This window comes from Vicia villosa, linkage group LG2, assembly GCF_029867415.1.
Source record: "Vicia villosa cultivar HV-30 ecotype Madison, WI linkage group LG2, Vvil1.0, whole genome shotgun sequence".
In the NCBI taxonomy this organism is placed as follows: Eukaryota; Viridiplantae; Streptophyta; class Magnoliopsida; order Fabales; family Fabaceae; genus Vicia; species Vicia villosa.
This window is the reverse complement of record NC_081181.1, coordinates 98,258,591-98,330,679: the sequence shown is the minus strand read 5'-3', so window position 1 is coordinate 98,330,679 and position 72,089 is coordinate 98,258,591. Positions and strand designations below refer to the sequence as shown.

The window sequence follows — 72,089 nt, the reverse complement described above, 5'->3', positions numbered from 1 at the left end:
TTAGTATTCATAATATTGACGTTTGAGGAGGATTGACCAAGATTTGTCATGGTGAGTCAATAAGATCAAGAAAAGGGTGAAAATTGAAATGTTGACTAAATGTTGACTTCCCAAAAGTCATATGCATGTGCCTATTCTTCAAGAACCATGTTCACTCAATGAAGTCAAGTTAAACAAATGAGGTGCAATTGGAAAGTTCGTTTTTGTACTACAATTTTGTTGTAGTGGGAGAGTCACATGATACATTTCGTTATCCCTCATGATTTAATACAAAATTGCAGCAAGGGTTAACTATTACCTCATGCACTACACACGTATAGGCTGCCCCACGTGACCATGCAAAAAACCCATTACCATGCATGAATTCAAAAGGTCTCCTTGTTTGAGAAGCTCGGCGTGATACAACAATACACGTTGCAAGAGTTAATTGGAGTGTTATGTTTTCTCCTTCCATGCATATGCAGTACCACACTCATCTTTCAAAGAAAAATGGAATATCATACTTTCTACTTTAAATAAAGAAAACAACAAAAAACTTGAGACTTTTCCTTCTCTCCTCTGCATAACATCATAACACAGCAATAGCATCGCCACACACAACATAACACTTGCTCTCCATCATAAAGAGCCCCACGATAGAAAGGAAGAAGAAAGATTCTGCACACGTGAAAAGCATTACAAGAGCTTACCATATTTTACAACACTTGTTCCTTAAGATAGAAAAGGAAATGATACACTACTTTGCATCATACCATAACACCATGCACTCCAATATATATTCACTATATAAGCAATGAGCTCTCCTCATTTTTCAACACACGGTCATTTTCATTTTCAGTTTTTCCTAAACTTCATCACTCCTCATTCCCTCTTCTCTCATCATTCTTCTCACTCTTCTACTTTCAACAACCCCAACCTCCACTAACAAACCATAACCTCCATAACAAACTCCAATAACAGTAACAACCACCACCACCACAATCTTCATTTTCTACACGATTCACCTTTCTTTTCAGTTTTATTTTTCATCTTCCTCCTCTTTAAACCCTCTCTTCTCTCTCTCTCTTCTTCATAAAACAACCACAACCATAATTGACTTCGTAACAAACCGTAACTACCGCCATCAACCACCATCAACCGCCAACTACCTTCATCTCCACCATAGCACCACCACATCAACCTTCATCTCAACTTCTCAACCTTCTCCGATCCATCATCATCAAGCTCACGTGTCCAACGTTGTTCTGCATCCAAAACCTTCAATCATCTCTATCATCAATCATCATCATCATAGTGTTCACGCTATTGCCATCATCACCATGTGTTCTTGAAGCAAGTACGTCCATATTCAAATCTCAGAGCTTCGCATTCATTTCGAGGCGTCTCATCGCCATCTTCAAACTCAAAGAAGCTGCTCGGAGTTCTCCTTCTTTTGATCCAAGAATTTTGTCAAGTAAGTAATTGAATCTGTCTCAGCATGTTAGATACTATGATTAGGGCAGTGATTAACACCAAATGTTTGTATGCCGCAGTCTTGATTTGCTATATTCAGTTTCGAATTTTTGTTGCCATGGTTCTTGATGGAAGAGTATTGGTATGTTAAAAGTATCCATGTATTCGAACTCCTCATGAATTTTCGAGTGAGAGAGGTGGTTCGTTTAGATTTCCTGGATTGTGCACGCGGCTTTCCGGCCAGTGACCATCGAAAGAGATGACCGGAGCTAGGACTCCGGCGTCTGAATCTTTCATTGAAATGTTGGCTGCGTGCGTGGCTGAAGATTACTGGACCAGTAGTTATTGTTTTTGTATTTCCATTTGGTGTTGATTCAATTGCCTTGGTTAAATTTACGATAGGTGGTGAATGCTGATTGGCTCATTTTTTTTGTCTTCTTATGACTTAAGTCAGGGTGAACCAATTGATACTATGTCTCTATTTTCTCAGGTCATATTTTATATATTGAAACCATATAATAAAAAACTGTGATGTAATAACACTGCATGCTGAGTGTTTTAAAATGAATAAAAAATGAAGAAAAAAAAATGGTATTGTGAGAGGCGTAGTTGGGCCCGGTTCTGATTCCGTTTGGGCCTAGTATTCCTTTTTCATTCTTCACCCCTCTTCTGCTGATGCTACGCATGGTGCATGACTATGGGCCTTAGCGCCGTTGTTATTTCCGCACCCCTGAAATTAGGCCCATGCGCCATTGTAACTAGTTTTAGTTCATGTTAAAAATGCTTTTGCACCCCCACCTGTGTAGATTTCAATTTTACTTTAATTTTAGTTTTCTATTAACTTTTGTTTCATAAAATCTTTTTAACTCAAGTAAAAAATACATAAAAAATGGTTTTTAGATACTTTTAGTTTGATTAAATAATGTTCATAATTTTTGTTGATTTTTGTTAATTGTTTTGACGCTTTTAATAAACTTTTTCTTCACAATATCTTGAATTTTCTTTTGTTTTAAAACTTCTTTGTAAATAGCTCTTCAATAGACTTAGGGATTGATTTTTAGTCTCGATTTTTTTGTATAGAATTAATGAATGCATGTGTGCTTGTGAATATCGTTTGCTTGTTGTAGTTCTCAATTTTATTTGTTGCATATTGTTTCCCTTTACCTATTCCATGTGTAAGTTTTGTTGATAAATTGTATAGTTTTATTTTTAATTCCCTTGTATAGACAACTTATATTAGAAAGTTAGGATTAGTTCCCTATTGCATTCTTTTTCTTTTCAACTTTTAAAATACTTAATAAATATCGATGAAGATCATACCGTTGCTATATTTCATGGTAGGAAAGAAATGATTGAGGCGTAGGCCTCGATGTATGTTCTTTCCTACTTAGCGGAGAAGAAATGATCGAGGTGTGAAGCCTCGATGTATTTCTTAATCGTTATTTAGAGAAACGATTGTGGCGTAGGCCTCGATGTGCATTCTCTAAATATTCACAAAAGAACTTCTTTTTGTATTTCCTTTACTTAGCGGAGAAGAAATGATTGAGGTGTGAGGCCTCGGTGTATTTCTTAACCGCTGTTTAGAGAAACGATTGTGGCGTAGGCCTCGATGTGCTTTCTCTAAATATGCAAAACAAAACACTTTTTGGTATGATCTAAGTCACAAAGTAAATCCCCTTAAAAAACACCAACCAAAAACACATAAATCACTAATAAATGGTCAGATTTAACACAAAGTAAGGAAGTGATGCGAGACCTTGTAGTGGGTTCTCGTCATCATGGAATTACCCTAAAAGACACAAACCAATCATTTCTTTTTCTTTTGCCTTGTTGGCACCTAAGGGCAATGTCATTTCCGCTCGTACGCATCGTAGGCGATCCCTTATGCAAGAGCGCGAACGTTAACGCCGCCCACCTAAAAAACACAAAAACAAACAGAAAATCGTGAGCCGAGCTACGGTAACTCTGATTCCTGAAAAGGATACGTAGGCAGCGGGGTAGGGCCCGTGCGAGTACAATTCTTTATTTTCCCTACATTTTGCATTCATTTCGCATTTAGACATAGACATAGTTACACACCCTTTAGATAGAAACAAACATAGGTGGATACCATCGAGTACGATGGGCGCGAGGGGTGCTAATACCTTCCCCTCGCGTAACCGACTCCCGTACCTTGATTCTCTGGTCGTAAGACCCTGTTCCTTCCTTTGTTAGGTTTTCTGATATTCCTTTCCCTTATGGGATAAATATATTGGTGGCGACTCTGTTCATTTTTCGCGAGCGTGCGACAATACATACCATAAAAACAACCTAACATCAAACTTTTCATGGTTGATTCATCAATCTTTCTCAAAACCTAACATTTTCTTCAAACTCAATCAAGCCATGGAAATGGAAAAGAAAGCATGATCAATCATCATAACACAACAAGGATATCATTTAATCATCATACAATCATACTCAAACAAACATAGATCAAACAAAGACCACACAAGAAAGTTATGGAAATTGAACAAGAAGAAGAAGAACAAGAACAAGAACAAGACTATAAGAATCATACATCCAAGATAAATTAGATTCACCCCCTTACCCGACTATAGCGACGATCGGAACTCGATTCGGATGAAAAACCACCAATCTCCACTTTTTCTTCTGTTCCTCTTCTTCTTTCTCCCTTCCCTTTCTTTCTCTCTTCTTTCCTTTTCTGTTTTTCTTTCTTTTCTTTCTTTCTATCTCTCTTATCTCTTTTCTTATAAAGAAAATATCTACTTTACGGTCTAAACTCAATTGCTCAGAAAAACCCCAAAACGCCGAATATTACCTTAATAATATTTCTAGTACCAAAAATATAAAAACCTTCAATTAAATATTAGTCCGCCATCCCGAACTAATACCGACTGAAACGACTCCAAAAACGGTAAAATTCCAATAAACGTCACAAACGTCCAAATTAAGCATATACTTATTTTTCCGGGCGTTACAACTCTCCCCCACTTGGAACATTTCCGTCCTCGGAAATATCCCAAACGCAAACAAACCTGGATACGCTCCCGCCTCCGACTAACCAACTATCAAGCCACGAAAGCAACGACACAATCAGTACCAACAACGAATCACTCTAGCTAAAAGCAAAACAACCAAAACACAACAACGACAACGAGATGCAATGCCCATACAATGCACTCATCGACTAACACCAAAACACAAGAAATAACCAAGACACAGACAACAAGAAAAAGATGCAATGCCCACACAATGCACTTGTCAACCAAACCGCAACCAGATTGTTACCATCATCAAAGGCAACACACCCCTAATCCCCCATCCAAGGAATTAGCTACATGTAATCGAACCATCACCATGGAAACGAGACATCATCTTAGATAAGGACATAAAGTTCCATGACATATACAGTTTCTAAACAGCCTCAACAAAATTGGAATACCAACATCCCGGTCGCACAACATCCAAACAACCATGCCAAGACATAGCAGTCAAACTTGTAACCAAAACATCTGGTGGTCTTATCATTCCTACCACGTCCACTGTCCAAAATTTGAACTCTAACAATTCATACACACACATACGAACCGCGTCATTTCACGCTTCCGATGTGCACTCTGATTTCCCATAACAAACAGATTTACCAATTTCATATCCAACTTCCAGCTCTTTCTAGTATTCACCAGAAACTCATTGTTCTCTCTTAGCATACTCAACATCTTAATCTGCTGTGTCAGCTTGCACACCAGACAAAAGTCTTTGTATTATCCAATCAAAGGCAAAAAGCTAATCCAAACACATCCTTGTTTCACAACACAAGCCCTCATAGATCCTTAAGTGACCAAATCGTCCTCTCAGTCTGACCATCCGTTTGAGGATGATACGCCAAACTCAAATGCAACTTCGTACCCAAAGTACTTTGTGAACTTTCTCAAAATTTCAGAAATAAACCTCGGATCTCAATCTGAACATTACCTTACAAAACACCATGCGAACAAACAAACTAACAAACAATTTTATCAACATACCACTTGCCAGTACTTCCATCGGTTAATCCATTCTTATCGAAATAACGTGAGCAGATTTCGTCAATATATCCACAATGACCCAAATCGCCTCACAATTACACGACGTCCTTGGCAAACCAGAAACAAAATCCATAGAAATGCTATTCCACTTCTACTCAGGAATGGATAACATTTACATGAAACCAGACGACTCCTGACAAGTCAAACACAAATAAACAAATCCCTTCATATCCTTCTTCATTACCTTGCCACTAAAAATGACCTTCTCAAATATTGATACATCTTAGTAGCATCAGGATGAATACTCAAATCACTACGACACACCTCATCCAAAGTCCTCTTTACAAATCCGAACATTAGAAATACAAACTTGATCATGACATCCCATGACATTGTTCTTATCAATCCGAAGATCACTATCTTTATCTTTGACTAATCAATGTCATCTTATTAACCCATTCAAATCCGATTTCTGACCTTTTCTAATCTCATCAAGAATACCATAAGTAAGCTTTCACATAAAAAGCTCAACACCTGAAGAAGTCGCTTTACAAACCAAACTCAAATATCACAACGGTTTCAACAATCACGATAGTCGAATCATCGACATAGACGTATGCAATGGTTTCTCATATTCAACTTGTTCTGATCAAACGAATACTTCAACTCTTGTAGTCACTTACACACACAAATCTTGATCTGAATAATTAGTGCCTTCAAATTTCCCAAACACAAATAACAACTGCCAACTCTAAATCTTGTGACAGATAAATCCTTTCAAAAATATTAACTTGCATAAAAGCATAAACCACCACTTACCTCTTTCTGCATTAGAACTTCTTGCAAACCCAACAAAGAAACATCCCAAAACACCACAAACAGTTCTAACAGATCCGGCAAAATCAAAATAGGAGTGATAGTCAACCTCCTCTTAAACCCTTGAACATTCACTCCACTCAACCAAAAACTCACATAAGGAAACTTAGCAAACAACCTCTTCTTCCCAACACGGACAAAACAATTCTCAAATACTTAGCATGATCATCTTCACACTGATGATACCCATACCTCAAATCAAACTTGCAAAACAAACAAGCTCAAACCAACTTGATCCATCAAAATATCAATCCTCGAAAGTGGATACTTTTCCTTAATTGTCACTTTTCTCAATTGTCTAAAATCGACACAAAGCCTAATAGAACCTTCCTTCTTAACCAACAAAACACGTGCACTCTACGGCGACACACTCGAACGAACAAACCTCTTTTCGACGATGAATCACTTAAACCTTCAAGAAACACTTATACAAATGCGCAACTATCCGCAATTCCCACAATTGCTCTTTCTTAAGAACATCCAAAGTCGTCGAAATCATAAACAACATCGTACCACCTTGCACCGACTCATTCACTTCCAATATTATTAAACTAGCCAGATAAGCCTATCACGTCTAATACGATCCCGTCCACTATCAACAAGAGATTAAGGGTGATCAAGTCCTCAATTTGTCAATAGGTAGCCGACAATCATAATAGAGTATAAACTATCAGTACCAACATTAATAATATTCTTTTCCAACTTTTGCTCATAGCACAGAAGCACTATGATTCCATAATTCACAAATCTCTCAATATCATCTGAACCAGCTAACACTGACGTCTTGTAGCTACGTACCAAAACACTTCTAACAATATCTCAAAACAAAATTCCTGAGATCCTACTCAACTCTTCATACTCCTAATTCTTACTCGAGTTCCAAAACGTTTCCAACAACTTCAATAACTCCTACAACAAAGTCTACCACAACACTTTCCTTAATCACTGATCCAACAACGACACCTCACACAAGGCTACTCAAACAACAACTTCACAGTCCATCAGTAGCGTTTAGAGCATCACAACTCTCTAAATTCCATTCTTTAGAAATAACCAAAATCTACTCCGAGACACTCCAACTTGTTTATCAACCAAAGTCTTAAGTCCAAGTCACCTTCACTTCAGAAAACAACAAATTCCAACAACACTAGTACTGCTGCCCTCAGTGGCATACTAACATCTTGCAACTGAAACATATCCGAGAAGCATATCTTCTCCTCCACTAAGCTTTAAACCACCCCTGCATACAACCGACTAGAGGCACAACAAGTACTGACAGTGCTCCACACACTTATCACGTACTGAGGAATTAAACAACATTACACAACACTGGCCGGACAGACCGACCTGCTTTGATACCACTAATGTAACACCCCAATTCTACCCAAAGCATTTAGGCAAGAAAATATCAGAGTGTTAAAATTTCATACAACACAATTAGGATGTTACACTAAGTAACCAAACAAACACCTAGAAAACAAACGGACATCAGCGATGCCAAAAGCATACAACACCTGCCAATAAAACGATACATAACACACGGAAGATATGAACATATATATATACATATAGCTCTCACTCTCAAAGAGGAGTTTTCCAAAATAAAGTGTTTACAATGCACATCAGCACATTATCACATATACATGTTCAAAGAGCCGTATACAAATAAATAACAACAGACTCCCGACTCCCCGGTGTTACGTATCAGAGCAACCGACAAGACCAACTGGAGAACTACCTCTTCCAAAAGACTCCCAAAGTGACTAATCTGCAAGATGCCACTCAAGCATCAAATCAGCAGAAGGGTGAGCATATAATTCATAATGAAAAGCATGACAAATATAGTAATGCCAACAAGTATCATCAAGAATCATACAACAAGGTAATACACTCATTTAACCACAATTGATATATAAGTAATGTGACACATGAATGATAACATAATTATAAAGACAGACAATGATGAATGAGACTCGACTATGCATATGCATGTGGTACCAAATCCGGAGTAAACTCCTCCTTGTCATTATGACAAATACACCTGGCCGAGCATTATGCTGGGACTTTATTCCACTCAGGAAGCCCGCAGGTTGTCGTCATCGAGTATGTAGCTCCCACTGATGACCTCTTGCCACTCAGGCTAATATACCGTTACCGAGCATTAAGCTCCTACTGGTAACTAATGCCCGCAGGCCATCTGTTAACAGCATTCCGCCATTAACGTATTGAAATGTTATGATGCGCAAATATATGACTCTATTACATGACAACAACACCATCAACAATATAACACGATCATACACTCACGTTACATCGTTTATATTCTATCCAAAAGGATACATCACCAATTAATAACATCGTTATCAATTACATCACACCATATTTACCATACAGGCATTAATAAGCATACAGCACACATTCACCGTCAAAACATACTGGCCACATCGGCATAAATGATCACATAATTGCATCACATCAAATTAATATTGGCCATTGGCCCACAACTTCATCAATACATCATCAACAAGTTGTAATAACAACAATTCAACAATGATAATACATCATTCTCATAACAACAATTACTTGCCATAAGGCCACACATCATGTTAACAACAAACAACCAAACATCATCACATATCAAGAATGAACATTCATTAATACATAACACATATGAACATGATCTCATGTTAACGACAACTAATCACATACCTCGTACCAATACGATAACATTCACACAACACATCATCATGATTTATCATGCACTAGTTCACAAAACCATTTATGAAAATCAACCAACAACTAATACATCCTACATCATCATATAGAGCATGGAAATAGCTTCCAAACGTTTCAAACGATACATAAAACGAACACCCGAGTCAAAAGATACGACTTTTCAAAGTTTGGAAAACATAAACATACTTCATATGTTAACCCTACTTAGTTCTACCACTAAATCCTAATAAAAATAATAGGAGACTACATCCTATGAATAATTTCATTAAATCTTAGTGTAGATTATTGCCTTAGCTTTCCAACGCTTCGAACGGCGACAAAATCGGAGCTACGGATCAAAAGTTATGATCGTTACAAAATCTTCCAAAAATTGGAAAAGTTGTAGGTCGACGCATGGAAAACATAGGTCGACGCATTGAACTCCTGTCACCCTCGGGTATGCGCACGCCGACCCAATAGGTCGACGCATTCATCAGAAAACCCAGATTTTTTCCTTTTAGGCTGCACAGGTCGACGCAAACCTCTGTGTAGGTCGACCTAAGCTTCGTAGAAACCCTAAAATCACCATTTCCACCAACTAAACTCTTATAAACATTTCTCTAACACCTATACATCATTATAACATCAATACAACACATACATACCATAAAAACAACCTAACATCAAACTTTTCATGGTTGATTCATCAATCTTTCTCAAAACCTAACATTTTCTTCAAACTCAATCAAGCCATGGAAATGGAAAAGAAAGCATGATCAATCATCATAACACAACAAGGATATCATTTAATCATCATACAATCATACTCAAACAAACATAGATCAAACAAAGACCACACAAGAAAGTTATGGAAATTGAACAAGAAGAAGAAGAACAAGAACAAGAACAAGACTATAAGAATCATACATCCAAGATAAATTAGATTCACCCCCTTACCCGACTATAGCGACGATCGGAACTCGATTCGGATGAAAAACCACCAATCTCCACTTTTTCTTCTTTTCCTCTTCTTCTTTCTCCCTTCCCTTTCTTTCTCTCTTCTTTCCTTTTCTGTTTTTCTTTCTTTTCTTTCTTTCTATCTCTCTTATCTCTTTTCTTATAAAGAAAATATCTACTTTACGGTCTAAACTCAATTGCTCAGAAAAACCCCAAAACGCCGAATATTACCTTAATAATATTTCTAGTACCAAAAATATAAAAACCTTCAATTAAATATTAGTCCGCCATCCCGAACTAATACCGACTGAAACGACTCCAAAAACGATAAAATTCCAATAAACGTCACAAACGTCCAAATTAAGCATATACTTATTTTTCCGGTCGTTACACTATTGGTCAACCAACACCACCTATGGTACTCGTAGTTTCACTTTTTCACCTCCGATTGATTGCTTCATCTTCTTCCCGCCACTTCCATAGTAATCCATTGAGCCTTCCATGATAACAACATCCACCGGCTATTGCTTTCCTCTTTTAGTAGCCATAATCTTCTTTGGGATTTCTTACTTTTCCTCTTTGTAATTTTCCTACTCCACTTATTTTTCTTCATTATGCCTTACGAGGATGCTTCAACCATCGCTTCAAATCTCAGCATTTTGCTGAAGCGGTAGAGTGACAAGCAAAAGTTTTGGAAATATTATTCCAGGAATTTGTCGTGTTCACAAAGAATGGCTGTTAAAATGTCATTCAATGATTTCTATGTTTTCGAGCTTGGGTTAAAATGGATTAAAAGCAAAAAGATATGAACAAAAGGAAAAATAAATTCTTTCTTTAGAAAGAAATAACTCATCAGGCAAACGAATATACTCACTCCTCACAAACTTAAACCTATCGACCAGTTATACTCAACCTACAATATTCGTCAATGTCATAATGTATCTCTCACAACACTCACTATATCATCTCGGAGGCGATCTCTCAACCAACCTTAACAACACAGAAGACAACCGTCTTACTCGTGCCGACGATCTCTCAGCACAACACAACTAACACAAAGACATTAAGCACAGATACTCAAGTGAATGTCAGCTCCAAATCTATCTCTAGAATCTAGAAACTAGCAGATAATCATCTTAGATAAGGATTCGAGCAGTATATGTCTATAGCAACCCAAACCCCAAGCACAGAGAAAAAATCTACGATAACAATCGACAGAGATTCGTAAAGCAGATTAAATATAATGCCATGGGTGACAATATACACGAGTTCAAAGTAAATACATATACAAAACCCAACAAATAGAGAACACACAAAGAGAAATAGAAATGAACCGAAAATCTCACGGGTTGTCAGCTACGATTAATGATCAATCTACCTCGGATCGTCCGTATGCAAGCTCCATAGTTATTTTCAAGCTCTCTCTATCAAAAAATGGTTGGTGATGGATTGAGAACAAGAAAACCCCAAAAAATACCCTAAAAATCTGTCTTTTTTTCCTATTTATTCATTTTCCGAACTGCCTAGATCGCGCTTAGCACACTAAGCCCGCTCAACAGAAAAATAAAATCTTATTTTGGCCATATCTTGAGAACCGTAACTCTGATTTGCGTCTGGTTCGAAGCGTTGGAAAGCTTATTCAATGCTCTATCTAAAAATGAATAAATATCAATGAAATTTATGATTTTCTCTTCTTTGATTTGAGCCTTATTCGCCGATGAATTGCTCAAAATCGCGCGTTTGAAGCGGTGTCTTCGACACTTTATTGCTCATGCTCCAAATACGCATCAATACTTACAAAATAAATAGAAAACTATCAAATGGTACATAAATGAATCGAAAACACAAAGAATACGTAATATGTATAAATATAACAAAACTCTACGCATTCACGCACAAGTTGAGGAAAAAGAGACGATAAGTGTCGCAAAACTATATACAAAAATAACTACACTTTGGCACATATCACATTAAAGGAAACTCGGAGATCCTAACCTAAAAAGCCCCTTAATGCATGTTTAACCATGATCGTTGTTCCTCTGGAGTCACGCGCTCCAGCACCAGTAAATTCTTGTCGAAACTCCATGGCATATTTCGAAGTACTGTTTCTAAACCGCGTTTAGAAGAGAAGCTTAAACGAAATAGAAACACATTTTTGTTTATCTCTTGCGTCCCCACCATTCTCTAACCATATCTTCCCAGTCAAAATAATGAAAGTGTGAGTAATTTGAAAGTGGAATGTTTTTCATCACAAAATAATGAAGAACAAACATTCTTAAAGATATTAAAAAAAGGAAATGAAATATTAAATAAATTATTGAAATTCTTTATGCTTATTTCACGTTTTAAAATTAAATTGCAATGACTTATTTGTATATCTATGATTCAAACATATTTCACATTATACAATTAGAATTGAATCTACAATCTTGCAGGATAATAGTTTTAGATTGTAAGCTGAGTCGAAATCTCCCATTTAGTTCGATATTTTTTTAAATGATACAAACATGATTTTTTTTTCACTGTTTTCAAACTTTAAGGGCGATTTCTAGCGGATCAACCGCTCCTCCAATTTATTCTCCACTTTAAAACTTTACTGCATAGTTAATGTTTGATGAAATGCACAAATGAACCACGAGTTATACTAATATAAAAATGATTCCTTTTTGTGCATGCTTTTACAATTTAGGCCATTAGAAAATTCTAAAGTATGAAGAACTTGCTGATAAACGTTTGGAATCTAATTCTCTTCATGCTATTTCTCTAGTTCTATTCAAGATAATTCAATGTCAAAATTTTCATTTTCATTGATAGCTTGATAAATTTATAAAGAAAAGAAAATCGTATTCAATCACTAGATGAATAATCGTGGTTTTATCCAAATCATAAAAAATATATGCTATGTCTATTGATTATTTTGATGAAATGAATCTATGCTATTGGACTGCTTTTCGGAGGTTCAGAAGTGCGGTTGTGACAAGTTGGATTGCAAGGGTACGGACAATCTATTTGATGGAAAGGATTTTTGTCATGAAACCAGTCTGCCACGGCCTTTGCAATGGTCTGCAAAATGTTCCGCGATTCAAATAAGTCAGTTATTTAGCTACACTAGATATGAACAAAACTAAAAGCTGCATAAAATAATTATAAGTTTGGATTCTTTGTTGCACATGCAGAGGTGTTGGATTCGGACACATTTGAATTTGGATCTGAATCCAACGACTCTAAAGCAGCAACAAAGAATTTTAATTGAAAACTTGGTGAAATGTTATATTTTGCATAGGAAAGCGAAAGGAAGTTAAAAGAGTGCATGCTCTTACTGTATTGGCCAACAATGGAGAATCACTCCACTGCCATAATTGCGGCAGTTCAGTTTGGCAGTGGAGATAGCAAGAGTCTATAAATTCTCCATTGGATGGAGATTTTCTTACAACTGAAAGTGCTTTTAGGAATTCGGCCCTATAGTCTGAAAATCAAGTGATATTAAAACTAAAGTTAGATAAATGTTGCATCGTGCTGAAATTCATGTTAACAAACTTAGGAAAATGATCATTATTTTCATGCGATAAAAATAATTAAAAACAACTCTAGTCAAAATGAAAAAATAAGAACATGCTACTCACCTTGCACTCGATTTAGTTGATCAGGATTGCATTGGTTTAAATCTTCCCTGCAGTTATGCCAGTATCTTTTAGGATCAACATTACCCGTAACGAAAATGTTCTTAATCTGAATGAAAGAAATATCTTAAGGATCAAGGAAAAAACTTGTTGGATATCTCATGTTATTAGTTTGTAAATATCTGAAAGAGTGCTACAGCAATCCAAATAAACCGAGTCGGGTAATAGAATAAACTAACCTGCCATGAGTCGATTGGAGAATTTAAAATGAAGATAGGTGTAGTGATCTCTGATGCAAAGTATTGAGGAAAAAAGCACTGCGATACAGTTAAGAATTCAAAATTATTAGTAACATCACCAAAGAAGAAATTGCAAAGGTAGAAAGATAAAATTATATTTGACAACTTAACCAGCTCTGGTTTGAGTTTTGAAGTGCATGATTTAGGCAAATTCTTCACAGATCCCTAATAGGAGGAAAAAAAGTCAGTAGAAATAAAGTTTGCGGAAATCACCATTCAAGTAATTTATAATATGGCAAATGATCAAAAGTAAAAAGGTTACATGTAATGTAACAGTTTGATTGAAGAACTCTTCAATGTGCGGTTCTCCGGATAAATCTTTTCTGTTAACAGTAGCATAATGAATCATAGAACATTGTTTAGATTAATGTTTTTAGTTAAGAAGCATATTATATCGGTGATCGATGCTTGCTTACGCATGTATGAAGTAACCAGCATCTGAAAGACATTTCACTTTAGCTTCTTTTGGTAAAAGAGCTCGAAATTTATCACAGTGCAATAATGCAGTTAATCCTCCGGCTGAACATCCTGAGAAAATTGCCTGCAGTTAATATTCTTGTGAGCAAATACAAAATTAACAATAGAGATATTGTTGTCAAAATACAAAGTCATTATTTAATCTCTAAATCATCGTTATCGAGTATCATAATGGATATTTTTGAACTAGTAGAGGATGAAGAAAAGCGGAAAATCATCAATGTTGAAGTACATTTTGAGCATTCTTCATTCCTTTTGCAAGTAAATCCTCCACGACAGCATTGAAAATTCTTGCTCCTCTAAAGTGCAATTGAGTTTTCTAATGAACAAACATCTTATTAATAAAATCTATTCCGAAAGAGAAAAAAACTAATATTTTCTTGGAAATTTAGATTTTGTAAAACTTACTGGATCGACTTCTTCCACATCGCCTGTAAAAGATGAACCATCACAATATCTAACCCTAATTCTATTCCAATTGTAGAAATCTACAATTTATAGAAGAAAAAAAATGAAACTCGTGAAAAGAAACAAGATGCAATGTTAGTACAAAACTCTATAGCATTGACAACTTTAAATAAATGTGTATTTAATGTTCGACACATCTCAGTGTCTCGCATTGTGTTTGGTGTATGTGTTTCATAAATTCAAAATAGTACCTGGATTAAACTCTTTCTTGTCATCTAAGATTCCTGAAAATGGAAAACTAGTATTCATTTCTTTAGATGAACCTAAACGAGTAGTCTTTCGAGCAAGGCATGAAGTGACATCGTTGCACCATCCTCCTCCCTAACATAAACAAAAATTGAAATTTAACTTCATCATCAATAATATAAAATCTTTTATGATTTGTTACTAAAAAGTATAATATTATTAGGCTTAAATACACATTTGGTCCCCGTAAATTAGCGAGTTTTTGATTTTTGTCCCTGTAAGTTTTTTTTTTTGAGTCCCTATATTTCACTTTCGCGTTTGTTTTAGTCCCTAAAATCAAAATTCGAAGGAAAATTCGGAGGAAGATCCGCAAGAAACCTGCAGATTTTCCTGTGGATTTTGGCTTTAGGGACTAAACCTCAAGCAAAAAATAAGAGAGGGACTCAAACCAAAATAAATAATTTACAGGGACGAAAATCAAAAACTCACTAATTTACGGGGACCAAATATGCATTTAAGCGATATTATTATTGATGAAAACTTGAAGAAAATGACAAACCTCTATATGAACTAACCAATTGTTAATTCCTGTTCCATATCCTCTGACTAAATGGTAAGCTGGTGGACTGCCATCCAAACATACTGCAAAATATTTGAAATTTTAGTTTTATAATTATCATGAACATCTATGGAGAAAAAGTATAATAGACATAAAAAGAATAAGAGTATCTTTAAACAAGTAAAATAATTCAATTGAAACTTTTTTTAAAGATGGTAGAATAATAGAATTCTTCACTCTTAAATTTTGCTAGACTATTTTATTAATTTCAAGGATCAATTTCATATATATATATATATATATATATATATATATATATATATATATATATATATATATATATATATATATATATATATATATATATATATATATATATATATATATATATATATATATATATATATATATATATATATATATATATATATATATATATATATATATATATATATATATATATATATATATATATATATATATATATATATATATATATATATATATATATATATATATATATATATATATATATATATATATATATATAATAGATCAATTTGCATATTTTGGAAAAACAGACAAATTTTAAAAAATTTATAAGCATTAATTTACAATTTTTAAAATTAATACTAATTTACAAAGATCAATTTGCAAAATTTAAGAAATTATAAGAACCAATTAAAATTTATATAAAGTATTTTACTTGCAGGACAATGATATAGTCATCATGTGTTTGGCATTTCAGTCTTCTTCTTATGTTATCCCTACTTAAGACACAATAAATTATCTTAATAAATCATCTTATTGTAGAGAAAATTCAAAATCTTATATAAAATTATCTTTTATTTTGACAATACTTTATGAAATCCTTTCATTTTAAAAATTATCTAAATTTATCATCCCAAAACTAACTAAAACAAATACTTTGATAGAAGGATTTCAAATAATTTGAATTGTCCCCTAAATTACATTACTTAAAAAAAAGTCTTTCATAGAGAAGCACTTAAACTTTAATAAAAATATTTCATAAGTTTTTTATTTTAAAAATCTTCAAATTATCATCAATCAAAATAATGAAATGTATATTAGATGTTTGAATTGCTCTCTATTATTTTAAAAACTATGTTATCATCAAAACAATAAAATCTATATTAAATGATTTGAATCGTTCTCTATTATTTTAAAAAATCTTCAAATTATCATCAAAGCAATAAAATCTATATTAAATGATTAGAATTGCTCTCTATTATTTTTTAAAAATCTTCAAATTATCATCAAAACAATAAAATCTATATTAAATGATTTGAATTGCTCTCAATTATTTTAAAAAATATTCAAATTATCATCAAAAGACTGAAATATATATTAAATGATTTGAATTGCTCTCTATTATTTTAAAAAAATTTCAAAGTATCATCAAAACAATGAAACCTATATATTAAATTATTTGAATTGATCTCTATTATTTTTTAATTTCTTCAAATTATCATCAAAACAATGAAATCTACATGGAATGATTTGAATTTCTATTTAAAATTACATTACTTTTAATCCAAACACAACCTAGATAAATATGAATAAACAAACACATATAAGAATGAATGAAAAAACTCCTAACCTGCTCCTTTTGCAACTGCGTTCTGGAGAATAGTGATTGGTGCATAATCAGCTTCTGCCTTCATAAATACCAAAACCATCACAACAACAAGGTTTAACTTTAACCATTGGCTTAATCCTGTGCTCTCCATTCTACACAAATCAAAAAATTATGAATTATTAAAGCTATGATATTTCATAACTCATGCAATAACTCAGGTGGAGAAACAATCTTTTTTTTCAATGGCCATATCAACCCAATGAATAATTATTTTTATGAAAATATCTTCAGTTTTTGTCAAAGTAATATAGAGTATTTGAACTTGATTGCATGACTCATTGAACATTTGATTTAATTCAATCAATGAATTAATTATTATTGGCTCAAAAGAATACAAAAATATTGTTTTCAACTAATCTAGTAATTAAAATTTCAACTATTTTAAATATGAATAAGTAAGATGTTGTGAGTTTAAACTCGTGTCATGTATATCTAATGTTCTTTAGACACAAAACATACAAAAAATCTAACTATATTTTAAAAATGAATAAAGGAGATGTCGCGCCGGTAAAAAAGACAAAACATACAAAAAATTCTGGACATGAAAAATCAAACAAACAATAAACTTGCACTTTCTCACATACGAAAATTTGTTTTCATAATACCACACAAAAAGAGCAGAAAATAATAAGAAAACTAACCTTCACTTCAGAAGAGTTATACTTTAATCCTTGCAAATGCTTTAAAAATTCAATATTCATTCAACAAATATTGTTGATACAAATTAGTACATATAAAATATTTATGATTCAATTAATAGCATTAAAATTAGTTAAAAAATCAATTCAATTTCCTTAAACCGTGTTTTTTTTTCAATTTGTTTCCTAAAACATAAATTCCATAAATTATATATTCAAAAAGACAACAATCATCTTTTGTCAAAAAAAAATTGTATATTAAAAAATGTGATTAAATTTATAATAACAAACAAAATAAATCTTATTTTTAGAAAATTACCTTTATTAATGGTATGAAAAAATACATTAAAAGAATAAAGAGTTCATTTGAAAAAATTGGTGCATCAGTTTATATATAAAATATTCAATACTATAATAACTACATTAGAAGTTTGAGTTAAAATAAATAAATTATATTTTCTAAAGACTTAATTTTTTTTCTTTTAAAAAGGGTTTAAATTCTTAGCATCAATTATATTTTGTCAAAAAAATATCAGTGTTACTTTATAAAATATTTATCTCTAAAAATGTCGTTAGACCACTTTCACATATATTAAAAAATATAATCAAAATTTATAAAAAAGTAAAAATAAAATTATTTTTTATCACTATTATGAAAAAAAATAAATTAAAGAATTAAAAAAGTAATAAATAAAAAACTGTAATAAAAAATATTTATAATTTCTCATTGTTGAAAAATAAATTATAAATAAAAAATATTTTATGTTCAATACATTGAAAACACACATAAAAATAATTATTTGTGTTTTTAATGCATTTAATACACATTTTCTTTAAAAAAAAAATTATCTTTTTAATCTCTTAAAAAATCATCAACTTACTTTTTTAATCTCTTAATCATTGTCTCAAGGGCACTCATTTGCATTTTCCTAAATTATATTTCTTAAAGTGTTCACAATAAATTCATTATTATCTCCGGTCAGGTTTTGACTGTATTTAAATAAAAAATATTTTTTTCTTTTTTTGTTTGTTGTAAATAAGTATTAATATATTTTTTATTAAAAATAAAATATTAAGTCCTTGTTTGGTAAAAATAGCAGTTTGACGGATAAACTAGTTGATGGTTGATAGCTTATAGTTAATGACTGATGATTTATAACTGATAAGCTAATTGAAGTTTTAGGTAAAATTAGCGGATTCAACTAGTTGATAATTAAAATGACATAAAAGACATTTAATACATAATTATTTTATTTTAAATTAAAATAAATTATAGAGGATAAAAATGGATTTTAGTTAAAATAATAAAGTTAAAGATGGAAGAAAAAATGATAAGCTATAAGATATAAGTTAAAATTATATTTAAAATAGTGTTAAAAAATAAGTTATAAGCTAATAAAATAAGCTATAAGATATAAGTTCGTGATGATATAAGACTGTTGTTATCAAACAGATCTTTTATTGTCATATGAACTTATAAGCTATAAACTATAAACTCAACAAATATCATGTCAAATAGAGCTCAAGAATAAAAGGGGTACTCCAACCCAAAAATACAAGAACACAACCAAAATCCAACATCAAAGTAAAAAAATAAACCTCTGAATCATATGCTTGCAAGCTTAACAAAACAAACCATCTTAAATATAAGATATGTTAGAATTTTTAAATCATCCTTATATCAACATCCTAATCACAATTGAAGGTAATACTATAATACTACTTCCTCCGGTTACAATGTAAAAATAATTACTTTTATATTATAAAAATAATTATTTTTATATTGATTAAAAAAGTTAGTTAAATGTAATTAAATTTTTTGATTTCATGTACAATTAAAATAAGGTTTACTATAATATAATTAGTTATATTTGATGAATCAAATATTAACATTAAATGTTTTTAAATTAAATCAAGAGTACAATAGTAACACAAACATTAATTAGTTTAACAGTTATTGAATTTTGATTATAATAGTGACTAAGATTTAAGGTCATTTTTTGTTTATAATAGTAATTGAATGGAGTACTATGTATGCTTTTGAGTTTTCATCTTTCAATACAATACACTTTTCCATATTGAGAACCATATTTTTCATACCCTGTATATTTTATTTGCTAACATACTTCCTTTATAGCAATAACCACGATCAAATTGGTGGAACCATCAAGACTGCCCATTTTTTTGGTTTCTTCCAATTCTTATATGGTTTTCTGTTTTATTTTCCAGTTTTTCTATATAATGGTTTCTTAGACATATTGGACTAGACACAAGTCCGGTTCACGATTCGACCAGCCGGATTGATCTGATTTTTATTACCATGATTATGTCATGTCAGAAATTCATAAACACCGCCTAGAAGGCCTTGAGCCAGAAGATCTTGGTATGGGTTTTACTCTCAGCAATAAGGCAGACATAACATAGTCTTTAACGAGGAAATTATGGTTAAGTTGAAAAAGCTAAAAGGATCAGGATAAGCACTGGAGGACAAAACCCTGAAAAAGGTGTATTTGAACCATCCTACGCAAATAGGCTTGGTGTGTGATGTGTTGTCTCACGTAAGAGTTGTGTACCATTCAAGTACTTGTACTAACAGATAAAAAGAAATCAATGGATAATTATAAGACCCAAAATCAAAAGTCTAAAAGCAACCCTACAAGTGAAGGAGATTATAAAAGGACCTCAGTTGGGATTTGAAACGAGTTTCAAACATTGAAAATAGTTGGAGAAAAATATTCAATCAGACGTGACACAACTTGCCTCTTACTCGTTGAAGATTGCAAGAAGTAGAAGTGTCATTCTTAGGTTTTTATTTTGTTTTTCTTATTGTTCATAAATGTTAAGCAAGAAACTCTGCATTGATATATTTCTTCTACTCATTGTAAGTTAAAACTTTTTATGTTGAACAATATGAAGTTTAATGAAAAGTGATATTTATGTGTGATGTGATTTTAGTGATATATGTTGTCATATAATTTAATGATACATGTTTATTAATTAGTAAGGATATTAAAGGTGAACTCGGAAACTTGTGTTGTGATTTAGGATAGGTTTTAGGGTTGAGTGGTTGTTGAGAGATAATACAAATATTTATAACTCCAAGCCACACATTGTAACTAACTGCTTATTGGTCTTGTAATGGGGCCTCATAATATGATAGAAGTCCTTTGGTTCTATATTTTTATTTATTTTTGTTATTAGAGATTCAAAAGAGGATTTTAAGAGAGATAAAATATATATGTGTTTCCTGGTCATCATGGTTTTGTATTAGTCAATCACTTGGTTTGAGATACAATACAAATGACATTTTCCAAGATCCTTCATGATTGACCATAATGATGACATATTCACACAAAGAGTGAGACTCATTTCTCTTTGATATCGCTAAAGATAAGAATGAGGTAAACTCATTTTGAAAAGGTTTAAATATTATGTATATGTATACTTTTCCCATTTGTACTAGTATTGGTGGACAACAAGTTCATTTCCTTTATTCTGCTCAAACTCGCTCAAAGTGTTTGAAAAATTGAATGATATCCATATTTAGTTTCATACAAGATGTTAAGTGAGCATTCAAAATTTCACTAACTTGGGTACTTCACATGCCAAGTGTGAATGTTTTCTTCATGTAGCACGAAGTCCATTTTCTTCAATAACATAAACTAATTTGATCAATTGTTTTCATGAATGTTATAGTTGTTTACCAAATCGGTCCAAGCGGCCTCAAAATCCGCTTCACTGCTAAATTCATACATGCATTTCTTGAAATATCTCTTAAAAAAACTTCCACCGTTCTTCAAGTTCCCAAGGTGTTTGATTTTGTTTTGCAACAAGTTCCAATTGCATAAACCATGATGAGTCTCAGGGATCACTTCAACAAGTTCTCTAGACATTGCATGACCTTGGTCAGTAAACACGATCTTTGTTTTATTTTATTATGTGCTTGTAAAAATGAATTGAACAACCATTTAAAGGACTCAATTGTCTCATAATACAATAATGTTACACTAATAATTGAACCTATATAGTGGTAAAAACCAGAATACTCGTAGTCTAAAACCATATGTTGCGTCAAATGACACAACGTCACCAAAATACTCGTAGTCTAAAACCATATTTGCATCACACCAAAACACATCGGTCATTTGTTCTCCTGTATCCATCTAACATGCATGGAAGAACGATGGATTTTCTAATAATTGTCGTTAAAATTATTGGGAAAGATATCATGCATCGCTATACACCATACTTATTTGCCTTCTTGCATTGAGATAATTTTTTATATCAACGCGTGTATATACAATATTAAAATTGTATTAGTTAAAAGTACAAATGTGTAACAACCCTTGTTGAATAAGGATGGGCAGAGGCTTTAAAGTTTTTGTGGTATCGGGAGCTATCTCACATGAGGTGAGAAGCTACTGTATGTGTATATTTTCTCTATGTTATGGTTGGTATTGAGAGTTACCTCATGTGTCATCGGCTAAATCAATTCCATATGCTTGAACTTCGCCTATATTTCTATGTGATGCTAGCATGTGTGTTGTCTTCGGTAGTTGTAGATGGTGATTATGGTCTGATACAAAATCATGGATGGCAAACTTTTCATTCTTCAATACAATAGAAATCTTTGTTATGCAATATGCTACGGTCTTGGCTCAATGGTTGCTAACAAAAACATCTCTCTTGTCTTCATTTCATAGTCCTTCCTTGCAACAAAAAAACCTACACGGTGATATAGGTCCATCTTTTTTATTCCTGTTCACATAGCGCTTCCTAACACCAAAATCCATATTTACACCCTGTGCGATCCAAAATTGATAAGCCGCCTCCGATTAATCAAATTTCATACCAGGCATTGTCTTACAATCATGGTTGTCAAACTCGCGGGTAGACTCGTAAACTCGTACGAGTTTACGAGTCTAGGAAACATAAACGAGTAGACTCGCGGATAAAATCTTTTTTTTATAGACTCGGGTAGACATGGGTAGACTCGCACAAACTCGTATGGACTCGCAAGTCTATCACGAGTTTACGGGTCTATCATTATTTGTTTAATTTGTTTTTTTAACCAAAAAAGGCTCAAATTCCCCAAAAGATTTTCTTTTATTTTTAAAAAAACCCTTATTTTGTTTTGCTTACAATCAACATTTGAATATGTCATTTTCTTACCATACTCTTAAATAAAAAACAGAACATATGAATAAAATAATTTAATAATGTATTTAATTGTTATATTTTAACGATATATTTAATATCACAAATAAAACAAACTCTAGTTTCTATTTGCAAAAAATATAGTATAACCACATAAAAACTATTTCCATAAGTTCCTTAAAGAGAAATTAAATAGACGATAGCGTAAGCTCTTTGTAACAAATCAACACAGACACAAATAGAAAACAACCTTAATAAGAGTAGGATAAAGCAAAATATGACAATGACAACGATTGACGATGATCAACAATGAGTGTGGTGGCGATGGCGGTGAGCGGAAATGATAACGATTGACAACAACGACGAGGATCAACAGTGAGTGTGGTGGTGTTGTTGACGATGATAGTGAGGGACAAATAGAACCATTAACATCGACAACAACAATCAACCGTAAGTGTGGTGAAGTTTACGATGATAGTGAGCGGCAATGACAACGATTGACGACGACAATCAACAATCAATAATGAGTGGGGCGGAGTTTGCGATAACGCTGAGCATCAATGACAACGATTGACGACGATAATCAACAATAAATAGTGAGTGTGGCAGAGTTTGCGATAACGTTGAGCGAGAATGATAACGATTGATCAGGACAATCAACAATGTGTGTGATGACGATGACGACATTCACTGACGATGTTCGTGACAATGAAGATCAATACTAAAAGAAGAAGACACATTTAAGTCGTGTAGAAAGAACTTAAAAACATAGAGAAATTTTATTTTTTGTTCGACAATTTTGTTTTGATGTTGATTGTTAAAATAATTTTGCCACATGACAACGTATAATACATTAACTTAACTTGACGGTGAAGAGTGGAGGAAAGTTTCGTTGTTTTAAAAAAATAGAAATAATTTTTTTTATTTTTAATAAATTCTAAGCCAAAACAACTTTCTTTCTTTTGAAGAGGTTTTTTTATCATCAATAATTAAAGACAAAATTAAAACACACATATATCAATAATTACTATCCATCTGTAGGAAAATAAACATAAAATCCTTAAATTTGAGACCTTGAGAGGAGCACACTCTCAGGACCCAAGTGTTTCACCGCTAGACCACACACGCACACATAATAATAATAATAATAATAATAATAATAATAATAATAATAATAATAATAATAATAATAATAATAATAATAATAATCTATAACTATATATAAAGAGGATACATCTTTTTTGGACTGACCTATTTTACTTCCTAAAATACCCTTTATTTATTTTTTAATAAATAAAATAAATACAATTTAAAAATAATAGTTTTCTTAATAACTTCCATTGGTTATTCATGGAAGGGTTTAAAAGTTAACTTCCATTATTTATAACTCCAATATCATTGGGTAGTTAATTTCTTTTACTTATAAGTATTTAAAATTTAATAAAGAGTGGTTATTAGAAGTTACTTAAGATGGTTACTACTATTGAAATACCCAACATATATAACCGAGTCATATCTTTGAAAAAAATTAACACACCACTTCACAAAAATGAGGGTATCTGATGATATAATCAGAAAATTTCATAGATGAAGAAAAAACTTGAAAGAAAGAAAAAAAATGATGCATGACCATATAGAGGCAAGTTGCGATAGTTGGTGGGATTTTTTTGCGACATCAACATAAACATCTGCACTTTAAATATACATTAGTAATTTATTATCGAAGTCTGAAATCAACACTAAAGAAAAAGTGTTTTCAAGACCAATTTAAGAATGCAAAAATACCCCCCTCTCTCTTTCTCTCTCTCTCTCTCTCATTCTCCATCTCCCTTATTTATCTCTCTCACGCACACATTCTCTCACTCACTCACTCCTTTGAACTCTCTCTCTCTCATGGTGTCATAGCATTCTTATATTAATATCGTGTGACATTATCTCCTTTTGTGAGAGAGGGAGATAGAGAAAGAGATAGAGAGTTGAGGGAGAGAGAAAAAGAAATAGAGAGTTGAGAGAGAGAGAGAGAGAGGAGAGGGAGAGAGAGTTGAAGGGGGAAGAGGGAGAGGGAGAGAGAGAGAGAGAGAGAGAGAGAGAGAGAGAGAGAGAGAGAGAGAGAGAGAGAGAGAGAGAGAGAGAGAGAGAGAGAGAGAGAGAGAGAGAGAGAGAGTTGAAGAGAGAGAGAGAAAGAGAGAGTGAGAGAACGAGAGGATTAGGAGAGAGAGAGAAAGAGAGAGTGGGAGAAAGAGAGAGGAGAGGGAGAGAAAGAAGAGAGATAGTTGATGGGAGAGAGAGATGGATTAGAAGTTAAGGTATGTTGAAAGTGAACATTATATCATCTTATTTTTATTTTTTAATAACTATGTTCAAATAATATTTTTTTAAAGAGACATATGGGAAAAACATAATAAAATACATACATGCATTTGTGAAATAAAAAAAAGGACATACGGACACACAAGTTAAGTGTGTTTAGACGAATATATCTTAATTTTAACACATTTGGTGATTAAAAATAAATGTATGTAATTAACTCCTCTTTAGTACCTATTTATTTAGTTCATTTTCAGGTGATGTTTTTATACAATTTATCTATTTTATTTTTAATTTCTATCACAAAATTTATATAATAAATATTTTAAATTAAGATCAAAATGAAATAAAAAAAATATGTTTGTGTTTTGACGCTGTGCAAATTAAAAAAAGCGGACAAACGGGCACGGGTAATAATAATAATAATAATAATAATAATAATAATAATAATAATAATAATAATAATAATAATAATAATAATAATAATAATAATAATAATAATAATAATAATAATAATAATAATAATAATAATAATAATAATAATAATAATAATAATAATAATAATAATAATAATAATAATAGTAATAATAATAATAATAATAATAATAATAATAATAATAATAGTAATAATAATAATAATAATACCCGCTAAGTTGAAAACCCGAAAGGGCGGCTTAGGCAAAAAAGGGACAAAAGCGAACGACTACATCCCGCATGCCACCTTGGCAATCACTATTCATACATGCTGAGGGCTCCCGACCGAGGGATAAGCAAGACTCCGTGTTCTTGAGTTCGCACCTGGCAGCTCAAATCCCTAAAGCATTCACAAATTCCAATCGCTGTGTTTAGGGCTCCCGACCGAGGGATAAGCAAGACTCCGTGTTCTTGAGTTGGCACCTGGCAGCTCAAATCCCTAAAGCGTTCACAAACCCCAGTCGGGTCCTCAAGCTCCATTGTGTTGTCATCAAATCGGGCAGTGATCAATCCTAATAAGTACGGTCTTCCAAAGCAAGGAGATGAGAATGTCAAAGTTATAAAAGTGATAGCGGGATCGAAACTAATGGATGTCCGTTTCACATTGCCATTTCTCTTGTATTAAAAATGTGCAATTACCTCTTACTAGGAATTGCTTCCTAAATGTATTCGCCCTTCCTCAGGCATTTGTCATGTCAATTAATAAAGTTCTTTTCATCTTAAAAGTTGTTTTCTTTTACTATTTTGTTTGCATAAAACGTCCTAAATTTGTGTTAACTTTGTATATGAAAACTACATTGCTTTTACAATACATGATTAGAAATGATAAAATCTTTGAATTTACTTTGAAGTCTTGTGTAACTAGGGTGGCAGGCCAAGATGTCATGCTATATCTTGGGGCATTCTTATCTGTTTATATCGCAGGTACATCCTTCCGAGCACACAATGTTAGTGCATTGGCGGATCTAGCCAAGTGAGGGATTCTCATTACCCAGCTGAGTGCATCCAGATGAGACCCTCTTGGTCCCAAGATCCTCATCTCCTCAGCAAAGCATATCTCAATCTCCGTGCCTCAGAAGCCTCATTCCCCAGTGGAGTGTCTCCTCCCCAGTTGAATCATGATTGAATGGTATCTGATTCCCCATCAAGCTCTCAATGAGGTTCCTTGCCCGAATGCCTCATTTTCCCAATAGAGCGTTTTTTCTCCAACAGATTAACTTGTTTTCCCCAGGAGAGTCATTTTGTTCCCCACTAGAGTGATCTTAACCAGAGGCTCTTATGCCGAGTTCCTTATCCCCAGCGGATTTCTTATCTCCTCATCCCCAGTGTGTCGAGAATTTGCTTCTCCAATGAAGTTGCCATGTTATTCCCCAAACAGAGCTCGCATCCAAATTTGATCGTCTCCAGCAGGTTTCTGATCCATCTTTTCCAGCTCATAATTTGTGACTTCTGGTCACTCATCTTGTCCTCCCCGCAGAGTTCCATACTCTCTCCGAAACTTCTTCAGCAATTCAGTGCTCCTCCGCTGTCTCCCTAAGCAGCGTTCGAATCATGCATCATTCGCATTGCATTCTCTAAACATATATCGTCTTCCCTAGTCTGGAACGTTATTCCATACACATTCATACATGCATCATGCATAAATCATATCATTTCTGTTTCGTTCTACAGGAAGGTCATCAAGATATTCAAATGCCTCCCATAGAGAAATTCGCCTAATCATTACAGGCGCTTATCCTGATGTTCATATCAGAAAAGGATTGTCAATTCACCTGATGAAGATATTCCTATTCCCGACGCCCTCAGATCGGTTGAAGATATTTGTTCCTATCTTGATTCCAGTTCAGTTGAAGGAGCCGCCTCCGGATCTCTGTCGATCTTCCGAAGGAGCAAGCCTGCTGATGCCTCAGATCAGTTGGAAATATCTACGTCCTGTTTACGGTGATTTCCGGTAAACAACCGCTAGTCTTCCAAACTATAATAAATATGATTTGGTTACTTGCAGGATCGACTAGATTGATCCTAGGACACATAGTCAAGAAGATTGTTATCAATGTTTGTTCGAACCATATTCATTATTTGTCTTCTTCAATAAGCGTTGTTCGATTAACAGAACAAATAGTCTTGACAATCACTTTGTTACATATAAATGTGACTTCAACGAAGTGACATGACATAAAAAATTAAAAGGACAATTGAAACGTAAAGAATCTTAAACTGCAGAAATATAAAAGACTTTGAAAGTAAATAGCATGAAAGTAATTCGAAAGTAAATGACGTTAAAGTAAAGATGCAGAAACGTAAATGGCAAGAAGTAAACGAAATGCAGTAATTCTGAAAGATAAAAACAAAAGATAATACACATGTATTAAAATGGTGGTGTCATACGTACATTTTCTCAGCGAACTCTTTCTCTTAACGCTTGATACTTGAGTAAATATGTGAGTGATTTGTACAAAATGAACACACAGAATCCTAACACTAAGACTCCTATTTATACTAGTTTCGACCTTAACGGTCCTATACTAATCTGCTGCCACGTTTCTCATCAGAACTTCCAGCGAAGCCATCTGTTGTTGAACGGTTACGAAACCGTCTTCGAATTTCAAATCTTCCCGCCTGAGTCCATCTTCGACGCGTGGCAGTGTATTAAACAAACACTACTAAAAAACACGCTAAGTAGTAATACTTGAATACATATTCTATGAATTTTGTCTAAGTCCCGAAGACATATGCTTTCATTAATCTTTCAGCGTTCACTTATCTTCATCGAACTTAGAAGTCTTTATTTTTCGAAGCATGACCATCAGTAGCCATTCTTTTACTTTTTAAGGGATGGCCATCAGTAACCATCTTTCCTTCGATTCTCAACTCCTTCGAAGGATAACCAACATAAAACGAAATCTTCAGCTAACAAATTGCCCCCAATAAATGCCTGTTTTGAGAATCAACAGAAATAGGCGTTTCTTGTCATTATAAGATTTCGTTTTTATGATCCTTGAAAGTTCCAAGACTGCTGACTAGCGTCATAATCACTGATAACACTGTTTCCGAAACGTCTTGTCATTTTCAAAGATGTCCTCTCATAACTTACATTCCCACGTTTTAACCTTACTTCCTGATCATTACTCCTACATACTAGGAGTGAAGCTAACTCATTCGACCGCCGTTGGATTAAATCACCAGCCGCCACGTGTCTCTCGGGCTTTACCCAAAAGATTTAAAAAGGTTTCCGTTAAACCTTTAAATACTTGATCTTGTGTCTCTATACCGCCTTTCATTCATCTTCTTCACCAAAAAATTGAAACATCTTCACTCTTTTTAGAATCTTGTTCTTTTAATCAAAAAATTTCTTCATGGCTTCATCTTCAAATGTTCTTCAACCCGCTTTGAAGCTCCAATCAACAACACGTTCTGGGGAACGAGAGTTCGTTCCAAACCCTAACACTGAAGAGATACGCGCTATTTACGCTTCCCAGGTAATCATTCCCTTTGAACTCTCTGAAAAAACTCTTGCTTTTATGGGTCCGTTACCGAGTGAAAGTATCCAATCTATGAATAAGTTTTTTCCTGCTTACTACAAGACTAGACCATTAGTTAGCAAAGTTAAGATAGATGAAGACGGTCGCTCTCCTTTAGGAAAATCTGCTAATATTGAGGAAACTTCAACCGCAATCCCTTTAGCTTTAAACAAAATTAGGTTAAACTATATGACCAATTCTGTAAAAGTGTTTAGGTCAATCCCTTTAGCCAAAGATCCTGACTTGTACTATGCCTGGTTAGAAAGGGTAGAGAAACAAAAAGGATCCTTCTGGAAAACATTAGGAATATACGATTTGATTCAACTGTCAAGAACGGGTTTAGAATACAACCAACCCATGTTAGTAGCAGTGGTTCATTTTTGGGATGCTTCTCACAACACCTTCCATCTCCCATGTGGAATGGTTACCCCCACGCTTTTCGACGTGGCCGCTATTACAGGACTTCGACCAACTGGTGAAACCTTCGACCCCAATGAAATGGATAATGACACTATTGGTTTTAACGATTCGCAAGTCACTTATACGGCATTCATCCAGAAGCATCATATTACCACTGAAGCGACAGTATCTGATGAGGAGCATATTGCTTTTCTATCATTATGGCTTTCACGATGTGCCTTATGTTCAAGGTCTATTCAAGTTGCGAAAAGGTACCTTTGCATGGCTAATCAATTGCATGCTGGGAAAAAGCTCAACCTCAGCCAACTACTTCTAGGGTCTCTTTATGAAAACCTTAGTGAAGCTGCAAACCTTACCAAGAATTTCAAATCTGGTAGTTTACTTTACGCTGGTCCTTTCTGGTTATTGCAACTGTGGCTTAATGTTACATTCGAAACTCATCTTCCCTTTCGAGGAGATGTCAATGAGGAGGATAGCATAATCAAAAATCGAACTATAGAGGGGACCAGGTTAGCTTACCTAACTCCGAAAGAAGAAATGGGAAAGCTTCATGAACATTTCCTGGCGTATTCGATGATGTTTGCTCGGCGTGACCAGTTCGATCCTTCTATGGCCCCATTTGTACACAGAACAATAGGTCCTGAATGGTTTACTCGAAAATTTCCACCAACATCTCAGGATCAACAAACTGAATCTATGGAAATTTGGGAAGCCTTTCTGACTCCAAGATTGTTTTCCCACCGTCTTCGACCATCAAAGGGTCAATGTATCCTCATGTGCTATCAACCGAATTTGGTCTCAAGACAATTTGGGCTAACTCAAATAACACCCAAGTGCTTATATGAGAAAAGGAACCATATGTGTTTCCACACTTTGTATTTGACTGAAGAGGAATGTGAACAAAAAATCGACAAATACGTTGACGTCACCAATCTTTCTCCTATTCCTTTTGAACCTTCTTTTTACTCTACACCAGATTTTCATCAATGGTGGACAGAGTATTATAGCTCTCAAATTTTTGATGCTGATAGCCTTGCTCAAGAACTAACTGCAGCTTTCAATGATGTGCAGGAGAACTTCCAAAAAGGTACTTCCACTAATATTAAAGAAATCCAAGCTTTTCAAAAATTCTTTGAAACTATCTATAGGCCTGATGATCTTAGTCGGACTGTTCGTGAGGCTGCAGTTACTTTGCGCAAAAAGTTTTCCACCAAACTAAATAAGTTGAAATTGCCCTCGTATGTTCGACCAGAACTACGTTATTAAGTGGCTTTCAAACTCAATCCTCCAAAATTCCCCCCACTACCAAGTGCTGATTTTGGTGTGGCTCTAAGTCCTCCTTTCCCAGACTGGTTCGTGTGTGGGAATGCTCTCAAAATTCTTCAAGAGAGTACCAAAAAACGCGCTGAACGAGTGGTTCCGACTAAGCATACCTTGGATACTTTCAAAGGACATCTTCATATAGATCTTAAACATGTTCGTGTCCTGACTCCAATACCTGAAGGTCTGGATTAAGGCAATCTTTTCGACTGACTTATCTTTTCTTTATTGATATACTGATTTCAGTCTCAACTACAGCTGTTGCACGAAGGAGGAAGATTAAGGAAGCTTCTGCCCCAAAAGACTCTGGGACGTCTAAAAGCAATAAACCAAGTGGGAGTGATTCCCTCGTTACTGATAAGAAGCCCACGGTACATACTTATCTCATACTCTCAATCTTGTACAATATATAATTAGTACTCATCTTTCTCATTTTCGACTTGCCAGAGTTCGAAACCCCCAACGGGTTCGAAGCGTAAAGCTTCTTCGACCACTGGTTCGGATGGCGAAGATAAATCCCCTCCTCAAACTAGACAAGGACAGAAGAAAAAATACAAAGCTGTTACCCCTTCGAGAAAAGGGAGAAAGGCAAGTCCTTCCAAAGCTGTTTCTCCTGGTGATAAAGCGTCCTCTGAAGAGTCTCCTTTGAAAGCTGCTAGTAATGCTTTCGTTGTGGAAAGCCATAATTCAAGTCCAGACAATATTCCACCCAAGGTACTTTGGGTTTGTCCCACATATTATCTTGTGATTTTAACTAAATAATTGTACTGACACTTTACCTTGTTATTGCAGGATGATGCTGGCACTGCTACTTCCGGTTTTAAAGACCCTGGCCTCACCATTGATGTTGACAAACTTTATGGTAGTTGTCAAACTTTAACTTTCGTTAACTAAACTCCTCAAAAGTTTATTTATATTTTTTTTTTTTTGAATAACTTTGCTCTGTTTAACATAGGTACCTCTCAAAATCAAACTCGTGTTCTTTCACCAGTCTTTGAAGATGTTAGGTCAATTGCTACCATATTGCCTAATGAACCAGTCGAAGAAAGCCACTCTACTGACGAATCCCCACCTACCCATCAAGGCAAAAATTTGGAAGAGGATCATCCATTCTCAGGCAGCGATAATGTGAACCAGCAATCACATGACAACGAAGATTCCGCGTCGGAGAAAGATGCTATGGAAGAGATTTCTCAGCCTGAAAAACCAGTTTCTCATGGAACTTCAACTCTCGACGCAAAAACCATTCCTGAGACAACTTCGACGCCTGCCCCTGCAAAGCTTACTCCTTCAGAGCTTGAACAACTTAAGCAAACTGATCCTCTCAGTTTCTTAAAGGCCATTATGAATGTGAATACTCCTTCGCCTCCGGAGCTTAATGTCTCAACGGCTGTTACTGCAGACTCTAGTGACAAGGAAGATATTCCCAGTCTTCTTCGACAAATAAAAGAAAGATTCTTTGGGGTCAATCTTGTAGATGTTCTCAACCGGGACCCTATTAAGAGCCACAACTTAAATCAACTTCTAAAGAAAGTAGATTCACAACTTAAATCAACTTCTAAAGAAAGTAGATTTGCTTCAAGTTTCCACAGAAGTTTCAGAGGTAATTGTTCTGCTGGGCTCTCTACTCGAGCAACTCCAAGCTAACATCCTTCGAAGGCAAAATGTTGAAAAAGAGTTATCTGAGACAAAGGCCTCTCATGACTCTTCATGGAATTTTGCTATGGACGCAACGAAACAAGGTGAGGCCCTCAGGCTCAAACATTCAGAAAATCAGAAGGCCATTGATGATTATGAGAAGAAAATCGGCTCTTGGAAACAAGAAATCAAAGTACTCGAGGACAAGATAAAGGAGGCTGAAAGTTGTCAAGCAGTCCTACAAAAGTCTAATCAACAAGACTTGCTCGAAGTGGTGCAGTCAGGAATGAAACATTTCGAGACTGCACAAAAGTTAGTGCCAGAAATCGAAAGGTTGAAGAAACACCGGGCACTAATTGAACTTCGCATGTCTTCATGGGAGACTCAATATTTGAAGATCAAAAAGGATCTCCCTGAAGATTTCAACTAAATGTTTTCGATCTTGTTACTTATTGCACCTTTATTTTTGTAATCGAGGCCACTGTAGACATATAATATTTGTACGCTTGACTCCCTTTTATCTCTATCATATTTGCCATTGTTGATTTAGCAAATCTTTCAATTTCTTGTCAAGATATATCTTTAGATTTCCTACAGTGCTTTTATTAAATGCAACATGTAGAACCTGAACATCCTTCGCAGCACTCTTGCCTCTAGACTTGACGTTTCCACTTCTTCTAGCCATAATCATTATTAAAAGTGACGTCACTTTCTCCAAAACGTCGGTTTTCAGACGTGCGTGCATCAGTTTAATGATTACTTCTCAACTTCCAAGGGCGGGAAACGGCGGAAGCCATAACTTCTTTCTTTGGAAAACCAACCGCAGTCCACTCACTCATTGGCAATTAAAACCCACCCTTCAGTATTCCCCTTCTATATAAAGGGTCCAATATCACCTTTATTTCTCATTCATGCGTTTTCTCTCCAAACTAAACACAGAAAAAAGAAAACACACAACTTCTCTTTTAGAACAACTTTCATACCTTACAATGGCTGAACCTCTCTTCTTTAACGACATCAAAGCCCTCATTAGAGGCGAGTTCAGACTCTCTGAGGATGAACTTGTTCGCCATTTCATCACCATCGAAACCCTGTTTGTTAACCAGGAACTAGACTTCTACTTTGAGGAAGTCCTGGAGGGTGCTATTTACCCCAACATGGTGGCAGAATTCTGGATGAATGCGTCTTTACGCATAGATCCTGAAGGTAGGACCACCATTGATTCTGTTATTCGACACGCTCGTCTCAGCATTACTCCCACCACTATTGCCAATCTGATAAAATGCAATAACTCTGGTGAAACTTTTGATGACAACAGTTTCAGCATGACTACTCATCTCATGCTGAGAACTCTTATGGACAATGACCGCTTTAGTGCCAAAGTCATCAGGATCTGGCACCAGATGCTCGTGGGGAACTTCCAACCTCGGCGGATTGACGAAAACAACATCATGGTTGAAGACTTGGAGTTTATCCTCTGTGGTCTTCGAGGGAAGAAAATTAACATCCCTTTGATGATCTTCAAGGGACTTGTTAAAGCTGTCTCTGCCGGTGTTGACCGTCGAGGGGTTGTGACTTGTCTTCCGTACGGGAGACTCCTTAGCTATATTTTTCTTAAGAAAGGCGTAGTGAGAAGGATGCGTAATTCTGGAGCCATGGATATGTTCGAGGCTGAACCTTCTCCCGTGTTGTCTTTGGACAATTTAAACCAAAGGATTGACTAGCAAGTTTTTACCTTAGGTTTAATCTATATATATTTATGCCTTCCTTCTTTTTGTAACTTCAGATCCTATTCTTTGGATCTTTTTGTAATGACTGTATTCCCATGCTTGAAATGAAAAAGAATATTTTGGTGTCTTCTTTGATTTTTCTTTCCATAATTCTTCCTGATTGTGAAGCCATTTTGGTGCCTGACCATTTTGGCTTTTCGTAGTACCCTGGGTATCTACGTCTTTGCAATCCTTACTTCGTGCATACTTGGTTTATATCTCTTCAAATATTTCCCGTTTACTCTCAAGATCCTATGATCTTCTGCTAATTCTTCAATTTCATAAGCATTGTTCGAGAATACTTTTAAGATTCGAAAGGGTCCTTCCCAATGTGGGGACCATTTACCAAGTGCCTGATTCTTTCGATCTATAGGTAAAATAACTTTCCAGACTAAGTCATTATTAACAAAAGTTTTACCTTTCACCTTTTTATTATAAGCTCTGGACACTCTTTCCTTTTGCCTTTTTATCATTTCCAGTGCTCGAAGTCTGTCTTCGTCCAAATCTACTAACTCATTCATCATTAACTCCCAGTATACGTTGGGAGGAATGTCTGCTTGTCTTTGTATCCTTACTGATTGCAAACATATCTCAATTGGAAGTACTGCGTCATGTCCAAACGTCAATTGGAAAGGAGTTGTATTCGTAGCTTCTTTTGGAGATGTTCGACAAGCCCAAAGTGCTTGATCTAAAGTCTTATGCCAATTCTTGGGTCTCTTACCTACATGCTTCTTGATAAGGCCAATTATTATTTTGTTTGCTGCTTCAACCTTGTTAGACGCTGGCCTTCGGATCTAGAGGGGGGGTGAATAGATCGTTCACAGTTTTACGGATTTAAACGACTTTTCAGCGGAAGTAATTCTGAATCGACTCGCGTCTATTCCAAACCACTATCGAAACGATTATATATGTGTTTAAAAACCAGTCAAAGACTTGAAGTAAATGATAAGAGTATATGTTGCAGAATCAAAGCGTTTCTCTTATTGAAAATCAGATTAACTTTTTGTATGATGGACAATGTTTGCAATGCAGTAAGAGTGATAGAAACAAATATACAAACACTTGGTGATAATGATCAAATTGAAGGTAATTCAATGTGTGGTGGATTGTGATGTTTATGTAAGAACTTAATTCACAATCTTAACACTCGAATCGTTGATCAATTTGCTATTATAACCAAATATGAACAAAATGTAAATGAAAAGGTAAAAGCGACAAGAACACGATATTTGTTTAGGCAGTTCGTCGATCGTCCTCGCTACGACTACGTCTGCCCCCAATTCCAAATTGAAATTGGGTAATCTTTCATTAATGTTGAAAGTAGTATATACAAAGAAGATAACAAAGCGATAAACGATAAACCAATTATGTCGATCCTTTGAATCTTCTTCCCCCTTAATCTTGAGCAAGATCAAGGTTATCCAAGAGCTTCACTTTGATTCCCTTCTGCAGTGTCTTGATTCCTTGAACTCCCCGTTCCTCAATCGTTACACTCAGCCGAATCCTCAATGAACGCCTCTTGATAAAAACCCCCAAGAACCACCCGTCGTGGAGGACAAAACCCGCAGATTTTATTCACCAACAAACCCCACAAACCTTCACCCACTAGGAATCTTCAATTCCGTTCCATGGACGTTATCGAACTCATCACTAACCCGCAACGCAAGAATGATTATGTGTAATTGTGTTGGAGATGATGAAGAACGAAGATGAGAAGCGTTTGTGTATCTTTCAGTCGTTGGTGTTAATTGAATAATTAACCCTTGCACAATATATATGATTGCATAACAGTTGGAACCAAGAATAACTGAATTTTGGACTTTCTTGATCAGTTAGGTCGACCTCTTGTAGAGGTTAGGTCGACCTAGCAGTGCTTGCTGAAGTTTGCTCCCAGTTAGGTCGACCTGTTGAAGGAGTAGGTCGACCAGAATCCTCTTCTGATGCGTTCTGGGAACATTTTCTTGGATTAGGTCGACCTAGTTGTTGTGTAGGTCGACCTAACAGGCTGGTATGTAAAATTCATCAATTTTGGTCGACCTAAATGATATGTGAGTCGACCTAGCAGGAGTATATGAATTTTTCTCCATTTTAGGTCGACCTGGGTTGATGGTAGGTCGACCTAACTGCTGCTTTTCTGCATTCTTCTTGTTTTGCTTGTGTTGAGTCAACCTATAAACATCTAAACATAATGGGTTGACCTATGAGTGATCAATGCTTGCTTTTCTTTGAGTTTTCTGCTTCCGTCTTGTTGTTTGAATGCTTATTTGAGTTTGCCATGAATCAAAAACATCTTTGAGTGTAATCTTGTATTCACATACTCCCCCTTTTTGATGATGGCAAACCATTCGTCTAAGCTTTGATAGTAAGTGATGAAGACTCAACAAAGCTCCCCCGTACATCCAGCATCTATTTCTCAATCCATTTGCTTGGGCATAATAAGGTGTAGAAGTAAATAACTTGAAACCTATTTCTCTGGCAAAATCTTGCATTTTTCGTCCAGTAAAGACTGATCCCTGATCAGTTGTTATACTTTCTGGGATTCCAAATCTATATATAATGTGTTTCTGAATAAACTCAATCACCGCCTCTTGATCCACATTTGCCAGTGGTATTGCTTCAACCCATTTTGTGAAATAGTCTATTCCTACCAAAATGTATCTTTGCCCTTTGGATGACTTGGGGTGAATCTCTCCAATCAAATCTAGTGCCCATCCCCTGAAAGGCCATGGTTTTACTATTGTACTTAGTTCGTTTGCTGGAGCGTGTTGGATACCTGCATGTTCTTGGCACTCTTGGCACCCTTTCGCGAACTCTATGCAATCCTTTAGCATCGAAGGCCAATACATCCCATAACGAAACAAGAGCCATTTCATTTTGTGCCCTGCTTGATGTGCACCACATGCTCCACTATGTACGTTCGACAGAGCCAAGTATGCTTCTGCTTCTCCCAAGCATTTCAACAATACCCCTTCAGGAGTTTTCTTGAACAATTCATTTCCCATCAGAAAATATGACAGGGCTCTATACTTGATTTTTCTGTCTGTATCCGTCGAAGGATTTTTCAGATAGTTAATAATTGGATTCCTCCAATCTGTGTCAGCCAATGAATCTATATTTAGTACCTCGAATTGTTCTTTACTGGCATAACCCAATTGTGAATCTTCCAGATCACTTGGCGAAAGTTTAGTAAACATTGCTCTTCCTCTTACTTCAATCAACTCTTCCAACTTTTCTTTTGATACTTTATATCCCGAAGCTAATTGAGCCAAGTCGTTTGCTTCCTGGTTATTCACCCTTGGTACATGTTTTAATTCCACGTATTCGAATTTCTTGAGCAACCTATTTGCGATGATAAAATACATGATCAAATTCTCTTTGATGCACTTGTACTCCTTTGTCAATTGTTTGATGACCAATTCGGAGTCTCCTTTAATTTCGACTCTGGTTGCCCCCAATTCTAACAAAGCCTCAAGTCCAGCAATTAAAGCCTCATATTCAGCTTCATTATTGGAGCATGATGGACCTTCGATTTTATACTTGAGCTTTGTTGGAATTCCATCAGGAGAAATTATCAACATTCCAATACCAGTTCCCTCTCTATGCGTTGAACCATCGAAATATAACTTCCAAGGTTTCAAATCTACACAATGCTGATGATTCTCAACCACCGCATGGTCGACAATGAAGTCTGACACAATCTGACCTTTCATTGCCTTGAGAGGCTGAAATATTAATGAATATTCAGTAAGGGCTAAAGCCCACTTGCCAATTCGACTATGTAGTATTGGCTTAGATAACATATGTTTAATAACATCATAATGAGATGAAACGTAAACATCAACTGGCTTTATATAATACTTGAGTTTGATACAGGAGAAATACAAACAAAGGCAGAGTTTTTCTATATCAGTATATCTAGTCTCTGCATCATTGAGTACTCTACTTAAGTAATAAATGGCTCTTTCGATGCCATTCTCATCCTCCTGGGCAAGCATGCTGCCTATTGTTTTATCTGATGCTGAAATATATAGGCGCATGTGCTTCTTCCCATTTGGGGGAGATAGAATTGGTGGACAAGTCAAGTATTGCTTTATCTGATCGAAAGCTTCTTGATGTTCAGCACGCCATTCGAATTTTCCTTGCTTAAGCCGAAGTAGAGGTGAGAAGGCTTGCGTGCGTCCACTTAAGTTAGAGATAAATCTTCTTAAGAAATTTATCTTACCCAACAATGATTGTAATTCTTTCTTCGTGGAGGGAGACTTGGTCTCCATAATGGCTTTTGTCTTGTTTTGGTTGATTTCTATCCCTTTTTTGTGGACTACGAAACCCAAGAAATCGCCTGCCTGCACAAAGAAAGCACATTTAAGGGGGTTCATCTTCAAGCCATATTTCCTCATTCTTTCGAATGATTGGCTCAGATGATCGAGATGACTCATACCCGAGGTAGATTTTACCACAATGTCATCTATATACACTTGCATGAATGTTTCTATGAAGTCGTGAAATATAGAATTCATTGCTCTTTGATAAGTTGCCCCTGCGTTTTTTAGACCAAAAGGCATCACAACCCATTCGTAAGTGCCTATTGCTCCTGGGCAACGAAATGCTGTCTTGGATACATCATCTTCTGCTATAAAAATTTGATTGTATCCCGAATATCCATCCAACATGCTTAAATACTCAAAACCTGCGGCCGAGTCTACTAGCATTTCGGCTATAGGCATGGGATACTCGTCTTTCGGAGTAGCTGCATTAAGGTCGCGAAAGTCTATGCATACTCTTAATGAGCCATTCTTTTTAATTACAGGTACTATATTAGCAATCCACTTAACATACCTTGTAGTTCGGATAAATTTGCACCGTAAGAGTCTTTTGACCTCTGCTTTAATCTTCGAGTGAATCTCTGGCGCGAATCTTCTGGGAGTTTGTTTTATTGGCTTCTTCCCTTCTTTTATTGGTAATTTCAATTCGACTAAGTCTCTTTCGAGACCAGGCATCTCATCATAATCCCAAGCAAAACAATCTCTATTGTCTTTCAACATTTTGATGACCGTTGCTTTCAATTCTGGTTCTAGTTTCGCGCTGATATATGTTATTCTTTTCTGATCATTGTCTCCAAGATTGACTTCTTCAAGTGGATCTTGGGCCAACATCTTTATGTTCGACGCCATCGGGTCTTTTTCAAATCCCAACGGTTCTTCGTCGTATATTGCATCTAACCTTTGACTTGGTTCTTCTCCTATGATCTCTTCAACTGGACCCGTATCTTCAGGGAGTTCGAAACTCGTACGTATTTCCAATTCTGATATTCCTTCTTTGGTTAGGACTGTATCTATCTTTGTATTTGATAGTTCGGCTTCGAGAGCCGTTTTTCTTTTGTTCTCGGCCACATAGGCCAAAATCTTTTCGAAGAACGCAGACTCAGACATGATTAATGTCATCGTCCCAGCCCGTTGGCCGTACTGCTGGATAATTCTCCGATGGTGCTGGATCTGGTGGACCATCCATGATCTCCCTATCCCATTGGAATCCATTTGGGTGTAAAGTCAAATAGTACATTGCATTTTTGTTTGGGGTATACATCTCTTCAGCAGCATGACAAGGGCCTATGTTTGCCAAGTTCCTGTCGAAGTTGTTTTTGTTCACCTGGTTGACCTCAGCCATGTAATAACTCTGATCACCTTCGATATTTTCCACTATACCATCTTCTCTCCAAATTGTCACCCTCTGATGCATGGTTGAGGGTACAGCCGCTACTCCATGAATCCATTCCCTACCAAGCAAAAGGTTGTAGTTTGCCTTTGCTGGTATAACCATGAACATGGTTGGCCTGGTAACTGAGCCTACTGTCAAATTGACTTGAACAACTCCCAGAGTTTGTCCTATTTTGCCTTCGTAGTTAGATAAAACCATGTTATGTGGCTTTATATCCGTATCGAACATACCAATTCTTTTTAGCATGTATTGAGGCATTAGGTTCACTGCTGCTCCCCCATCAACTAGGACTTTATTTATGCCCACGTTCTCAATCTTAGCCCTGATATAGAGTGGCTTCAAATGATTTCGCATACCCTCATCAGGCCTTTCGAAGAAAGCATTCTGTTCTTCTACTGCACCGTTATTCAGCACATAGTAACACACGGGTCTGTGTTTTGCCATTTCTTCGATATCAGCCTCTTCACAGTCTTCTACTTCAGTTTCCTGATTAAACTCGTGAGGGGGTACCGAGACAACATTGCAATTTAAGTTTATAGATGACACTCCATCAGAGTCAAAATCATTTGTCATTCTATCCTCTTCTTTCCAAGAATTTGAACGCATCTTGTCCTCTTCATCCAAGAGTTTTTCAGCTTCGAATAGTCTGCGTTCCACCGGAGGTTTGTTCGACTTTGCCCCCTGGTATGGGACTTGGTTGCTACTAGAGTCTCCAGCTTCTCTTGGCCTGTATTCCTTCTGAGCCTTTTTTATTCTCTGATGCCTTCTCCACTGGGACCGAGACATAGGATTTTTTCCTTTATAATTCTCCAACCGATAAACCTCTCGATTTGATCTTTGAAATTGTTTCCTATATGCCATTGCAGTTCTACCACCTTGGTCCCAACTTCGCCATTTGTTGGTTCTTGCATCAGCTTGTACCCACCTATCCCTGGGTGCATTTGCAGGGACTTTGAACGTCACCCTTCGAGTCCTAGGATGTGGGCTGTCAGGCCTCTTTGTTGGAGTCCAAATGTCGAAACCGTACAGGTTGGGACGCAACCCCTGAGTTTCTTGACTCATGTAGTAATACACACGTTCTAATGATCGTGCTAGCATTTCGTCATAGACTGCCCCACATCTTGGGCAGAGAGCAACTTCAGTGTTTTCTTTGTGGCATCTGACCAAAAATCCTACCAAGCTTTCCTCCATCTTTGGGTACAGTTGTAGTAGGGGATTTGGCTCTCTTCCTGGGTGTTCCCACCTTTCGCGTCGAACCCTTTCGAAGTTGGCTTCGACCCTTCGATTCAGCATGATCGAACACCTTGGACACATCCATTGCTTACCACCATTTCTCTCGTGGCAATTCCAGAGATATTCTTTGAGGCTTTCGGTTCTTGGAGGAACTTCGATTCCCCCATTTTTCCTCGTCAGCCATGTCTCTAGTTCGCCAAATTCAGACACTGGTCGTCTGGCGCTAACCATGTTAACCGCTGCTGGAGGAACTTCAGATATCTGGATTTTCTGGAGTTTCATCCTGAGGTCTTCAGTGGCCTCGCTGTTTTCTTCCTTCGAGGCTTCAGTTATTTCTGCCTTGGAAGATTCTTCAACATCAGTATTGAAGATTATGTCACTATTTAGGCTTTCAGTAGCCTGCTTTCCATTGAACATTGCTTTAGTCTCCACAACCTCGATTTCAGAAACCTCCACCATGTTGATATCTTCTACCTCGCAGAGGCTGGCGTCAGCAATGTTTAGGGGATTGGTATCGACCCTCATGTGACTCTTGGTCTTGTCAGCAAACTTCAACCTTCCATCATTGAGAGCATTTTGAATTAGATCCCTGAAAAGAAAACATTGAGAAGTTTTATGGCCTAAAAACCCATGATATTTACAAAAACCTCTTTTCTTCCGTTGTTCCAACGGAGGAATTTTTGAATTTGGAGGTAGTATCATTTGGCCATCTTTTACCAATAAATCAAATATTTCATCACACTTGGTAATGTCGAATGTATAAGTTTTCTTAGGGAACCTATCATTCTTATCATTTTCTACTGGATTTTTTCCATTGGCAGGATTTAGCAGTTTGCAAGCATAAGGTGGCGCTTCTTTCAATTCAGCCAAGTCTATTTCGACTTCTTCAGGGCTATATGAGTCATCGAAAGACTCATTCTCAGCATCCTTGGCTTCGACGTATGCCACTCTTTCTTTCTTATAACTTTTATTTGCCCTAGCTTTTTCTGCCTTCAGGCGTTCGACTTGTCGAACCCTATCTGCTAATTGGGCCATGTCCCTAAGGTATTGGGTATCTAGTTTCTTTCTTATTGAATAATCTAGACCACCTGCAGCCATTTCAACAAGTTCATGCTCTGGGACTGTTGTAAAACACCTTGATTTCAACAGACGGAACCTATTTAAATAATCATCAATTGTTTCTGTGAATTTTCTTTTAACACTGGCCAATTCTTTCAAACTTATCTTAGTTTGGCCCATGTAGAATTGCTCATGGAAAAGTCTTTCCAAGTATGCCCATGCATCTATCGAATTTGGTGGCAAAGTAGTAAACCAAATGAAGGCATTTTTTGTCAGTGAACTAGGGAAATATTTGATCCTTAAATCCTCGTTTCCCGCTAAGTCTCCCGCTTCCGTCAAATATCTAGCAATATGTTCCACCGTTGACTCGTTCGTTTCGCCTGAAAATTTTGTAAATTTGGGTACCTTAGTGCCCCTAGGCAATTCTGTTTGCATGATATAATCTGATATAGGGGATGTATAGTTTGGACGTCTAAGTCCAGTACTAAGGCCATTGTTGGCCATAACCCTTTCTATCATGGCAGTTAAGTTATTTTCTGTAGCCAGATTTTCTCTTCTGACTCTTTGAACAATCTCATCTAGGTGTTCGTTCCTACCCACAATCCTTAATCTGGGTTGCTCCTCCTCCGTTTCTTGTCGGACGGGGACAGTTCTTTGATTTGAAGCTTCTAAGTTAATTATTGGAGTTCCTTCGAACACCTCTGTTCTTCGTGAGGGGCCTACATCCCTAGTAGCCGTCCTAGATGATGGAACTATGTCTTGTACACGTTCTAAAATGGGCCTCTCTTCTTGATTCGAAGGCTGTTTGTCTTTCCTTTTAGGTGGCGTTACTCCCATGAATTCTGCCATTCGATTCATCTGAGATGATATCTTTTGGAAAGTCTCCATGTTTTCTCTATTCGTAGTAGTAACATTTGCCATTAGTGGGCTTAAAACTGAAGTCAATTCTCTGGCCAAAACCCCTACCATATCATGGTTGCTTGCATCCATTTCTTGTCGAAATGCTGCTTGGTTATTTGTGGTAAAGTGAGGCATCTGGGTAGAGAAACCAGTGTTATGTGCACTTCGACCCACTGAACTAACATTTGGTGAAAATGTCGCATTGTTAGTTGGAGCATATATATGTCCTGCCCCTCGTACGCCTGTTCCATATGGGTATGGCATTCCGTATGGATTATTTGGTCTCCATTCGAAAGCGGAGTTCGTGCCTTGACCAAATAAATTGTTTGCAGCATTTGTCGAGGCAAACAATACGTCCTCTGCGCTTGTGGATGAGGGTGCGGTTGTCGACACTGAAACTGGAACAGTCCCTGAGGGTGCTGTATTATTTTCAGGCATAGTCTGGGAATTATCTGCAGGTCTCGATCCATTTGGACCCGTTGCATCTCGTGTTTCTTGAGTAGAAGTCGAATTTGCCGCTCCTGATCCTGAACCGTGTGGGGGATCTTGATTGCCCCCTGCACTGGCCGTAACGACCATTTTCCTGTTGTACCTTCGTTTGGGAATTGGTTGTGCACTGTTCTTTAATTTACCGTTCCTAAGGTTCATACAAGATCTTGATATTGTCTAGACAAAAATAAAGCAATTGATTAAAACAATCTGCTTGACACTGTCCCACCGGGTGTGCCAATTTGTTTACGGTGATTTCCGGTAAACAACCGCTAGTCTTCCAAACTATAATAAATATGATTTGGTTACTTGCAGGATCGACTAGATTGATCCTAGGACACATAGTCAAGAAGATTGTTATCAATGTTTGTTCGAACCATATTCATTATTTGTCTTCTTCAATAAGCGTTGTTCGATTAACAGAACAAATAGTCTTGACAATCACTTTGTTACATATAAATGTGACTTCAACGAAGTGACATGACATAAAAAATTAAAAGGACAATTGAAACGTAAAGAATCTTAAACTGCAGAAATATAAAAGACTTTGAAAGTAAATAGCATGAAAGTAATTCGAAAGTAAATGACGTTAAAGTAAAGATGCAGAAACGTAAATGGCAAGAAGTAAACGAAATGCAGTAATTCTGAAAGATAAAAACAAAAGATAATACACATGTATTAAAATGGTGGTGTCATACGTACATTTTCTCAGCGAACTCTTTCTCTTAACGCTTGATACTTGAGTAAATATGTGAGTGATTTGTACAAAATGAACACACAGAATCCTAACACTAAGACTCCTATTTATACTAGTTTCGACCTTAACGGTCCTATACTAATCTGCTGCCACGTTTCTCATCAGAACTTCCAGCGAAGCCATCTGTTGTTGAACGGTTACGAAACCGTCTTCGAATTTCAAATCTTCCCGCCTGAGTCCATCTTCGACGCGTGGCAGTGTATTAAACAAACACTACTAAAAAACACGCTAAGTAGTAATACTTGAATACATATTCTATGAATTTTGTCTAAGTCCCGAAGACATATGCTTTCATTAATCTTTCAGCGTTCACTTATCTTCATCGAACTTAGAAGTCTTTATTTTTCGAAGCATGACCATCAGTAGCCATTCTTTTACTTTTTAAGGGATGGCCATCAGTAACCATCTTTCCTTCGATTCTCAACTCCTTCGAAGGATAACCAACATAAAACGAAATCTTCAGCTAACACGTCCTGAAGATTTATTTTCGTTCAGAAGAAGACTTGTCTACCCATTTCTGACATTTCTTTTCCCGACGCACACAGTTCGGAAGAGATATCCGTTCCTATTCCTGATAAATCAGACCTTCAATTGAGGGAACCGCCTCCGGATCTCGTCGATCTTACGAAGGAGCAAGCCACTGATGCCCAGATCAGATGGAGATATCTGCCTGATTGACTTTGTCATTCAGAAGAGGATTGTTCTACTTATTTTCTAGCATCGAGCCTAGATCAGTTTAAAGACTTCCTTTCCCGGCGTACACAGTTCAGAAGAGATATTGTTCCTGTCCTGATAAACCAGACTTTCAGTTGAGGGAACCGCCTCCGGATCTCGTCGATCTTACGAAGGAGCAAGCCGCTGATACCCAGATCAGTAGGAATATCTGCCTGATGATTTAATTGCATCAGATGGAGATGTCGCATTGGTACCCAGACCAGAGATACTTACTACCCGTTGATGCCCAGATCAGCCGGAGTATCTCATTTCGATGCCCAGATCGACTTAGACATCTATCCCCGATTCCTGTTCGGAAAACATCTGCTACGTCTGATACCCAGATCATTCGAAGATGTGCCTTCTCTTGATGCCCATATCAATTGAAGTTTTTTCCCCTGCCTTTGGGGTTACATGTTCCTTCTTATCGCAAGTTGGAGCTACTTAATTATCCAGGTCAATTGAAGTTTTTTCTCCCTACTTGCGGGGTGGTACATTCTTTCTTATTACAAGACGGAGTCTTCTGTTGATCAAGAGCGCAAATTTTCGAGTTCATTCTGGTATTCAATCTCCTTCCACCTCAACGGTTCGAAACTTTCGTTTCTCACTCGTCAGGTTCAAGAAGTTTGAATAGGGGCAGCTGTTGCACCCCAAAATTTGCCCTCTTTATTCGAGCCATAAGTTATCCAAGACTTTTATTTCTTCATTCAAAAAAAGAAGAAAAATAATAAAAAGTTTTCATGGGTTTAAGAAGATACAGTGTGAAATATGGTTTAAACAGTGGAAATACGAGAAAATTCACAAGTCCGATTTGGAAAGTGATTTGAGCTTGGTTCTCGCGTGGCCCCTACTGTTTCGATGTTATCTACAACTTCCGTGTTTGACTCAGAAATCAATTCCATGAGAAAGGTTGTCGAATTTGCAAATTAATCGAGGTTTCACAGTGAAAAATGGTGCTGAACCGCAGGTTTTCGGACAGTAAAAAATTCATATCTCCTAATCCGCCAGTCGGATTCGCTTGAAAATTTAACTGGGGATCCGTGCCATCATTACCAAAATTTCATATGTTCGGACCATCGGCCGATTATGCACCAAAAGTGCCCAGCATTTTAAGGAACGTCGCAATCTTTCGGTAAAAAGTGTGTTTTCGAGTGTGTCGCGCCGAGTTTGAAAATTCATAACTTCTTCGATTTTTATCGTATGGAGTCCATTCCGGCGGAATTTTCTCGGAAATTTCGTTATCATCGATTCTTCGTCACACATGCTAGGTCAGATTTCGAGCCGAAGTTTGAGTTTCATCACATTCTTTGAACGGTACTCGCAAAATTCTGCACAGTCGCACAAGGTGAACCGATTTTTCTCGTCATTCAAACGCGTATAATTTCCTCACCGTTTGTCGGATTGAGACGATTCTCGCGGCTACGAGTCACAAATTTGGTCATCTTCACAGTGATGTTCGTTTTATTTCCGAATTTCGCACCGATTCACGTTTTCCCGAAAATGAGCAAAAAGAGATACGTCAGGGGCATTTTTGACATTTCACCATTTAAACTATATATACTTTTTTCCCTTTTTTTCTCTCATAATTCCACTTTTACCAAGAATCACACAAACAAAAAACCAATTCTCTCTCACTTCTCTCTAAAATCAAAATACCAAAAAATAGAAAAAAGGTTCAAGAAAGTGAGAAAGATGATGAAGAACACGTAGTAGAAAAAATCCTCCAAACTTCCACGTTCTTTTCCGATCACTCCTTTCCGACGCCGGCAGTAGCGCGAGTCACCACCATCACCGAACACACTACTTTCTCCGACCGGCGGCCACTACGGAAACGCGGACGCGTCTCCTTCGTCTCTTCCAATCGTGCGATCTCCTCCTTCCGGTTTCCAACTCCGATTCAAACTCCTCTTCGCGCTTCCGGTAATGATTCTTGCATTTGATTCTTGTTTTTTTACTTGATTATGAGTATTAATTGTTAGAACTTGATATTAAACTGTGAGATTGCTTGAATTATGAACATTAATTGTTGAGATTTGTTGAATTTGAGTTGATGTTTGAATTGGACATGTTAGTCGATGGATGATAACTAAATTGAGGATGATATTGGTTTGTTGATATTAATGCTTAATTGATTCAATTTGTAAAATAGGGATGATGTGTGTCGGCAATATGTTTCAATTGCTCATGAACCAAAGAATAGCATGCTACATGTTTGATTAAATGCTTATGAGAAGTGATTTTGGTGCACAATAATAGAGTTTTTTGAATGATGTAGGAGTTGTGATAATTGTTGACATTTGGTGTTGATTGGATACTAATTTCATGAGTTTGCAAAGCTTCTTAATGATCAAAACAGATGCTGAAATCTATTTGTGTTTGAATAATGTTTAGAGTCTAAAAAAGTCATAAAAATATGGTGGTGCGGATATGCGTAGTTGCTGTTTGTTTTTTTTGGGTGTTGTTTTACTGGTATAGTGTGAACTCTTAGTGCTAGTCAGGAATGATAACAATGCTAGAAATTAGTTGATTAAACTTGTTAGTGTTTGTTTTTTAGATGACCTGGAAGGTGCAGAGTATGTGAGGTTTTTGGTTGTTACTAGTTGACCCTGAGTTTGTTTTGTCCATATCATTTGAGTAGGTGTGTGTATTATGGTTTTTGGTTCGGAATTGTTACCTTAATATCGGTTAATAAAAATGTTTGAAATAGAGTTGTGGATCTTAATGTTAAGATGGCTGGATGGTTAGAGTTGTTGTTCTTGAGGATAAAAAGTTGATAAAGCTGTTAGTGTAAAACATGTTTCATGAGTGTGCATAATTCTATTTGCTGTCAGTTTATAAGTAGTATTGGAAAGTGAACAAAAAGTGGATTAATAACGGTGCTACTACTTGTTTGTTTTGCCTATAAAATCATGTTGCAAATGTTTTTATTTGCCAATTATGTGTTCTTTTGTTGCAACATACCATGAACCATTTTTCTTGCCTTTAGTATAGTATGTTTCTAATAGACTTTGTGGGACTGTTTTGAAACACTAAGAGTGCAGAATTTTTGATGGATTAATATGGTAATTTTGTCTTGCTTGCTAACTCATAAAAAAGGCTTTGAAAAGTGGTTGTATGAAGGTACATAGATGCTGAAATTTTAGTGTTGTTTTAGTGATTGATAATGTGAATTGTATTGCTCATTTGGTGGACATTTGATGCTGAAAATTTTTATGATGGTTGGTGGTGTTGTTGACATGTAAGTTGAGAGAATGATGAATTTCAATTGTGTTAAAATGCTGGAAATTTAATGGACAGTTGATGATAGTGTTGCTTTAAGTTCATTGCAACTTGTTAGAACATGAAAATTGGTAATGATATTAGTGTTTTGGTGTTAATTAGAGCAAGTAGAAATGCTGAAAATTAAACGATACCATGCTTATGTGAATTGTTGTGCATTTGACTTGGTCTTGGATATTAGTAACACTTTATGTTTAATTGTTGAGAACTCTAATTGATAATGTTTCGACACTTTGTGCTTACTTGAAACTATGCTTGATTCTAACTTCCAACATGTCAATTATATGCTATCTTGTGCAAGGTACCATGAACCACTTTCTTGTGTTTAGGTGTGTTTCTAAGGGACTTTTTTGGGGCTGTTTTAGAACTTCTTAATGCAGAATTTTGGTTATGTGCTTGTTAGTGCATCTCTTCATTTTGTTTTGTTTCCTAAAGATATGAAAGATAAAAATAATTGTTGTGCTTGTTGTTTAGTGCTTAATTGTGAATTCAATAGGTAAAATAGACTTTATATGAATGCTAATCATTAGTAATAGGTGCTGGTTTTTCTTAAGTGTATTTGTTCTCTCTTTTTCTCAATTTTGCAAAGTGAATACGTGATACATCGGCCTTACTTGAAAACACCATATCTTTTGATTCGCTTATTGTTTTTTAGCGTATTATTTTTGTAATTAAAACCCTAAAACAACCAAACAAAACGCAGCACTCTATCAAAAACAACAAAATTTCCCCTCAGCCCTTTTGTTGAAACAGAAACAAACAATTTCGTTTGGACTTTGGAGTGACACTCAACTCAATCCACCGTACACCGGAAAAAGCTGCCGGAGTACCTCGTTCACCGCCATAACAGTTAGAAGCTCCGCCACAAGGTTTTACTTTTACACTTTACTTTTCGGATTTTCATTCCCCAGTGCATTTTTCGGCTGCCATAGATTGTTATGCGTTTGTTATGGATTTTGCGAATCAATTTTACACTATGCTGATTCTCTTAAATTTTTAGTTTTTCTGGGTAGAAATGCACATTTAAATGCTTATTTGCTTGTTTTGAACTTTGTGTGTATGAATTTTGAAGGATAGAAGTTTTTTTTAATAGCATTGTATTATCTGGCTTTGAAATGTCCCGTTAAAACCTGTGCAGGGACATTGCCGAGTTCAAAATTAAGTTAGATGACAAATACTACATTTTATTCCTATTCATTAGTTAGTGAAAATTAGTGGTTTACCTTTGCAATTTATGAGATTAGTCACTACTTAACCATTGTTTGAGCTGTAAAATTAATTTTTCGGATCTGTACCGAATAAAATTGAGAAGCTCGGGTACTTTCTAACTCTAGATTTGTTTTAAAATTTCTTTAATGGGGTCATTCGATACAGCTTAGCTATACATATACTAATGATTCCTGACTGGCTTATGCTTTTATTAGGACTCTTATCATATGGACAATTTACGCCAGCAGAAAATACAAAAGTATGAAGAATTTGTTGATAAACGTTTGAAACCTGATCTTCTTCATGCTACTGCTCAGAGGTAGTGTTAACTTTGGAGATTTTATTCTTGGTTGTTGCAAATAATATGTAATAATGCCCTAAATTTGAATGCTCTTCCTCTATCTTATCTTCAAGTCTTTCTAGTTCTAGTTAAAAATGCATGACGCCTTTGAGTGCATAAACTTATATCTAAGATCACAAATAATGCACTTGCAAAATGGCTTATACATTGCATGGTTGCTTTGTTTATTTCACGAGTTTCAGAGTCGCATATACTTATTTTTTTCATTTCTTTGTTACAGGGACACGGTCTTTGAACAGCAGAAAATTTTGTATCCTTTTTTCACTTTTTTGCATACTACTAGGATCAATTAGTATCACCATCATAATGAGTAATGATATATTTTGTATCATCCATTTCCCATAAAATTCACAGTACCACGTGTAAATTATACTTGTAGGCTGAGTTCGGAGACTAGCTCAAATTGAATTAGTACAAATTCAATGATGCATTTAGTGATATACTATTGTTCTGTCTGAATACACTTGACTTGTTCACTCAGTGCTGATTTGCGAAAAAATATTGAAAACCTAGAGAAGAATAGTGTAACCAGTCTGAGAACTATGGTTAATCTTGGGTCTGAGGTGTACGCGCAAGCAGAAGTGTAAGTCATCAAACATTTCAGCTTTCACCCTTCTTCACTTGCTTTATAGCCACCTGATTGGATAATAAGTGGCATTATTTCTTTCTTTTAATTTCACATGTTCTTGATTTTTTCTGAATTTTGTAAGGTATATTCGTAATTTATCACCAATCCATGTGTTCAAACTTATTTTTCTTTCATTTATGGTATATGATCTTTATAACCCAATTTGTGTCACCATACTATAAAACTATAAAACTTGTGCTATGCCACCCAATTTGTGTCTAGACACTTCCCTCATCCAACCTAGGGTACAATGATTGCTTGATGTTTAAGCGGGAAACCTTCGGCGAAGTGCTAAACCTCTCATCAGCAATGCTATGCTTTTTATTTGTGCCCTTACAATGAAATCTCTTTTTTGTCTTTAGTCCATGGAAATGCACTTTATTTATTTATTTGTTTTTTTATGTATTTGATTGAAACTTTACAGGCCCAATACACAACACATATTTGTGGACATAGGTATGGGATTCCATGTGGAGTTTACTTGGTCCGAAGCTTTAAATTTCATAGAGAAAAGGGAAGAAACGATAGTCAGGTATAATTTTTTGGTTTAACATATATTGTCTTATTGAAACTACAAAAATTAATCTAGCACGGCAGTGTTTGAGATTTCTTAAATGTTAAATATTGGTAAACTTGCTCCAGTCTGTTAAAACACATCATATGTATAGTGAACTAACTAAAAATAACTGAGTTAGTTGGTCTAACTACCATAACAGAAAAATACAGTAATTCCCGTACACGCCTGACCAGCACACTGAGTTTTTGTACATAGAATTTGAAGTCTGAGTGGAGAAAAAACTTTGGTGAGTAGATCAACCCACTGTTCCTAAGCAGGAACATGAACTACAGTGAGCTGCTTACTAAGCTCTTTTCCTTGAACAAAGAAGAAATTCAGTTCCATATGCTTAGCCGGGCATGCAAAACCGGACTATGAACTAAGATAATGACAATCTAATTGTCACAAATGACTGGAACTAGATAAGGTGTTTGTATCCAAGTCTGCCTCCATGCTAGAACTTACCATCAGATAAGGCCCAATTTAATAGCAGTTCTTGATGTGGATCTTGTCTATGTTGTGAATAGTGGTCCATATCTCCGTGATAGCTTCGGAGCAAAAGGCGTCCACCCCATGCGCGACAGAGCGTCGCAAAAGGGAGTATGGGCTGTTGCAACCGCCTCTGCGGAGCATTTCACCTTCAAGGCGGTTATGCAGACGCGAAAAAAGAAATGGAGTAAAATCCCTTTCTTTTCTACTGCTGCAAGTTTCCTTCTCTGCTCTGTCGTGCAACGAACCACTGTCCCTAGGCTCCACGCCGTGAAGAAGCTGGGAAGAATCAGTTGTAGTAGAAATGAAGGCTGCGACACTGTATGTATTTATGTGTTGCAGCTGGGATACATATTAGGGTTACATTGCAAATAACATAATGGGCTTGTTCTTTTTGTTTGTGAGGGCTACTTTTACCCCTGCAGTTTTCTTAAAAACTACATCCCTCTCGAGTTTACAATCCAGACAAAAACTGTTTTTTCTCACATCTAGATGGATTAATCCGGAAAAAAACGGTATTTTTTCTCTGTCCAGACAAACTTTGTTACAATACATTTTATGTACAGCTAACTAAACTAACTGTGTTGCTTGGTGTAACTACTGTATCAGAAAAATACAGTAACAGAGAAACTACTGTTCTCATATTCTGTAAAATTAACCACCACAAATTTGATTCATCCATCTTTTTTAACTTGTAAAATTTCACAGAAGCACTTTGTTTTCTTTAGTCATACTATTGTAATGTTCTGTGGTCTGGGCGGTAGGTGTGTGTGTGTCTCAGATTCTAGACTTCAATTGGGATTCTCTTGCATGTGCAGAAGGGAATGGCATGACAACTTTTTGTATTTTTCCTTCCTATTTATCTGTCTTCCCTCCATAATATGATTTGGATATGTTTGGGCTGAAAACTGATGATTGATAATCTGCAGTATAGATTAGTCAAATTATTGTTGAATTATATCATCTCAACAGTTCAAGAATAGTAGATAGTTTTGAAAGCTCGACTAACAAATTACAAATACTATGTGTTTAAGCATTTGGGGCAATGATTTTGAAATGGAACAAGTAATTGAATCATTCAGCTCACTGATTGACAATTCATATGAGCAAGTAATATACTTAGATGCAGATTTGGTCCCTCTATTTTTCCTCATTATCGGTTTTGGTCATTATCATGTCATCGACTGAAAGTTGGAGCGTTCCTGAGGTGTATTGTGTATTACCATTCCTCCATTTTATCCATTGTATTTGACTTTATGATTAGCATCTTCCTCTATATTTCTGTTACTTTGTATAGTGGACAAAAGGTGTACTTAAAACAACATGAGAAATGTGTTATTATATGTTCTCCAATTTTCACTTCTACATTAGAATTCATTTATCTATTTTTAAACTGACATTTACACACTGTTTTACTCGAGCGGAAATCGTGTTTGCACGACATATATCTCTAATTTCTCATTCATCTCTTCTGTTAACTTTTTAATTTAAACTATATTATTTGCTAATGGCATGATGCACTTTCGGCAACTCTTATGCCCATCTTAGGACAACTTTATCTTTGGCCTTTCTATTATCATCTATTAAAATGCTTGTTAATTTCCATTTTATTGTTCAAAATATTGTTGCAAATTCATACTTACGAATCACTTTTGTATAGCAGGCAGATAGAAGAGTACACTAAATTAATTGCTTCAATCAAAGCTCAAATTAAGCTGGTACGCTCACTCTGTTTTCTTCATTTAATTGAATCCCTTATGCTTGCTGCTTGTACTCCTTTTGTGTAAGGGATGCTGCTTGTTAAATTAGAGTTAGCACCATAGGCAAAAGCACCTAAAAAAACATGCATGGCCATGTGGGCCAGTGCTAGCCCATAGATCAGCCCAGAGCTTTGTTTTTCCCCTGAAGCTGTTAGTAATGTTGAGATAATTCTGGAACTGATTCAGAATTGAATTTCCCCTGAAGACATATAAGGAAAACTGTAATCTATTTCTATCGAAATGATCATTTTACAGAGGTTTAAGAACTTTCCGTTGTCCCAATGCAGGTTTGTGAAGGGATTCGAGAATTACTTGAGTTTCCAGCTGAGAAACCCTCGCCACAACGGATATTTTGATATTTACGGAGTACAAACCAAATCACTTATTTCAGAATTTGTCACCCCATCGGCAAAGAAGGAATGCGATTATGTTAATTTTCTTTTGTTGGTATTTATCCTTTATGAAAGATTGCATCTTTCTTTGGTCTTAGTTGTCTTTGTAATTAATTTTTGTTCAGTGTAGTTTAGTATTTTGATGACTAAACATGAACAGAAACATTAACCAAACACCCATGTCCTTTTATGATTATCTGTAGTTAAAATTTGAAAATTAACTTATACTATTATTTTTGGTAAAAAAGTACAAATGGGTCTATTTACTACTTTTGGCTTTATTTTTTAATTATTTTTTATAGAATAACTACTAACTACAGTATTTTGTCCTTCTCAAAACTATGTACTGCATTTATTATAATAGAACAACATTATTCTTGCCTTATCAAATCATGGCAAAATAGGCCAGAGACACTATGTACTTTCAATGCATGGCCATCTTGCTCTTACACTTCCGTATGAGTCCAGTTACTATGCATGTGTAAGCGTAGAATATACCAAAAATGCATGAGTAAGAAATGTACAAAGAGAAAAACATCAACTTACACCAATAGCTATTCTTCTCAATATTTTGAAGTGAAGTTTACTTGTTTTTTTTATAGAGTGGTATCCTTCCGTACCGACTAATCCACCCGAGAGTATACCGATTGAGTATGCTCCACGTAACCTCTGAAAGTTGATCCTAGGCTCCTTCGAACTCAGGACCTCAAGGGGAGCATACCCTTGAGACCCAAGAACCCTCTGGAAGTTTACTTGCTAATTATTTTAAGAGTGAAGACCCATTTTGGTCCCTCACAAATATTACATGAGTTAAATTAGTCCTTCACAAAAAAATTGACCCAACTTAATCCCTTACAAAATTTAACCGGATCATATTAGTCCTTCTGTTAATATTTTTCTCAAATTGGTTTTTTTTCTAGTTTTAAACCGTGACTGGACTGCCACGTTGGATTTTATTTATTTTTCATTTTTTAAATACTAAATTGATTTTTATTTTTAATTTCATTTTTAAATAATTATAAATTAATAATATAAAAAAGCCAAAATTGTTTCTTATAAGGAGTTGAACTCAGGCCCACGTGGTTAATCTTAAACAATTCTAAATTTAAAATAAAAAATACAAAATTTGTATCAATATGGTCTCGAACCTAAGTCTCTTCAGATTAAATGACAGTCAATTTAATACAATAGAAATTGATTTGTCTAGTTGTTATTGATAGTCACTTTACTAACCGTGGAAATTGATTTGTCTAGTTGTAAATGATAATCACTTTATTAACAATAGAAATTGATTTATCTAGTTGTAAATGATAATCACTTTACTAACAACAGAAATTGATTTGTCTTGTTGTAAATAATAGTTACTTTACTAACAATAGAAATTGATTTTTCTAGTTGTAAATGATAGTCACTTTATTAAGTGATAGAAATTGATTTGTCTAGTTGTAAAGTGAAAATCATTTAACTTGAAGGGACTTGGATTTGAGACCTCATAGGTAAAAATTTATGTATAGAATTTGTTAATATCAGTAGAAATCATGGAAATTACTTGTTTAAAAATTACTTTATAAGAAATAATTTTGGCTCTTTTGATATTATTCATTACTAACTGTTTAAAAATGAAATTAAAAATAAAAATTAATTTAGTATTTAAAAAAAAATCTAATGTGTCCAGTCACGGTTTAGAAGTATGAAAAGAACCGGTTTAGAAGTAGAAAAAACCGATTTGAGAAAAATATTAGCAAAAGGACTAATATGATCCGGTTAAATTTTGTAAGGGATTAAGTTGGGTTAATTTTTTTGTGAGGGACTAATTTGACTCGTGTAATATTTGTGAGGGACCAAAATGGGTCTTCACTCTTATTTTAATTAATTTTTTCATTATTATTATTGTATATAGTACTATATTTTAAATTTCTTTAAAAAATGTTTCATATTATTTTACCTTAATATGCATTGTCTGGTACTTATGTCATGTCAATTGACAAGGGATGATTAATGAAACTAGTAATTAATTTTTATTTGAAAGGGAATAACAGCACATATATTGAGGGAGTGTATTATTGATATGCAATGTGATTTTTGATGTGATGGTCTCAATTATAGATATATAGATGAAAAGCAATAAGAATAAAAGATACCAAGTGAATAGAAATGTAGAATCCAGCCTAAGTTACCACAAGATTCCACCAGGAAGAAATTCCAACTCATGCTAGCTATAGTAGCTAGCTACGTGCCAACCATCACATGATTGTGGTAACGTAAATTACGGAAGAGCTTCAGTTTACATTCATTGAATTATCAAACAAATATACAGATTCAGTTAAAAGTGACAATGAAGCAACTGGTTCAAAATAAAGATACTGGAGTATAAACTATTTCAATTTGAAAGAAAAGCTAGTAGTAATTATAGGATGGGATTGAATTGATGGAACTTGTATATATATAAATGCAAATTCATACATTACAGCAAATAAAGGCAACGTCACATCTTAACTTGTCCCATTGGTTCAGGATTTCTTTTGATGCCATCATGATTGCTGATTGATCAAAAGGTTGTTGCCTCTTTTATGACTTGTGTTGTCTTGTGGAAGTTGTGGTTAATTTCATCTTAAGAAAATGATACTACTATATAGACACATACTAGTAATACTATATTCTACACTTTGAGAGGCAAAAAATATATATATATATATATATATATATATATATATATATATATATATATATATATATATATATATATATATATATATACTCATTGTAGATTTTTTTACCACTATGCCACTTTTTTTGAGATTTAAATACCACAATGTCACATGTTGTCAAAAAATTTTCAAACAGCCACTTTTTGCCTTGTGGTTCGGCCAAGGCTTGGGAGGAAAGCTGAAGCATTTTTGCCTTGCCTTGTGGTTCACCCTTAACTGGGTCCTTTTTTTTTCTTTTTTTTTTGTTTTAATTGTTTTTAATTGATTTTTTAATTATAATAATAATTTTTTAATTATTTAATAATAAAAATATATTAAAAAATTAAAAAAAACTTAATTTTAATAAATAAATAAATATACTAATAATTTATAATAAATATATATACTTATAATTATTTAATAAATGAAGTAAAAAGATATTTTATTGAATAAATTTAATACAACATAATGCGGTAGGTGCATCCGTTGGACGAGCATGTGTAGGTTCGGCCAATAGATGGCCGAGCGCATATGAGCACTAAGCCTTCGATTGTAACTGGTTAGAAGTGCAAATGAGCAATCCAATCTTATTTATAGGCAAAAAAAATAAAATATATGCGCTCGGCCATCTATTGGCTGAACCTACACATTCTCGTCCAACCCATGCCTTACTCGTATATTTGTTTCAATGGATCGGCCAACGGATGCACCTACCGTATTATGTTGTATTAAATTTATTTAATAAAATATCTTATTACTTAATGTATTAAATAATTATAAGTATATATATTTATTAAAAAATTATTAGTATATTTATTTATTTAATTATTAAAATTAAGTTTTTTTTAATTTTTTATTATATTTTAATCATTTAATATATTAAAAAACAATTATTATAATTAAAAATTCAATTAAATCAATTAGTAATTAAAAAATAAAAAAAATGAAAAAAAAACCAGTTAAGGGTCGGCCAACCCCTGGCCAAATCCCAAATGGGAAATTTTTTTCACCTTTTCGGCCAACCCTTGGCCGAACCATAAGACAAAAAGTGGCAGATTGGGAATTTTTTTCCAACATGTGGCATTGTGGTATTTAAATCTAAAAAAAAAGTGGCATAGTGGTAAAAAAAATCACTCATTTTACATCGGTTAGACAAGTGAGGTAATGAGAGCGACATAAAAACCTGTCACCTTACCCTCGTTTTTGAAGGGCAACATGTTGATTTTGTTGTCGTTACGATATATTTGGTTCCAAGTTTCATGATAGAAATCTTGCGTCGCATTTCTTCGCATTGAGATCTCTTGATTTTTTACATTGTGATTCATTGTTGTTTTCTTTATTCTTCGAGTTTACGCTTCATACGACGGTTCGATTGTCATGATCGTGTCAAACGATAGCAACTTTTGAAATAAATCATGCCTTTGTGTTACATGAGTTCAATTCACATCCTCGCATCATGTGGTTCAATTTGTGTCTTTAGGCGACAATTCGCGTATGATACTCTTTCTTTGCGTTTTCATTGATTCATACGTTAAGATTCTATTTTGTTCATCGTCACATATAACCAAATGTATCTCTCTCCCTCGTGTGTACTTTATTTTGCTTTAATTCTCGCTCTTACTTCATTTAGGTAGCTTGAATAACCAAATAATACGATAACTAAAATCAACTCTTTTCCAAAATAAAAAACCTCGATCAACATCGAGTCATTTTCAAAATAAAAAACAAGAAACAAACACAGGTCTTTCTAGTTTGAAAACTTTGATCAACATCAAGGACGTTTTCTAAAACTAATAAGTCGATCGCTTTCACATTCACTCACTTCACAAATAAATCATCTTCGTGTTATCATCCAAAAAAACCTTTCATTACCGTTCTGCACTCAAATCATTTTCATTTTCAAACAGCCAAACAATTTCACAAAAAAAACAATTGTCAATTCGAGGTCTTTTTCATTCAAACTTTTCAAATCATTTTCAATTATTGCGAATAAACCTTGGACAACACCAAGTTGATTTTTCATGCAAATGCAATAAACCCTTGATCAACACCAAGTCTTTTTCAAAACATTTTTTTCATACTCGAGCAAATTTGTCAAACCAACAGGAATAAAACTTGATCATTATCAAGCACATGTTCAAACCTCAAATCAAACCAAGCCATTTTCAAAAAGGCAAAACACTTTATCAATATCAAGGCCTTTTTTCAAAATCAAAACCAACCTAATGTAGTTCCCCTAAAATTACGTAGCCTTGAGTTCTCAATTGCACCAGGAGATACGTAGGGGGGAGATCCAACGTTTTATCAGACACCCTTTTTAATAAAATCATTTTCAACCTTTTTAAAAATCCAAAAAGAAATCATCTTTCGCCCTAGTGCGAGCCTTTTTTCACCTTTCGTCCAAGTGTGAGTTTTCTTCATCTTTCATCCAAGTGCGAGTCTTTATTTTTCGCTCAAGTGCGAGTCCTTTTCAAATACCTTTTATCACCCAAACGTGAATCCTTTTTACCCTTTTTCCAACACTCATCCGTGTTAGCCTAGACACTTGTTTGTTTCGTCCAAACCAAACCCAAAATGTTTAAGTTCATGTTGAACTACGAAGTTGTGGTTTTCTCATTGCACCATGAGAATACGTAGGTATGAGATTCTAAAATCTTGGCGAGTACAATAATAGAAAACCCCAAAAGTATTTTCCTTTCTTTCTCTCTTTCTCGCATAATAATTAGAAGATCGCAAGTAAACATGACGCTAACATTCGATCACAAGACTAATTAAATTGGTACCGTTGAATACAACAGATGTGAGGGGTGCTAATACATTGTCCTTCAATAACTAAATCTCGAATCTGTTCTTGGATGCGATGACCATTTTAAAATTTGGTAGCGAGTAAGTTATAATTCGAGTGTGCAATGCGCCGTGACAATATGATGATTTCATTGATGTATGGAGCTAGCAAGAAGAAAAGAGGAGGCATTGGTTGTCCGCATGATCAACCTAATGTTAAAAAGTTCATACCCCATAAGCACCATTATCTCCAGCATGTTCACGTTGTTGCTTGAGCAGAGAACATGATTTCTTTTTGTCAAGTGAACAAAAAAGTTGCCAAATAAAATAATTTAAAAAAGAGATCGTATCATGCTCATAAAAATTGTTTTAATTTCACGAACCAATAGTAATTATAATTAATATAAGAAAAAGAAAATAATTGTAATAGAAAGAGGGGTAAGGGCAATGTCTAAAATAAAAAGATGAAAATAAAATAGTTTTGAAAATATAATAAGAAAGATGATTAGGTCAAATAGGTCAAATGTTTAAAAATTCTATTTTCAATTTTCAATTTTTTCTTCATAATCTATAATATAAGAAGGGAATATGTGCTGGTTAATACAGCATTACCCTTGCTTAATTGGGTGACAAATCTCACTTATGAGGTTAATTGTGGTCCAAATTTACTATTTGTCAGCCCATTAGCCCATTTTAGTTGCATTTTGATTATCTTTTAGCCTATTCCTTCGCTGCAGCATTTTTTTAATATTATTCTTCTACTACTCAGTTGCATTTGAACTCTAAAATGCAGAAAAGGTGACTCTGCTGAAAAGCTACTCAGTGATGTTGTTCCTAATGAACACACTGTTTGCATATTGTAATCTTTCTTTCCTCTTCTCTTTCTTCACTTTTCACAAATACATTTTGTTTCCGGAACAACCCTAACTACCACCAAACTCTTTCTTCAGTTTTCACAGTTACATTTTCTTCACTATACAACCGTTTTTTTTGGTTTTCCGGATTCTAAATGGCTAGACCCTTTGAGTTGGTGAAGAACATTAACGATACGAAGGAGCTTTGGAAAGTTGCTGTTCTTATACATCACAAATAGACCGTTCTCAATAAGAACAAGGAACATTTCGAGTTGGTTGTCGTTGATAAAGATGTAAGCTCTTCTATCTGCCATTTTTTGTTACTACTTCTGTTTGGCGTTTTTTGTCATGAATCCTTCATTTTTTTATTCTTAATGGTTTTCTAAATCTAAAGCTTTGGCTTAATGAAACTGACGGTTTAATGAAACTTTGCTTTCAATAAAACATAACAAAACATGAAGATCTACGCGCTTCAACCTGGTTGTCAAATTTTCTTCTTTTCTTTATCCTGTTACTTTTTTCCTGCATTTGGTGTGAAATCTGGTTTAAAATACAAATGTAGTGGTTGTTTTACTGTTTTTTAAAATTAACTTCTGTTTTAATGGAAACCTGATTTTACCACCACTGATTAGATACTATAAACTTGGTTAATGTGGTTGATCTTTTAAACTTTTACAACTAACATGTTTCCTCTATTAATAGTTTGTTCATATGTTGTTACCTTTTCCATATTCCCTTTCCTCTCTGAAACTCTGCTTTTTCGTCTATTATACAGGGTTGTGACATCCATGTCAACGTTCCACATCCTTTTAAGCAGGCTTATGATTCACTTTTAACCGTTGGCAACACTTATACAATCTCAAACTTCCAAGTCTCTCTTAATGATATGCTTTTCAAGCCTTCAGATCACAAATTTATGTTGACATTTACTGGTGGTACATCTGTTACCGACAAGAATAAACATCAAATTCCTGCAAAGCCACTTAAATTCACTTCTTTCACTGATATTATGTCTGGGAATTGGAAAAAGGATGTTCTAATGGGTATGAAAATATTAACTGAGCCTTATTTTATGTGCACAACATGTTTCTCTATTCTATTATGTTTTGTTTCTTTTTTCTCAGATGTCATTGGAATGGTCACAGAAATTGGCTACACCCAACTACAACAGGGGGGCAAGAAACAACAGATCAATCTATCGTTGAAGGATTTGTCGTATGTCTTTAATTATGCAACTATTTTTTAACAGTTTTTGTTGTTATTTGTCATACTAAGATTATTCTGTTATTGAATTTTCTTTAGGGGCAACGTTTTGAATTGCACTTTGTGGGAAGGATATGCAGTGCAGTTCCATGAATTCAGTAAAAATAGAAAGGACACAACTCCCCTCATTATTGTTTTGCAATATGCAAAAGTCAAGGAAGAAGGTATCTGATTAATATAGATGCATAACATATTGAACTTATTGTTTATTTAAAGGTTTGCCATACAATAATAATAATAACTCTCATCTGCCTTTTCATTTTTAGGTAAGTATCCATTATGTGTTTCTAACACCTTCAACGTTACAAAGTTGATTCTCAATGATGACTTTCCTCAGATTAAAGAATTTATTGAAAGGTATCAGTTTTTCCACCAGATATCCTCTATCATTGACTTTAATTCTACTGTGTTGTTCATTTGTTTTAATTTTATTTATAGCCTACCAAAAATCAGTGAGGCTGAATCTTCAAGTCAGGCTTTGAGCCTGCAGTCCCAGACACTGTCTCAATACTCAACTTCTTCTCAACACACTCCTTATGATAAACTAATGTATAAAGCAACCGTACGGCCTTTGGTTGAAATTGTAAAACTCAAGGAGGTATTAACTTCTTTTCATCTCAATATTATTCCTTTTACAACTATTATTTCTCTACCCTATTGAAAGAAGGCTATTGTTTCATTGTCAGGAAGCTCAATGTGTTACCGTTGCGACAATAACCAAACTCAAGGCTGCTCAAGGTGGATGGTATTACCAAGCATGTCATCAGTGTCCTAGGGTTGCTAAAGGGAATGAACCACCCTATGAATGTACTCTTCGCCACAAAACAGAAACAGCCATTTATAGGTAACATATCAACCTATTCCATGACATTTCTATGTGCAAAACACAATTGCATCCTCATCACCTCAATGTATTACAGGTATAAAATTTTAATTGAAGTTTTTAATGCTGGAACAAAAGCATCATTTGTAATATGGGACCGTGAAGCTTTTCAACTTTTGAAGGTCACTGCTGCTCAGATGCGCACTAATTTACTTGAGGTCTCATCCTGCTACTTTATCTTGAGCTTTAACGTCATGGTCTTCGATTATCTGTGAACCCATTGACTCACATCTTTCATTCTTATAAAAGGCTGGTATTACCAACCCTCTTGAGTTCCCAGTAGCGCTTGATGCTTTAGTTGGAATGACCATGGTTTTCAAGGTCAAATGGCAACCTGATTGGGAAAATGCGTCTGTTATGTCTATATTTGAAGATGACATTGTAAAAAAGGATATACTGCGTTCATTTGGACAGGAATTGGTACGTGTTTTTTGGTGGACTACATTATTATACATATAGTCATATATATACGTTTTAAATTCAGCATTAACGTTTCTACCTTTTTTATTAGCCTAATTCCCAGGACATGCTAACTCCTAATGTAACACAGGTATGTTCAACCACTTATTTTTATTATTCCCATTTCTGTTTATGGTTTATCCTTCTTTCCTTAATAAATCACTGTTTTTCTTTTATATTGGCTAAGAACAATGAGAGTGTTGCTGAGGTTTCACATTTGGATGATTGGGACATCATTCCGGTAATACCCATTTCCAATTTTGTATTATCTACCTAATACCAGTGACTTCCACTCCTGCTATACCGCTGATATTTTTGTATTATACCAATCAGTTCTACTCCTGCTATATGTTAATGGTTCAGTTGTTCTTCTTATCAGGAAACCGATATTACATCTGATGCATTGCCGGACCCTGTTACACCAACTTCAGCTGCTAAACGGATTGCTCCACATGAATCACATGACATTACTCCTTTATCTCAGACGTCTGAATTACAACAGTCTTCCACAAAGATGAAAAAGCATATCAAACTGGAGAATTAGCATGCTTTCCATTAATTTCAAGTGAAAACTATCTTTTTGTAATCTGCCTAAGTCAACAGTTATTAGAATTTTACTCCCCACCTAAAACATCACTACTTTTCAAGGGCAGCAATGGTTGTATAATATTATAATTAATGCTTATTTTGGTTTAAGTAATTCCTCTTCTTTATAACTAATTCTTCATGCTCTTTATATTTTCCAGCTTATTTAATCAAGAAATTATAATTATTTTCCCAATCCATATTACCATCTATGTTTCTTATTAGATCAAATATTTTTTACAAATTCTATGACTTTAAATGGCTGATGTATAAAAGAAGCTATATTGCCAACGACCCCACTCAGTTTGTCAACGACCCAAATTTTAGTAAAGCACAAGATCAGCTTTCAGTTAATTTGGTGATTCAAAACTTTGTTGACTTTATTAACTTTTCTGATTAATAAATAATCATATATGTTCTATTAATATTTAATGATACTTTGATATACAAACTTTTCAAAGGGTCCCTACAGTAACGTCAATGATGCCTGATCCCTAAAGCATTAAATGATCCATTTACTTCTCTCACTCTTCACGTCAATTGATGGAAATCTACAGGCTGGTTTTTTCGGACCCCACTCCCGAAATTGTCCTTTTGAGCAAAATCTATTTTCTCTTTACCAAAGCACATCATGGGATCTGCTTAATGTACTCTTTCTATTCCCAATGCAGCAAACTTGAGTATCTAGCAGCACACAAGAAGTATAACATGGTCCCACTTTATTCGAATTTTCCAAATTTTAAAGTATCAGACTTTTTGTTTAACAAATATGCTTTTTAAATCAAAACTTTTCACATACATTTTCAATTCCCGCCTCTGTGCCCCACTAAACAATTTACTATGCTTTCAAAAGTTTAAATTTCATATTCTATTTGTGCAAACAACCGCCAACACTGTTACCTTCTTCATGTTCTTCATTCCAACATCACCACCACTATGTATGCATACACTATTTCACACCAGAATAACACAAACAGCTTCTGCATTTTTTCCCTTCACAATGACACAGAATATTTGAATAGCTTGCATTGTCACCATTGCCTCCTTTCGATATATTAACATGGATTTAACCGTGTATCATTACAAGGCATTTCTTTCAACCTTATTTTTCATCATCATCTTTTTTTCCCATCTTCTAACAACCTCTTTTCCATATTTTACCATCAACCACTAAGAATCTTGGCATAAATGGAACCTCCACATTTTTCCAAGGAACAAAGCCCGGCTTTCCTGGCTAGAAAGAGAAGAAGACTCAGCTTGATCACAAAGAAAAACAACTCCACCAATGTTAATTCCTCTCAATCCCCTCATCAGCATCTCACACCCATTCCAACTTCTGTGACATTTGAAAATACTGTCAATACACCTCCTACATCAACCCAACACCAATGTCCTATTTCAACTAACCATCGAATGACAAACATCCTTCCTTTTCACCTTGCCAATAAGGAAAATGTTTACCCTTATTTCAGCAAAAACCCAACAACTACTCCCATTCCAACTACGCCTTCCATGGAATATACACCTTTTCCCACAACTACATCAAAATCGTCTCACCCAGCTTCTTCAAGTCGTCCTCTGAAAAGAAATAACACTCTTAAGATACCCTGCTTTACTCTTCCACTTAGACAAAATCTTATTAACAGCTTCAATCAAACCATTCTTCCTCATAAACCAATTGTTAATGCACCTTCCAACCTTCATACAACACCCCAAACTATTTTGTCCCAGAGCCCACATTCTGCTTTTTATACAAATTTGGGTTCTGCTGATTACTCAAATGATGATACCTGCAGCCAAACTGATTCGGACAATGCTATGGAGCCCAATTCGGATTCAGATGAAGATCAAACTGAATTTCTTATACGGAATTCCCATGATGAAGGTCAATTTTTTTTAACAGCCACATATCTTTATATTCTTCATGTTACTTTTTTTGTGGATTGCTATTTTTAACAATTTTTCCTTTTCCCCAAATATAGTATACTCTGATATTGGAGATCCTGTATGGGAGTGCACACACTGTGGTGCCTATATGTGGTATCAGGAGCGTAAAGGGAAGTCAATACATACAACTATACCAAAGTTCAGTTTATGTTGTAAGGGAGGAAAAATTGTTGCACCATTATTGGTAACACCACCACCACTTCTCAACACTCTTCTGTTCGATCCCAATTTGAAAGATGCAAATAATTTCCAAAACAACATACGAACCTACAATGCAATGTTTTCGTTTACATCCCCTGGAATGAAGTTTGACACTTCCATCAACGAAGGCGGAGGTCCTCCAACATTACGACTGCACGGACAAACATGCCACAGAATCGGAAGTTTGCTTCCTAAACAAGGACAAATACCAAAATATGCTCAACTATATATTTTTGATACAGACAATGAAGTTAACAACAGAATCAAATGTTTCAAGTTTTGTTTTCACCTAACTCATTATTTTTCTTTACATTGCACACTTTTTTTATAGATTAACATGGCATATTTTTCATGACAGGGACAGCAAAAATGTCGACAGGTCTATTGTAACTAAGTTAAAGTTGATGTTAGATGAATATAATCCTCATGCCAAAGCTTTTAGAATGGCAAGGGACATGATGAAACAAACAGGTTTTCAAGATCTTAAACTGAAACTTATTTCGGAAAGATCTTCCGACGGTCGTGTCTATAACCATCCAACTGTGTCGGAAGTTGCTGCTCTTATCGTTGGTGACGTGGACACCGCATCTAAGAGAGACATCATTGTTCAGCATCGTGATGGTCATCTCCAACGGATAGATGAGTTTCATTCAGCTTATCTATCCTATCAATATCCGATGATATTTCCATACGGAGAAGATGGATACAAAGATGATATACTACATAAGTTTAAACATGAGAAGCAGGTTACCAAGCAAAATCGTCAAACTATCAAAGATTGGCTATGTTTCCGATTGCAAGAACGCAAAAATGAGGCGAGGACACTTCTGCACTCAAGGAGACTATTTCAACAGTTTTTAGTGGATGGATATACAATGATGGAATCAGAACGACTTAACTGGTTGAGAAAAAATCAATCCAAGCTAAGAGTTGGGAAATATACAAGAATTAATGAACAATGTCAAAGCAGTCAGCAGCAGGCGCATCCTAAAACTGGCAGAAGAGTTGTCTTACCATCCTCATTTGTAGGTAGCAAGAGATATATGGATCAATTGTATTTTGATGGAATGGTTATTTCCAGTGCAATTGGTTTCCCTGATTTATTTATAACATTTACCTGCAATCCTAAATGGCCTGAGATTACACGTCACCTATCCAAAAGGAATTTAAGCCCAGCAGATCGTCCGGACATAGTTTCAAAGGTCTTCAAAATGAAGTTTGACGAACTGATGGTTGACATAACAAAGCGACATCTTCTTGGAAAAGTGTTGGCATGTAAGATTTGCAGTTATTATATTTGTTTTAAATCCATTTCATAACTATTATTTATGGACTCATATTAAATTATTACCTTTGTTTGCAGACATCTACACTATAGAATTCCAAAAAAGAGGATTGCCACATGCTCATATTCTCATTTTTTTACATCCACAAAGCAAGTACCCTACCCCACCTGATATTGACAAAATAATTTCAGCTGAGATACCGGATCCCCAACTGCATCCTAGGCTGTATCAGTTAGTTAAGACACAGATGATGCATGGTCCATGTGGTCTTGCTCGACCGAAATGTCCCTGCATGAAAAATGGTAGATGTTCAAAGTTTTTCCCTAAAAAGTTCAATGAAACTACCATTGTTGATCATGATGGTTACCCGGTTTACAAGAGAAGTTCACAAACTTTTACCGTTACTAAAAACGGTATTACCTTGGACAACAGATCTGTGGTTCCCTATAATACCAGGTTACTTCTTAAATATGATGCTCACATCAACATGGAGTGGTGTAACCAAAGCACCTCAATCAAATACCTCTTCAAATATATTCACAAGGGTTACGACCAAATCACTGCATCTGTTTCGCGATCAAGAGCATCATGCAGTAATGCTGATAAGGTAATTGATGAGATTAAAGAATACCTTGATTGTAGATACGTATCACCAGCTGAAGCATGTTGGCGGCTATTTTCTTACAAGATTCATGGAAGGAAACCGGCTGTTGAACGTATGTTCTATCATCTTATCGGTGAGAAGCCATTGTACTATACTGATTTTGAAAGGATGGAAAATGTTTTAGAAAAAGCAAGTATAACTGAATCTATGTTTACTTCGTGGTTACTCGCAAATGATCGGTATGAGGAAGCACAACAATTGACATATGGGCAGTTTGTTTCTAAGTTTGTATATGTCAAGAAAACGCGCTCATGGAAACCAAGGAAAAAAGGTTTTACAATTGGAAGGCTCATTTGGGTTCCACCAACAACTGGGGAACTCTATTATCTAAGGATGATGCTAACAGTGGTGAAAGGACCAAAAACTTATGAAGATATTCGTAAGGTCGGAGACAGACAATACGACTCATTTAGGGACGCATGCTTCGCAATGGGTTTCCTGGAAGATGATAGAGAATATATAGGTGCTACTAAAGAGGCCAGCCACTGGGGATCCGGACATTTCTTGCGCAAATTATTTGTTGTTATGCTACTTTCTGGGACTGTCAACAGACCAGCAAATGTATGGAAGAAAACATGGATTCTACTTTCAGATGGTATCTTGCACTCCCAAAGGACTTTGGCAAATAACAAAGGTAGATCAAAATTTATATATTCATACTATTTTCAATACAATTTGAATGCAGAAAGTTAATCAATTTTTATCGTATACAGCTTTGGTGCTAACTGAGGAACAAACAAAGATGTTGACGTTAATTGAAATCGAAATCTTGCTGCAAGCAAATCGCAGGAGTCTTAAAGATTTCAAGCCTATACCATATCCAGATGATTATGTGCTGCAACAACTGGGAAACCGATTGATCTATGAAGAGAGAAATTATGACATCGATCTTATGAGATCACAATACCATGATCTTTTCACTGCTCTGACAGGTAACTTACTTTATCAGTCAATAATAAAATATATAGTGAAATAACGATACACCAATTGCGTCCTAATTCAATTTCATATTCTTCAAGATGAACAAAGGGCAATATTTGACAAGATAATGTTGGTTGTTAAAAATCAAAAAGGGGGGGTATTTTTCTTACATGGATACGGAGGCACTGGAAAAACTTACATGTGGAAGACACTCGCAACTGCTCTGCGGTGTAAACATCGAATTGTTTTAACAGTAGCTTCGAGTGGAATAGCATCATTATTATTACCTGGAGGCAGAACTGCTCATTCTAAATTCAAATTGCCTGTGCCCACATTGGAAAACTCTACCTGCAATATTGAATATAATGATGAATACGGACAGTTACTTCGAGAAACTGATTTGATCATTTGGGATGAGGCCCCTATGGCAAGCAAATACTGTTTTGAAGCACTTGACAAGACATTAAAGGATGTTATGAGTACTGATAGCAACTCTGAGGTTATTTTTGGTGGAAAGGTAGTAGTATTTGGTGGAGATTTTAGACAAATCTTGCCTGTTATTCCTAGGGGTAGTAGATCCGATATTGTTCACGCTACTATAAATGCGTCTTATATATGGCACTCATGTCAGGTTTTGACTTTAACCAAAAATATGCGTTTGAAGGGTGGTCGGACTGATGAGGAAACAAAAGAAATTGATCAGTTTTCAAAATGGCTATTGAAATTGGGTGAAGGGCGACTTTGTGAGCCTAACGATGGTCATGCTGAAATTGACATTCCACGTGATATGTTAATAGAACAGTTTGATGATCCTATTGTTGCAATTGTTGACAGTACCTACCCTGCTTTTTTGGATAACTTTAGATCTTTCGATTACTTGAAAAGTCGGGCTATATTAGCATCAACAATTGAAGTTGTTGAACAAATTAATAATCATGTTCTAAACATGATGCCAGGTATTATTTTAACCCTTAAATACTTCATTTTTACTTATCAAGTGACTGTAATAATATATATATGTTCTAATTTATCTATAGGGGAATCCAAAGATTATTACAGTTCTAATTCTGTTGATCGTTCTGAAATTCATGATAACAGCATTATGGGAGTTCTGACACCTGAGTTTTTGAGTTCTCTACGAACATCGGGATTGCCCAGTCATATCATAACATTAAAGGTTGGAACCCCGATAATGCTTATGAGAAATATTGATCAATCAGAGGGTTTGTGTAATGGGACTAGATTGATAGTCACGAAAATGGCAAACCATGTTTTAGAAGCAGAAATAATGAGTGGTAAGGGCCATGGAAAACTTACTTATATACCAAGGATGGATATGTCTCCATCGCAGTCACCTTGGCCTTTCAAATTGAATAGAAGACAATTCCCAATCATTGTTTCCTATGCAATGACCATCAACAAATCACAAGGTCAATCTCTAGATTGGGTGGGACTTTACATACCAAAAGATCTTTTTAGTCATGGCCAACTTTATGTGGCCATTTCCAGGGTAACAACCAAAAAAGGGATCAAAATTTTGGTACATGATGATGATAAGAAACCAAAGTCTACAACAACAAATGTTGTCTACAAAGAAGTCTTTGCAAACATTTAATTGGTAAATACATCTATTAGCTCTCTGATGTTCTCTGCACTATTTAATTCAATATAATTGGTTGCTTCATATCTAAAATTTATAATTCTTCTTCTGCATTCTGTTTCAGGCTTTGAATGATGCAGAATATTGATCTATCATCTTACCTGTAATTCAACTTCAAATTCACTACTGCAATGTTGTAATTAAATTCTAACCGCTGTTATGAGAGTTTTAGAAGTATCTTTAATTTGATATATGTTTTCATGTTAGATACATCTTTTCATCTTTAATATAAGTTTTCATAACAAAATTTTTGGAGTTAATTACACAGATTAGCTATGGCTATTATGCCAATTAAACAGTTTGTCAATACAAAGATTACTATATAACACTGATGAGATACCTTTCAATAAGATTAATAACAACCTTTTTTAATATAGATTGCTGCATCAATACAAATTACCAGACTTTTACATAATTTCCCTTGCCATCCAAAAAACTTAATATAACACTAACAATAACTACCATTGTTCCAAAATATAACAGTGATCACTATTACAAAAACAATGCATAAACATTTTTAACCGCCACAAAATATGTCTTCATACTAAATATCTTGCACCCTAATCAACACACTTCTAACTTCTTAATATCTTCAGCCTGGATTTAGCGATTCAACAAGGTCACAACCAATCTTGTAGCTGGAGGATCGCGCAGCTTAAAGGACAACCTATCACCCCTTTTCAGTTGTTTGTCCCGGGCAAACTCATACCAACCATGTCCTATATACTTTTCAACACAGTATTTTTTCTCAGCAACATGGATCTCACACTCATAGCTCTCTCCTGTTTTTGCATCGACCAACTGAATGGGCCTTTCAATCAATTTGCAACTACGTACAACCATCTGAGGAAGTTGCTGCACATAAAATAATTATTAAAACATAGGTAGATATAACAAATTAATACTTCCACATTTCTTTTACTTACAAGAAGATTCTTTCTAACACTCCTTCCAGATTTAATTTTCTTCTTCCATACAAAAGACCTTGCCCTCCTACAAATTTCTTCTTCAATTGAATCATCATCTGAACTGAAATTCCACTTTAACACATCAGACACATTCTCAACCATTAATTTTATAAAATCCAAAAAATTTCAGCTTCGAAATCTTTTAAACACAACATAACACAGTACCTTTCACTATCTGAAGAAACGTGGATCTGAGAAGCCCCATCCTTCACTGACAATTTGCCTTTGTTAACATCAGTTGCATGCAGCTTCCCCTTCTCAACATCTTGCACCCGCTCATCACATGTTTCACCCAAACCAATGTTTTTTCCCTTAACATCACCAAGCCGTTCATCTTTCCCAGCTTCTTCTGAATGACGACCATTTTGTTGCATGTTAACACCATCATCTTTCCCAACATTCATGCCAGCTTTCTCCGTTACCGTTGTTCCCTTGGCCTCCATAGCTAGGCGAAGTTCTTCCATGTCCTCGCGAATTGCCTTCTCTATCTTCATACGTGTCCATGATGTTTCTGCTTGCAAAGAGGCCAAACATCTGAAAAACATTTAACAAACCATTTTAGTTTCTTAGTCAGATAAAATATTACAATATAATTTATGAATTAATTTATGAAAAGGAAAAACTAATACTTTCCTTTCGACTAGAAACGCAAAAGAATTGAATGGACCCTTGCTTTCCATTTCTGCAAACTACACAGTAGGAAGTGACTTGATGTTGTGTAAAGAGCGTGCCGAATCTGTGGAAAATCTAAATGCAACTACACCTAATTTATAGACACAGAAATCCTACTTTTTCCCTCAACTTTTAGTACATTTTTTTGTTGGGCCTATGGGCCATGCATT

General features: G+C 35.3%; 4 protein-coding genes across 7 annotated transcripts; 3 read left to right on the top strand and 1 right to left on the bottom strand.

Moving 5' to 3' along the window:
* Nucleotides 1-12,962: 12,962 nt before the first annotated feature.
* Nucleotides 12,963-17,391, bottom strand: LOC131649649 (pectin acetylesterase 8-like). Its single transcript, XM_058919402.1, has 12 exons — nt 17,262-17,391; nt 15,641-15,723; nt 15,087-15,216; nt 14,836-14,915; nt 14,660-14,746; nt 14,367-14,491; nt 14,213-14,273; nt 14,062-14,115; nt 13,891-13,968; nt 13,655-13,760; nt 13,352-13,497; nt 12,963-13,094 (listed from the first exon to the last, which is right to left on the bottom strand). Exons 1-12 carry the CDS (start codon nt 17,389-17,391, stop codon nt 12,963-12,965), a joined length of 1,212 nt encoding a protein of 403 aa, XP_058775385.1.
* Nucleotides 17,392-47,013: 29,622 nt separating this feature from the next.
* LOC131651683 (uncharacterized) lies at nt 47,014-54,354 on the top strand. Of its 4 annotated transcripts, none has more exons than XM_058921359.1 (8): nt 47,014-47,331; nt 49,444-49,559; nt 50,115-50,218; nt 50,481-50,510; nt 50,742-50,843; nt 51,313-51,420; nt 53,597-53,651; nt 53,981-54,354. In XM_058921359.1, exons 3-8 carry the CDS (start codon nt 50,127-50,129, stop codon nt 54,047-54,049), a joined length of 456 nt encoding a protein of 151 aa, XP_058777342.1. In that variant the 5' UTR covers nt 47,014-47,331; nt 49,444-49,559; nt 50,115-50,126; the 3' UTR covers nt 54,050-54,354. The 4 variants fall into 4 exon arrangements, with proteins under 4 accessions (XP_058777342.1, XP_058777338.1, XP_058777339.1 ...); XM_058921355.1 differs by having other exon boundaries at nt 53,594-53,651; XM_058921356.1 differs by having other exon boundaries at nt 49,394-49,559; nt 53,594-53,651.
* Nucleotides 54,355-60,565: 6,211 nt separating this feature from the next.
* On the top strand, nt 60,566-63,559 carry LOC131649648 (uncharacterized). Its single transcript, XM_058919401.1, has 12 exons — nt 60,566-60,628; nt 61,186-61,453; nt 61,535-61,625; nt 61,713-61,837; nt 61,940-62,030; nt 62,112-62,271; nt 62,360-62,517; nt 62,594-62,714; nt 62,806-62,976; nt 63,068-63,106; nt 63,203-63,256; nt 63,395-63,559. Exons 1-12 carry the CDS (start codon nt 60,566-60,568, stop codon nt 63,557-63,559), a joined length of 1,506 nt encoding a protein of 501 aa, XP_058775384.1.
* Nucleotides 63,560-64,788: 1,229 nt separating this feature from the next.
* On the top strand, nt 64,789-70,234 carry LOC131649647 (uncharacterized). The gene is made up of 7 exons (XM_058919400.1): nt 64,789-65,485; nt 65,583-66,024; nt 66,107-67,023; nt 67,112-68,332; nt 68,412-68,630; nt 68,718-69,575; nt 69,657-70,234. The coding sequence occupies exons 1-7, from the start codon at nt 64,789-64,791 to the stop codon at nt 70,232-70,234; spliced, it is 4,932 nt and encodes a 1,643-aa protein (XP_058775383.1).
* Nucleotides 70,235-72,089: the final 1,855 nt, after the last annotated feature.

What these genes read in the sequence shown, in the direction of transcription:
- LOC131649649 (XM_058919402.1), bottom strand. Translation starts at nt 17,391, where the DNA reads ATGGAGAGCACAGGATTAAGCCAATGGTTAAAGTTAAACCTTGTTGTT. An exon ending in GCTGGTTACTTCATACATGC is followed by an intron (nt 14,274 to 14,366) that starts GTAAGCAAGCAT and finishes TACTGTTAACAG; the next exon opens with AAAAGATTTATCCGGAGAAC. An exon ending in CAAAACTCAAACCAGAGCTG is followed by an intron (nt 13,969 to 14,061) that starts GTTAAGTTGTCA and finishes ACTGTATCGCAG; the next exon opens with TGCTTTTTTCCTCAATACTT.
- LOC131651683 (XM_058921357.1), top strand. Translation starts at nt 50,127, where the DNA reads ATGGACAATTTACGCCAGCAGAAAATACAAAAGTATGAAGAATTTGTT. An exon ending in GTGTACGCGCAAGCAGAAGT is followed by an intron (nt 50,844 to 51,312) that starts GTAAGTCATCAA and finishes GAAACTTTACAG; the next exon opens with GCCCAATACACAACACATAT. An exon ending in TCAAAGCTCAAATTAAGCTG is followed by an intron (nt 53,652 to 53,980) that starts GTACGCTCACTC and finishes GTCCCAATGCAG; the next exon opens with GTTTGTGAAGGGATTCGAGA.
- LOC131649648 (XM_058919401.1), top strand. Translation starts at nt 60,566, where the DNA reads ATGGCTAGACCCTTTGAGTTGGTGAAGAACATTAACGATACGAAGGAG. An exon ending in GAAAAAGGATGTTCTAATGG is followed by an intron (nt 61,454 to 61,534) that starts GTATGAAAATAT and finishes CTTTTTTCTCAG; the next exon opens with ATGTCATTGGAATGGTCACA. An exon ending in TGCAAAAGTCAAGGAAGAAG is followed by an intron (nt 61,838 to 61,939) that starts GTATCTGATTAA and finishes TTTCATTTTTAG; the next exon opens with GTAAGTATCCATTATGTGTT.
- LOC131649647 (XM_058919400.1), top strand. Translation starts at nt 64,789, where the DNA reads ATGGAACCTCCACATTTTTCCAAGGAACAAAGCCCGGCTTTCCTGGCT. An exon ending in ACGGAATTCCCATGATGAAG is followed by an intron (nt 65,486 to 65,582) that starts GTCAATTTTTTT and finishes CCCCAAATATAG; the next exon opens with TATACTCTGATATTGGAGAT. An exon ending in TCTTGGAAAAGTGTTGGCAT is followed by an intron (nt 67,024 to 67,111) that starts GTAAGATTTGCA and finishes CTTTGTTTGCAG; the next exon opens with ACATCTACACTATAGAATTC.